The following is a 72,089-nucleotide window of genomic DNA, read 5'->3' on the forward strand; positions in this document are numbered from 1 at the left end:
GTATATATGAATTGTGTATAAGAATTGTGTATATATATAGTAATTGTATAATTACAAATCCCATTCGTTTAAATACTAGTTGATTTCGTTCTAAAAAAATCTCAACTACTAAAGGTTAACAAAAGGGCCGTGGTACTACGTACGTGATGCATGCATGAAAAATTCAGGCGCCAGGCAGTGCCATGTAGGCGCCATTTAGTCCCGGTTGGAATCCAGCCGGGACTAAAGGGTCTGTCCCGCGCCTGGCGTGGCAGGCAGGCCCTTTAGTCCCGGTTGGTGACACTAACCGGGACTAAAGGGGGACCTTTACTCCCGGTTAAAAGACCCGGGACTAAAGACCCCCCTTTTGTCCCGGTTGGTTTATCCCGGATGGATTTTCGAGAGATATGCACCCTACCAACCGGGACTAAAGGCCAATTCTCTACCAGTGAACCAATCCCTGATTTGCGTGTTGAAGGCATAGTTATTAGGATTGCACATTCTGCAGCCACACCATGATCGATGTAGGTGTAGGCTGTAGCGAATCCCTCCAATATGGGGTCATCCCTAGAGTGGTACAAGGTAAAATGATCGGTCTATATATATACCTTGGTCAGTAGTAGCAAGCAGATGCAATAGGATTCGGGGGTGCCCGAGTATCTGCTCTGTTGCAGCATGCAAAAACGATGTCTGCTCGCTGGCTGCCACATTTAACAAATGCGCTCCTTAGCAGCAAGTTTTGGCGGGAGGCAAAATGGAACATCATGCATGTGTTCAGCAGCAAAGCGAACACGAGTACGTGAATGTTCAATTTCTCTACTTACTATATGTAAGATGGGGTTTGTAAGTAGCTGTTAACTTGAGATGAACGAAGGGAATTTACTATAGTTAGTCTCAAACTCGTAGCCTATTATGTTAGCAATTAATCAAATGGATGGGACTCGGACGCTTGGGGATTTAAGTGGGTTGTGAGCCCTAGCATCTCCAGTTGTTAACCGGGCTGTTCCTTTACATCAGAATCAAAGCTGCTCTTCCAAGTTCCAAGCCGCACTGCACAATCGTGCCCCTTAAGTCCTTAACTACTGGACTTTCTTGGGAAATGCTCTCTGATTATTATCTGTAGCATGACAATCGCGACTAGTGCTGCACCTAACCTTTAAGCATGGCTTCGACGATGTCACTGCTTGCCGTGCTGACGAATGTGCAATGTGCTGCGACTATTGTGCGTCAGGGACATGGCCAAGGGACTCAAGGCGTGCCCAAGAGGTTCGGTGCGAACGGCTGGCATCAGCGGTGTGGATCCTACTTGGCCGAACAGGACCTACAGATATCCCTGTATTGGAATTTTGAGGCATTGCTGAAAAAATATATGGATTGGGCCTGATGGCCAGTTGGACACTCCTCCTCCTACCTCTGAAATCAATCTCCTCCAGAACCATCCAGATTCTTCTAGAATTAGGTCTGTGCTGCTTCTGTTGGGTCCCCATTTTGCCCGTCGTCCTGCTAACGGAGTTACGAACCTCTCTGCCTGCGCTGCGCGTCGTGGGAATTGGGCGGTCTCTACTCGCGTGCGCCTCACCGAGCGTTCCCTCGCTCCTTCCACACAATTGGTCGCGATATCCTAGACTAGCAGGCGACGGCGCCGGCGCGGCAGTCGGTGGCTCGCAGCTCACAGCCACCTCCCGTCCTCCCTAATCGACGAAACTCCACGAGGCGGACTGGTGGAGGCCGGAGGCGACGCCTGGAGCACGGAGGCTGGACCGGCATTGCGGACGGTGGCGCCTGGAGTCTGGAGGCACCGGCGCACCACGCATGGCCGCTGTGTCCGGGCAGTGAGGCAGCCAAGCAGGTCAGCGTTCAGCGTTGATTTCCCCAATCCCAATTATTGATCTTTTTTTTGCGAGTTTATTGATCCATGTACATGATATAGCCAGGAATATAAACAAAGATGTGTACATTGATCTATTGTAAAAGAAAGTAAACAATCAAGGATTTAAGGCTCACAAGTAATAAACAAGCTAGTTTGCAAGTTTCAGAATATATCTTTCAGAACAAAATTTTCAGCTCAGTGATGTAACTTGAGGTCTGAAAGGTTAGCTAAATGGGAATCGAAATTCACAGAGGATGCAATGTTTCTGCAAAATCAATGTAAATAGCTAAAGCCCAACTGCCAGCAAACTACTACAATAAGTTAAGAGGCAATTAATAGATGCCATTTTCCCTTTGGGTGCGCTAGCTATATTGCTGGCAGAGCTTTCAAAAGATACATTCAGTGATTTAACTCTATATTAGTAATATGGATTGATGGACATGATAGGCCGTAGGCGGCGATGGACAAAATCAGCACTAGTTAGTTATTTCTCTTTGTATAGCTTCAATTTCTTTGAATCAAATTTGTTGTACAATTCGATTTGAAAATACTCCAAAGCTGAAATCCTGCATTTTATGCTTTATTACTGTTACTGTGTTACCTATCATTACGCAGCTTAGTTTGGGTGGTTTAAGTGTGGCCCTAGGCGTGGGAATTCGCCAGCTCCGCCACTGACTACCAACGATTAGATGGGATTGAGATGCATCAGGACATCAGCGAATAGCGAGCTCTAGCTAGCATCTCCTGTGATTTCCCGGGTTGGTCCTATGCTTCTGGAAAGTCCACTGTGGGCTCCATCGTGACTGTGCTCTGTAAGGCCTCGTTCGTTTCACCATGATTTGATTCCGGTCAGAATTACTTCCAAGTCCGGTTTGAGTGATTCCACCGTGTCACTCAATCCGGCCAGGATTCATTCCGAGGGTGAAGAGGTAGGGTTTCAATCCGGACCGTGGAGTGTGGGAGGATTCCAATCCAGACCGGCTTTCTTTCCAAGCCGGAACGAAACGAACAACACTTTCAATGCAAGCCTGGTTTCGAACCGGGCCACTTCAAACCACCCGGAACGGGTCTCATTCCGAACCAATCTGGTGGAAACGAACGGGGCCTAAATGTTCAGCTTTAGCTGCAAGACCTTGGGCATTAGCATGGAGATTTACATAACTACTCTGCTGAAGGTTAATGCACTATTTAGATGATTTGCAATGTTTATACATGGAAATGGTATTGAAGTTTTTTTTATTGAACAGTACATATTGATGATTCTAAAGTCAATCATATTGTCTATCTATAAAGACATCATCTGGAATGCCACACAATTATGCACTTGTTACTGAACTAATAAACATTTGTTTTTTCCAAACTTTTGACAAGTTTGCACTAATTAACCTGCAACACAAGTTATAAAACTTAGTGAGAAATATGTTATCAATTACAAAAATACATGCACGTTATGTCATGGTACCTTCAAACCTAAAAATTGCATAATGAAAAATCATAAAGAAGAGTTTGAATATATATATATATATATTCCATACTATCATATATCATGCCTTCTCATGCTTAGAATATGTTTTCCGATGACATGGCCTGCTGAGTTATATTCCTCCCACACAAACATCAAAACAAATAATTATCAAGCAAATTGCATTTCCCCTTTTTGCCTTCCCACCGCCGGGAAGCACCACCACACATTGTTGGCTGCGCCATCGCTGCTCCACCCATCTTGTGCTTGTGCCACAGCCCCACAAACCTTGCCTAAACTATCCAAGGCAGCTTCTCACCACTGCCGCTAACTCTCCCCACTAGCCATACTCAACTACCATGCCGGCGACGTCCCCGTGGCTTCGCCTCGCCATCCACAATCCATCACCATCGCAGGGCCAGCCACTGCCATCGGTGCCAGCATGGGTGTCACGTCTTCCACCACCGATCTCGCCTCCTCCACCGCGGATGTAGCCTTCTCCACCATGAATCCGGTCTCCTTTGATCGTGGATGTGCCCTCGCAATGGAGGCTGCCACTCGCAGGGCTTTACTGCATTGTCGCCTCAATGGAGTGCTTTGGCACCGCACCCTGCAGTGGCTCTGCTTCCCAGGCTTCGTTGCCGTTGCCGAGTGAGACAGAGAGAGGGAGGAGGAAGAATATCGTGGCTGAGGGATGGGGAGAGAACGCACGAGAAGATATCTCCATGACCCACTGACAGGTCAGGTGTTGTGCACGCACAGACAGGAGCAAGTCATTACTTATGCTTTATCACTATTCATGTTTATTTGTAGTAAACAGCTCAAGGCCCAACTCTACAAAATAGTTTCAGGGCCTGCAAAGTTTTAATCATATATGTTGACTTAATTCAAATTGAAGCCTTCTTCCACGTTATAGAATATTCCCTCTGTTCCAAATTTGTAGGTCATTTTGACTTTTCTAGATGTATAGATATTATTATGCATCTAAACATAGGGTATATTAAAAAAGCTAAAACGACTTATAATTTTGGATAGAGGGAGTAGCAGAGGTATTTTATTTAGTATCTTATTTACAGGACTACTGGGTTTGTATGTAGAATTTCATCCATGATGAGTGAACTCAAAATACTACAAATAGGCTCAGGTTGTCCACATTTGACATTAAACCTGAGTGTTTGGGGGGGGGGGGGGGGGGGGAGACTATTTCTGCCGCAGTCAACACACAAAAATATTGTGTCATCAAACGGCATGTGGATATGGTATAATGCTTGGACGCCTATATTAATGTGCAGTAAAGGTAGAGTAAGGCTTTAACGCTCTACAGCACGAACCATATATCATATGATCTATATGTATGCGTAGGCTGTAGACCTCCTTACATCATTTGCTAAAAAAAGCGATCATGTTCCGTAAGCTAGCTAATCGCGAGCAGATGCAAGGGAATTGGGAGGTGATGGGATATCAGTGAGTGGCTAGCCAGAGCATCTCTGGTGATTTTCGGTTCTGCTCCTTTGCATCATACAGAATCAAGGTCTGCTCGCTAGAGGCATCATTTAACAAACGCGCTCCTTAGCAGCGGTCTCAGAGTTAGGTCGTATTGCCCTGTAGCAGATATTCAGCGGCCAAGTGAACACAACTACTCGATGCTTGCTTCAAGCTGCTGATACTCGCTTTGACTGTGCGATTCTGTATATTTCGTCCTTGTAATAAGAGAATGGATAGATGGCAGAGAACAGTCTGCCTTTTTCCATCTCTAATGATCAGTGCTCATAATAAAGTAGCTTAATTACATCACTACGTGTTCCAATGCTGTTGGAGAACGGTTCACACCACGACATTCCAGTCCTTCACTCACTAAGTAACCCCTGCATCTCTCTGCAGCAAAACACAAGAAAAGCATTGTGCAAGGAAAAAAGACTGCAGCTACATGCACGAGTCAGTATCATAAACAGAATATAGATATACCTTTCTGTTTTATACGACAAAAAAGAGTTTATTTGACTTCAGAATTCCTTACATAGCCATTCTTGTTCTATGCCTTCTATTTTCGTTTCATAATGTGAAACACAGTACCTGCTGAGACATCATACCTGGTGGACACATGTTGACACTGGTAAAGAAACGACCAATAGACCCGGTTGGAAAACCTCATAGATCTCAATTTTCCCAACCGGGACTAATCATTCGGGACTAAAGAGCCCAACCGACCTGGAACTAAAGGCACATATTTAGTCCCGGTTGGTATTACCAACCGTCCCGATTGGTACCAACCAGGATTAAAGGGTTTGGCGACAAAAAAATATTAGGAATTTCCGGGAGGCTCCTTTATTAATAAATGATGCTTTATAAAATGCGATCCTTTATACAGTGGAGGTGAATCCCCTTTTATACGGAGGCGAAGAGTCACTTTAAATGCTGAAATTATATCCCTAGTCAACCACTAGATCTATGAAATATGATGTACAAAGTGGTAAAAAAGAATCATAATCCGACTTATCACGCCTCCCCGGTCATGCTTCTTGCGTGACCCCCTCGTCCTAACACCTTCGTCTTCATGATTCGAGCGCCTCCCCATCCTTTATTGCATTCCTCTGCGAGGGTATTCGCTGGCTCTGTTATGGTGCTCTGATCACCGAGAATACCCTCGCAGGACCGAACAATGCCTTTCCCTCCTGCAAAATATTTGCAAATTGACAACGCATATTGACTACGCCTGCAAAATGCCCAGCAAAGGTAAATAATCAAAGCGAAGGTAGTGAATATATTAATCAATGCAAAGGTAATGGCTCTCCACATTTAAGCGAGGGAGGGTGATCCCCTTGGTCTAGATCCCCAACAATTGACCTGATCATTGTGAGGTCTATAGTTTAACAGGTATCAGGTTGTCAGCACCGTTGTGCAGCTCATTATAGGCACAGTCCACCAAGACTTTGCTCTAGTATCAGTAAGTAACATGCATATCTCCCATTCACCTTAAATTGCAAGAGGTAATCAACGTTTAGGAGCCAGATGTTACGGTCCTGGTGAGCTTGACCGCAACGGAGACGGATTTGTGGAAATAACCAGAGAAACGGTGGAAGAATCAGAAGAAGAAGAAGAAAGGAGAACGAAGAACAGGAAGAACAGAACAGCTGGTGATAACCGATTCCATTAGTTGCTCCTTCACCGTCCGAAACAACACGCTTATATGCGCTTACAGAGCTGCAACACAGACTCACACACGCACACACTCGGCCCAATATTCAGACCGGCCCAATAACCAGCCCATACTCACACTTCAGACCTCCTGCGCTTATCACAGGTCCTTAAGGCCATAACACTGCCGCCCCCACAAAATCCAGCTTGCCCCCACAAAATCCAGCATTAGGGAAATGGCGATGTAAGTCGCTGACCTCCTCCCAAGTTGCTAGTGTAACAGGAAAGCAATCCCACTGAACAAACACTTGAGAAATCAATGTAGAGCCTTGCTGAATTAAGCGATGATCAAGTAAGGCTATAGGTTGAACCTGAGCAGATGAAGCAGCTGACAAAGAAGGAATGTCTGAACTGACTGGTGTTGAAGCAGGAACATGCTTTTTGAGCTGAGAAACATGAACCACCGGGTGAATGCGACACCCATCAGGAAGGTCCAGCTTATATACCACAGAACCAACTCGAGACAACACCTTGAAAGGCCCATAAAATTTGAAAGAAAGCTTCTGATTCATCCTGGAAGCTACAGATGTCTGAATATATGGTTGTAACTTGAGATACACCAAGTCTCCCACTTGAAATTTGCGCTCAGTACGAAGCTTATCAGCCTGAGACTTCATGCGTTGCTGAGCTCGAAGAAGCTGCTGCTGAATCAACTTAGACAATAAGTCATGTTCAGTCAACCATGTTTCCAACTCTGGCACAGCTGAGGCAGTCAAGTTGTTGATTCCAAAATGCCGAGGAGGATGCCCATATAAAACCTCAAATGGTGTATGACCCAATGCCGAATGAAATGATGTATTATACCAAAACTCAGCTAAGGGTAATCACTTATGCCATTGTTGGGGACAAGAATGTACTGAACATCTTAAGAAGGCCTCAAGACATTGATTTAAACGCTCGGTTTGACCATCCGTTTGAGGGTGGTAAGAGGAGCTCATCAAAAGTTGAGTATCAGATAATCTGAAAAGCTCTTTCCGTACCTGACTTGTGAAGATCTTGTCTCTATCGGAGATGATTGCCTCAGGTAAGCCATGAAATTGTATATGTTGTCCACGAACAGCTTAGCTACTTGCAGAGCTGTGAAAGGGTGAGATAGGGCCATAAAGTGTGCATACTTTGTAAATTTATCCACAATCACCAATATAGCATTCATTCTGTTGGAAGAAGGCAAACCCTCAATAAAGTCCATACTAATCACTGTCCATGGTACTGATGGTACAAGAAGGGGTTGAAGTAAACCAGGGGGTTTGACATGTTCAGATTTAGCCTGCTGACAAATAGAGCATTGCCTGATGAAATCCCTGATAGTTTCCTTCAACTTAGGTTAGGAAAATAAGGATTTGACCCTGTGATAGGTGCCATGGAATCCAGAGTGGCCTCCAATCTCACTATTATGCAATGCTTGCAACACATGTTGTTGAGCTAAGGAATTGTTGCCCAGCCATACCCTGCCCTTAAACCTGATAACACCATCCACAAGAGAATAACCTTTTGCATCAGGACCAGCCACTGCTAATTCAGTCAGAAGCTGTTTGGCAAGAGGGTCCTCTTGATAACCTTGCACTAACCGTTCCACCCAAGCTGGTGAGCAAGAAGAAACTGCAAAAATTGTGTCAGTGATAGGACAACGAGATAATGCATCAGTAGCTGCATTAGTGATACCCTTTTTGTACACAATTTGAAACTGCAGATCCATCAATTTCAATAAGTCCTTGTGCTGTAACTTGGTATGAATGCGTTGATCAGTTAAGTACAGGAGACTTTTATGATCAGTCCTGATAAGGAACTCCCTATGTTGGAAATAGGGCCTCCATTTTTCAATTGCCATAAGAATGGCTAAACACTCTTTCTCATAGGTTGACAAACCTTGATTCTTGGAACATAAGGGCTTACTGAGGTAGGCCACGAGATGTTCTTCTTGCATTAAAACAGCATCCAAATCTTGGTCACTAGGATCTGTCTCTAGGACAAAAGGCTTACTGAAATTGGGAATAGCTAGAACAGGAGCCTGTAGGAGAGCTTGCTTGAGTAATTGAAATGCTTCCTCAGTAACAGGTGTCCATTGAAATTGGATTCCTTTTTTTAATAAAGCAGGGGCCTGCTAATCATGCTATAGTGCATGATAAACTTTCTATAGTAACCAGTTAGACCCAAAAATCCCCTCAGTTCCTTAAGTGATGATGGTGTGGGCCAATTTTGCACAGCCAATATTTTTTAGGGTTCAGTAGATACTCCTTGAGCAGATATACAATGTCCCAAATACTCAATCTGCTGCTGGCCAAAAGAGCATTTGGACAATTTGATGTAAAACTGATTTGCCTCAATAATTTGGAATACATGTTTCAATAGCTCCACATGCTCCTCAAAGGTATAAGAATATACTAGAATGTCATCCATGAAAACCAATACCCTTTTTCTTAATAATGGAGCAAAATTCTGATTCATTATGCTTTGAAAGGTAGCAGGAGCATTTGTAAGGCCGAAGGGCATTACCAAGAATTCATAAAGGCCACTGTGGAACCTGAAAGCTGTCTTGTGCTCATCTCCTTTAGCAATTCGAATTTGATGATAGCCAGATCTGAAATCAAGCTTTGAAAACCATTGAGAACTAGCCAATTCATCTAGCAGTTCATCAACAATTGGTAAGGGATGCTTATTTTTAACAGAGATGGCATTCAAGTGCCTGTAGTCCACAAAAAAGCGCCAGGTCCCATCCTTCTTCCTGACCAACAGCACAGGGGAAGCATAAGGGCTTGTACTTGGCCTGATTGTGCCATTCTTGAGCATTTCAGCAAGTTGGTTTTCAATCTCAGACTTCTGAGCTGGTGTATATCTGTATGGTCTGATATTTACTGGTTGAGCCCCTGGAACTAACTCAATCTGATGATCACATTGTCTTGTAGGAGGCAAGGTTGTGGGCTCTTTGAACAAATGCTGATATCCAGACAACACCTGTTGAATTGCAGGTGGAATAGATGGCATAATATGCTCAGAGACTGAGTGAAGCTCCTTTACTTCTGTGTATAACTGGTGTTTGGAGAGCTGGGGCAACATCATGACACAATGAGTAACAGCATGCCTCCTAAGTAACCCTTTCACTTTTCTAGCACCAATAGGAGTACATTTTGTAATGTCAGACTGAACTCCCTTTAAAGTGATGCGTTGGCCTTTATGAGTAAACCTCATAATTTTTTTTCTTCCAATTTACCCACATAGGACTGCAGTCCTCTAACCAATCTTCACCAATGATCATATCAAAACACTTCAATGGTAAGATCCCTACATCTGACAAGAATGTGCGCTTTTGAGTAGCCCACTGCAGATTTTGAATTCTCCTTGTACAAGACATGGCTGAGCCATCTGCTCTTACAAATGAAGAAACTGCACATTCCTATTGTGGATATTGTAACTGAGCAGCCAAGTCCTCACTGATGAAGGAACCCACACTGCCAGAATCTACCAAAATGAGTACCTCCTGTTTGCCAATATACCCTTGTAACCTCATTGTTTTCCTTTTTACTGAACATGGAACTGGAGCATCCCCAATAGCCATCACGACATCTGATTCTTGTTCAGTGTCAGTATCACCACTACCATTTTCATCGGATGGTTCCAATGCATCTATCAACTCTTCAATACTATGTAAAGGAACTTGTGGAGGACATTTGTGATTAGCAGCCCATTTGTGAGATGCCGGTGGGCTAGCACCTTGGTGCTGAGCGATTGACAACACGGTGTGCGTGTGACGTGTCTCTTGGCAGGTTGTGGTTGCAGGTGACAGGTGGAGACAAGGTACATGCGGCGACGAGTGAAGAACGAAGATAGGATGCCGCGTCGAAAAACCGCGGGGGTGGAGAAGGGCGGATCGAGGCTTGCGTTCGAGGGACAGGCGATCGTGCGGTGTACGTCTACTGTACCTGGCTACACGGCAGGAGGACGTCGAGGGAGGTTTCCGGATTATGCCACAAAATCCGGGGTTCGCTGGTTGAGCCACAAAGCCATGCATCGTACCGGGACGCTCGTGCGGCGTGCGTTGGCCGAAGATGGAAATTCTGGCGATCGCGATACGATTTCGGATGGTCGTGCGGCGACATCGCAAGGATCACATCGCGGAGATGGAGGGATCGCGGACATCGCGGAATTTGCCATGGAGGACGTAATTGGAATTTACGTCCCTACGTTGGATTTATTTAGCGTAGGGGGTTATGTGAAAATAGGTCGTGCCACCCTTTGGAGATATAAATATGTGGCACCTAGGGTTGAGAGAAAAAGGGGACGTTTTGGACTCCCGGCGAGTTACTATTCACGCGTGAACAGTACCCGTGAACAGTACTCGTGCCCTGGAGTTCCACGGTTCAATTTTCCTCTCTCCGGTCTAGCCTAGGGTTTGAATTCTAGTGAGAGGTTTTTGTTGATCTCTCCGATTAAGAGAGGGAGGATGTTCGGGCGGAGGCTAGATGCACTTTTGTAAGTTCAATTACTCGATTTAATCTTTCATCTATAATGATTGATCTTGTGCATCTCGAATGGTTCTTTACAATTCTCGTCAGCATCTGACATAGTCTGCTTGTTTTATTTTTATCTCAAGATCCGTAAGTCCGATTGACGTGATTCCAGTTGGGTTAGTTTTGTAATTTCATCTAGTTTAATCTGACAAATTTTTAGGTCGATCGGAGTTACGGAGTTTCGTCCACATCAGGTTTACTAAGTACATAGAGTTCTGTCCAGATTTGAAAAACGTGATTTATTCAGGTTTTGTGTTTAGGGGAAGGGTTAGAAATTTTTGTTAGAAAGTTTTGGCTTCTGCGACCATTCACCCCCCTCTGGTCGCCCGTTACGATCCTTCAATTTCTCACCACACTTATAGCACAAGCCATTCTTCTTCTAAAATCATTAATGATTTTACTTTATCCTCAGGATCATATCTGTCCCCTTTGTGCTTAACAGGTCCAACTTTGTCCACAGCAGCGAGCTTAGCTTTGTCAGACCCGAAAGAGTGCTTGAAAGGCAGCTTGGGCATATCTCTGATATGTCCTCGCCCCACATTCCCAACAGCTAGTTCTTCTTCCTGTAACAATGCCAAGACAGAAGCTGTCGAAACATCTTTGGGTCTATGCAATGCAATTGCCGACCGAATATCCTCCTTGAGGCCTCCCACAAACTTGGTCACAAAATAGGTATTATCATAGGCTGTATTGTACAATAAAATCCCATGGGAAAGCTCTTCAAATTTCTCAAGGTACTCTAAAACTGAGCCCAACTGACGAAGAGAATCAAGTCGACGCAACAAAATCTGATACTGATCCCGATCAAACCGATTCAGAATAGCATCACACAGCACATCCCAATAAATAATCCAGCCTCTACGCTCCACTGTCTGAAGCCACGCCGCTGCAGTCCCTTTGAAGTTGAGAGCCGCAAATCGTGTCTTCAGGTGAGGGCTCACCGCATAAACCTCAAAATACATTTCACATTGGTCATGCCATAATCGAGGATTGGTACCGTCAAACCGTGGGAATTCGAGTTTGGGCATAGGGGCGTGCCGTGACCCAAACTCGCGATGCCCCGGGATGTGACTCAATTTGAGATGAAGAATGGTCAGGGCACGTACCTGTGACCTGGCGCGGCGGATGGGATCCGAGGATCCCACCACCAGCATCCCGGTGAAGCAGATCGATGCGGTGCCCTTTGGGCTGCTCCGGCGTCAACGCTGGCAAGCGCGACTGTGGTGGAGCCATGTTGAGGTCGAAGGAATTGACCCACGCAGGTGGTGGTGGAGACGAACAACGGGGAGGCGGTGGAGACGGTGGTGGTGCCATCTCCAAACGCTGCAAGCGCAATGCCGCTTCCTCGGACTTGGTCAGCAATTCGCCCAAGGCGGAGTCCGTCGTCGATTGCCACGCCTCTAGCCTGCTGATCTTGTCCAACGACGGTTGCATCATCAGCTCGAACCCCTCGAACTTGCGCATCAGATCGTCGAAGGTCGCCGCCATCTAAGTCTGAAGCTTCATCGCCTTACGAGGAGGCGCCAGATCTCGCGGCAGCAGTGTGCGAAAAAAAATTCGGATGAAAATAAGGCGCGGAAGAACGGCTTTGATACCAATTGTTACGGTCCTGGTGAGCTTGACCGTAATGGAGACGGATTTGTGGAAATAACCAGAGAAACGGTGGAAGAATCAGAAGAAGAAAAAGAAAGGAGAACGAAGAACAGCTGGCGATAACCGATTCCGTTAGTTGCTCCTTCACCGTCCGAAACAACACGCTTATATGCGCTTACAGAGCTGCAACACAGACTCACACACGCACACACTCGGCCCAGTATTCAGACCGGCCCAATAACCAGCCCATACTCACACTTCAGACCTCCTGCGCTTATCACAGGTCCTTAAGGCCATAACACCCGATGATAGATAGCCGGAAGCGCAGAGGCCATGCTTTGAACCTAGCTAAGCCGCCCTTGCATCAACTTTTGCAAGGGCGCAACCGTCTGATCACTTGTTTCAACTCTGCTCAGTAAGTGTAATCGTGGCACTTGAAGCTCTGAATGGGGACATCATGGGTCAAGTTTTGAGGCGTTTCCTGATGCTTCCCACTCTCATGCGTCAAGTTTTCCTTGACAACGACATCATGGGTGAAGGAAGCAATTCAGAGGGGTTCAGCTCTGCCATATATGATCCCACAGAGGGGTTCAGCACTGCCATATATGATCCCTAACCCGGCAGTAAGACATGTGCATCCCTTACCCGAATCATTGCTGTAGGGGGTGGGGGTGGCAGAGAGTCGTCAAGTTATTTTTTTCATATTTCACTGCTGGAAACATTTTTTTTCACAGAAATATGATTTCTTTTTCAAGATAGTGATTTGAGGCCATTCCACATAGTGATTATGCATGGACTCCGACATTAAAAATATTATAAAAATACTGCTGTCTACGTAAATGTGCAAACAATCTTCTATCGTATGTCCACCGGTAGAAAAGCGAGTATTAATCCCGGTTGTGAAACCTCATATATCTCGGTTTTCCCAACCGGAACTAATGACCTTCACACGCGCACGTCGCCAGTCACAAATCACACGATTTTTCATGCGAAATATGCGCGTGCGCAGTGTGTGGGATTCGAACCCACAACTTCAAGTCTCGCATGTAGCTTCCTTACCATCTCACCTACACAGCACATCTGACTCAATAGTGAATGCAATCCTTTTGTAGTAACTCGTGGGGATCCTTTAGTCCCAGTTAGTATTAAGGTGACCCTTTAGTCCCGGTTGGTGCTCTCGAAGGCTTTAGTCCCGGTTGGTATTGTGAACCGGGACTAAAGGTGTCTTCACGAACTACAATGATGTACCTTGCTATTGATTTTACCGTCATCTGCATGTAAGCGATTCTCTTGCCGGAGTCATTCCTAGTTCTGTGCCAAAGTGATACTCAGAATTCTTTTACATTTTTTTCTTTAGTCTGTGTCCGAAGCGCCTCATTAAAAAGCATCCCCTGTCATCCACGAGCATGGTCCATACCATAGCCATCAAGACACACGGCATAGCCATTAAGCTTAATTTTCCTTACATCCTAATGTACGATCAGTCATTTCTTTGTTTTCATATGTCATAAAACATATATCATGAGTATATAGCAGTTTTTGCTCCATTTGATTGTACCTGGGTGGTTTATCATACTGTTGTGGCTCTCTGTATCCGTGACATCTTGAATTGCTTGTGTTTTGATATTTCAGATGTATCAATCCATTTAATTACCTGCCTTGTTAATTGTTAATGGCCAACATCGGGTTGGGATGCACCAGGATATCTGCAAGCAGCCTAGTGTGCCTTCCAAGTGTTCTGTTTTTCTGCTTAGTACAGTCACATCCGTTTCATGACTGCTTGTTCCCAGTTATGATCCACAAACCACACTGCAACCATAGCCTCCCATACTGTTGAGAGCTAGCACAGATAATCTGCAGGATTATTCATGCTGGCTCTTACTGAGAGCTGGCACCGATACTGTTAGCCCTTTAAATTTTTTTCTAGTCCATTAGGCCTATACATGATCAACAATTTATGATTCGATCTTAGGTGTTTATTCTATTCCTATTTATCAGCATAATCAACATATCATTCATTTTCGAGCATGTGAATTTCATGACTCATGTGTTTGAGAGAACAATCGCATGCTTACACACACAAATGAAAAAGCTTTTTCTATCAATTGATGCAAAATAGAGCATGGGACTAGGATGCAAAATAGAGCTAGCATGAAACTGATCTGACTGTGGCTCATGAACTTTTCCAGAAGACGTTCAGCACTTCCATAAAGTAGGCATGGATGTGGTGGTACAAGCCTTCTTGGTATCCTTTGGTTCTAGGCGTCATTTTGTCTGTCCCAATTGTGTCACCACAATTATCTCCAAGATGAAGCGACATCATTGAATGTTGCATTGCTGTTCTATCATGATATGGAGCACCATTTACCAGCTCTTCCCTCATTCTTTGAACCTTCCATGTGTCTGTCAGAAAATTCAACACACAGCATGGTGCTGATGTTTTATCGAAAAAAAAAGCTTCTGCATAGACAAAAGCAGTATTATAAATAATGCATTAACTATGAGGTTATTTATAGATGAAATTAGTTCGCCACTAATATTTCTTGTGTCCGTCTATTTTGTTTCAACTTACAAAACCAAGTACGCTGTGATACTTGATAATAGAGCTAGCTTGTTCTAGATTTTTATCATGAGGTAGCACGAAATATTCCAAAGATGAAAACAAAAACTGTAGCTGAGCCCCCAGTATCTGCCACTTTCTTAGCATGATCTACCTTACTTGAGCAGAACTGATCGGGACACAAGCAAACAAAGAGAAATGTTAATCAGAAGAATGTTTTTGACCATTTATTCCAATGTATCGTAAAATCTATTTGTTTCATTTACGACATACTGAGTTCATTTAACTATAAAATTGCTGAGGCAATCATTTTTATTCTGTCCCATGTATTTTGTCTCAACTTACGAAACAGTGACCGCTGGGTAAATTATCGGAGCATCATGTTCTTTATTTTTATCCTGAGATAGCATGGATGTGCCAAAAATGAATGCAAATATATTAGTTGAATAGCATGCATTAATTTTATTGATGGTGGTAAACTAACAGCGCCATATCTACTCAAGTTCCATCCCATCCAGCGGCGAACTAAATGTCGTTCAAGCGTGAACAAAAAGCTAGAGATTTGATGCTTATACAAAGAACATGATAATTTTCCACAGCCAACTTCTAGAAGCAGCTGAAGAATCTCACATATAGCAAGCTCTGACAAACCTTAATGACGTGTACAATTTCTACAGTACCTTATTTATAGTATGGCCCGGGGTCACTAACTCAGAAATTAGTTACTATGTTAGTCCACCCATTGCGTTTGTCACATGCATAGGTTTGGGATGCCTCGGGATACCATTGCGCAGCCAGCCCTACTATCTCCAGTGGTTGGCCGAGCTTAGGGTTTTGGTGCGGGTCCAGACGCATATATAGCAGTTGAGAGTGGTGGGCCTGCATGCGTGAGCTTTCTGGTGCGGCCTGTGCTTCTTGCATGGGTGGGAACCGGGTTGACTCCCGTCGGTTTCGGAGATGATAGGATCCTGATGGCTTTTGTTCAACGTCAGGATTCTAGTATCCTTTCCTGCCAGTTTTCGTAGTTCCTGATGGCACCTCTAAAGCCGACATGAATAATCCGAGACTTTCCTGTAAATTTTAATCAACTGACATGGGTGTTTCTCTATTCCTGTCGGTTTTAGTCGGACCCTCAGGAATTGGCCGGTTTTTGGTAGTGAAATGAATTTGGCACATCTGTAATCAACATGGTGACCAGATCAGCTGAGTTCGATTGTCAGCACGCCTCGAGTCTTTCTCAGATTTCCTTTGTACCCTTGTGCAATAGCTCTCAATGCAGATACCGTGGAAACATGTTTGAGTGCTGTTTGTGTCATATCATCATTAGTATTATTTTTTTCATTTTAATTACAGAAATGGAAAATATTGTGGGACTAGAGTTTTTGAGATGTTAAGAGCAACTTTTTCTAAGGACCAAATATTAAGTTCAATTAACAGCAGAAACTGTACTGTTTTTTCCTTTCCTCGGTATACCCGTCATCCTTCCCAATACCTACCAAAATCATTCTGAGTTGTTGATTGGATACAGTCTTAAGGCGCTAGTCTTAGTGACAAGCCACTGAGCTGCAGTTGCACGAGCTTACCTCCTTTCTACGTATATTCGTTCATTTTGTGACTAACTAAGGTGTTCACGGAACTCAAGAGTCAAGACTACCGTTTCTACATGCCTACCCTCCACAAGATTGCTGTATAAAAACAGTAGTCTCCCTCTATATCCACCGTGCAGTGAATGATCTAGTGCTATAATTCGACAGCTGCATCGACGCTGCCAATGCAACACTGAAAGTGTTCCAAGCAACAATGCAAATTTAAAATTAATACGGCAGCTGTACTCATCAGATATATAATTTCCTTACTGTATCGTGGACGCTGATATAGAAATGCAGTTGGTGCGCTCAATACCAAGCGTTTGGACGATTTTCGGAATGAGCGGTGTCGGAAAGCGTGACCGAGCTAGCACGTTGGGCTGCTGTGCTACTTGCTCGGCAGAGCGTCACACAATTCCAACGGTTGTGCCTCTTCATTACTATTCGTTTAGCTAGCATTCATTCGTATTCGTTTACCCTTGCTCATCCATGCAAACCATGACCAAGAGTACCGATTGCAGCGCTTGTGGTTCATCCGTTCTGGTGGGTGTCATGCAAGTATATGCCCATTCCGGCATTTTGGCAAGTCCCATGTAAAGCAGTTGGTAACAAGTCATGAGCAAGAACACAAATCAGCGCAACTTATTTGTGTTTTCTTTAAAAGAAATCAACCTTCCAGCATCACAGTTTGTCTTTCATGTGGTGGAAATATACAATTCACACGTCACCATAGTGAGCCATGAAGAACGACAGTTTCGAGCCGCTTCAGAGTTCAGAGCACGAGTGGCTTTCGAAAACAGACTGGACCGAATAATTGCCTGCGGATTTCTTATCGCCAATTAGATACAATCACGTCATTCAAGCCATGAGCCCCTGAGAGTCCCGTCAAGTTATCACCATACCAAACCACACAATGTTTCCTTTGCCTCCATTCCTCATTGCCATATTTTACCTGTCGTTTCCTTTGCTGAGCTTCCCCATGGGTAACTTTACAAAGGACTGACGCATGGAGACTTGAAAGAGCGTGCTGTGAAAATGAATTCTAGAGACCGAGCGCCTTCTTTCGCAATGTTCTGTAGCTGCACACTAAAGGCGTGATCACACAGTCGCCGGAATGAAACGGATTGCTGATGGAAATTGCATTTTCCCTCTCTTAATAAAACAGTACGTAATGCTACTTGTGGAAAAACGCATTCGCTTCTAGCTAGGAGTGACAAATCTATGGAGGATACATCCTCTATCGTAGCTCATGCCTTCAGATGCTCTAGCAAAATAGGATCGGAACCCACATATTTCTTCCCTTGTTTAGATAACAATTTCCCTAACTATAAATTTGTGGTACAACATCTTGGTACCTCCCAAGGATCGTTAAAAGGTTCTTTATACAGGTACACAGAGTCCCTACAACCCACGTGCCTACTCTTCACTCGTGCCATCTATCACATCTACATCACATGTTCTTTGTAGTTGAGAATTCACTCCATTATTGTATTCATACTGCTAGTTTACGTGTCATTGAAGTTTATGCCTCGTTTGAACAAGGAGTCCACATTTATCAGTTGTGTGATGAGAGAGTGTGCGTGCGTGTTCTGGGTTTGGAATTGGCGGCATCGGGGAAACAAGCATGACAAAAAGATATGCTAAGACCTGACAAGAAGCGTCATGTTGGAGGTCGTATGTCGCATGCGATTATTGAGTGATACAGATTGCAGGAGATCCGCCCTCGTACTGCACACAAACGTCAGGCTTCCAGAGATAGCTTGGGCCGCCAGCTGGAGAAACGCGTTTGCGTCACGCTTCGCTGCTATGATACCTTCTATTCCCACACAACTTGATCAGACCATCTGAAGGACATCATAATCTCGAACATTTAATTTTATACAAGGTAGAAGCTATAATTAACTCCAAATCTTACTATTTTCCTTTGGCAAGGCTACTACTTAATTTGTATGATTACAGGTAAAGCGCCTTGCTATATTCGTTGAAATAGATACAACTACAACACTAATGTTTCACTTCAGCTATAATGATTGTTTCCATGACCAAGACGATGACTTCATCAATAATTGAGTGTATCAATACATAAACCAAAGATAGCTTACACAAAAGCTGTGTTTACATGTTACAATAAATGGTGAACTCACTCATATATAAAACTAACTTCAACATATATGAGAATGTTATCGTACAAATGTTGTACATTGATTGTACTTAGGTATATATACATAATTAGGAGGGTGGTGTTCTACATGGAGATGAAACATAATGACCAGACCACAAGAAACCATGCAAGATTCTAAAAGGCCAATCTCCCTATATAAGATGCATGTACTCCTGATCAAATGTCCCTGTATAAGATACAGCAGGGTAAGAACACCAATCTCCCTATATAAGATACATGCACTCCTGATCAAATGTCCACGCAACCATGCAAGATTCTAAAAGGCCAGTCCTCACTCATGGTCGTGGAGACCCCAAATAGTGTGGCCTGGGAATGGGCGGCATTGCGAAATGGTGATCTGCAGCCTTGATGCTTGTATCTGTGGGCTAAGCTGTGTAGGTTGGAAATTGGTAGTGCGTCGAGGGTTGGCACTTGCACTAACACACTTTTGTGAACCATCTTCCAAGTCTCGCAACTACATGTGGGCCCGATCAGTGTCTCGTGGACTGCATCCCCCATTGCACTGCTGGTACTTCCACTGACTCCGTTGTTGCCATGTTAGGCCATGATTCTCAGTTTCCAGGCCTTTACCATGCGTAGTGCAGCAATATTGCAGTAATGGCCTCATTGAGTTTGGCTCATTTACAAGGGTCATGGTGTAATAGCACTTTGTAGAATAACAAACATCAGGAGAAACATACGGCAGCACAAGGGAGAATAACTACCACGTGTAGGATTAAGCAAAGCTCATGGTTATGTTAAAAATGCCTACGTATCGTCTCTTAGCGAGCACCGAGCGCGTACGAGCTGCCTGATTTCATGGTTATCAACCATGTTTTTCTTTCACAACTCAGGAGAAAATCCAGATCTTCAGGCATATCATATTGAGATATATATATATACACACACACATATATATATGTATATATATGTGTGTGTATATGTATATATATTGCACACAAAAATCAAGCAGAAGAACCGTGTATCACGTACGCATTAATATTCACACTGCAACTGGATGCATGCCCCCCCTCGCTCCTGATCATTGTAACGCGAACATCGATATTTAGGGTATGTGTGGAACAGCGGCACCATTTGATTGGATTAATTAATTAGTTCAGTGTCTCACTACTAGAGAACTGACTTTAGATCCCACCCCCTTTAGTCTCGGTTTAATTTCGACCCGGGAGAAAAGAAGGTGCGCCACGATAGGCTGGAATCGGGCGCACCTTTACTCTCGGTTCCTTTTTTGCAACCGGGACTACAGGCCACCCTTTAGTCTCGGTTAAAAAGGCTATTTCCGAGCACATATGGCGCTACCCTTTACCCCTGGTTGGAGCCACCAACCGGGACAAAATATCCAACCTTTTATTCCGGATGGAGTTACCAACCGGGATAACCGTTTTACTCCCGGTTGGTAATTCAAACCGGAACAAAAGATTGGAGCTTTTATCCCGGTTGGATTACCAACCGGGAGTAAACACCAACGGGGACAAAAGCTCTAATCTTTTGTCCCGGTTGGATTTACCAACCGGGATAAAATCGTATCTACAGGAGGGATCACTCCTCTAGTCCGAGCCACTCCACTCCATAAAGACAGAGAAGCTCATCCTCTCCATGGCGCCGAAGCAAGTCTAGGGGAGGTGCTGCTGAATTTTTTTCCTCATTTCCGTGGGGATTTCACTCATCCAAAGTGTTGTGAAGGTTAGCTACTTCATGCTCCGTTCATTTATTGTTGTTAAGCTTTGTTTTATACTTTAGAGAGGGAGAAAAATGAGTTTGTCTGTTGTTAAGTATGTAGAGGATTTGTATTTATACATGTTTTTGAGCTACAATGTGATGGATAATTATAAATTAGCCATATAAATTGTAGGTGTAATTTCATACTTTAGTACTTTTCAGATAGAGGTATGGAATTAGCCATTTTTAGAATAAGTAAATTATGTGGGAAATTTGGTAGATTACTTCTAACTGTTTGTGGAATATAGTTGTATACTTCTAATTAATGCTTAGAAATTAATTGAACTTTGGTACACATGTTTACAAATTTTTGTTGAAATGCTTAGAAATTAGTTGAAATTTAGTACAATTTGTATATTACATTTTGTATGTTACACTTTTTATATTACATTTTGCATAGTACATTTTGTATTTTACATTTTGTATGTTACATTTTTTATAATACATTTTGCATACTACATTTTGTATATTACATTTTGTATATTTTAAAAATGTAGTACATTTTGTATATTTCAAAAAAATTTGTTGAAATGAATTTTTTTCATGGTTGTTCTATATATGATTTCATACACAAAGTAGTTGAGATCGATGGCAGACGACGAGGCCAGAAGGTATCTAATGGAGCAGATTATTGCTGGTGATAGTAGTTCCAACCTTCCCATAGCGTACACCGATGAAGAGGGTAGCTAGGCAGACATGTTTCTCAACCTGTCTGCTGAAGGCAATGAAGAGTCTGAGCCCCAGCAAAATGTTACCATGGCATAAGGTTCCGACGAGGTATAGATCGTATTTTAACCCTCTGTATATATAATATATGATATTATTCATTATTACTATGTACTAATTAATTAATGAACCTTGAACGGTTAGCCCTCTGGATCGACGAACAGTCGTCCGAAGCCCCGAGGTCCTTCCAAGGTGAAGACTGGGACAAAAAAGACTATCATCACGGAAGTCACAGAAGAGGGCAGGCCGGTTGCTCCCCAAAAAGTGGCAACATAATACGTGAGTCAGATCGGGGCAATCGTAAGGGAGAGCGTGCCCATTAGCATAAGGGAATGAAAGGGCAAAACGACTAATCCATATGTGCTCCAGGAACCAGAAAAGAATATGTTGTGGGAAGAAATTAAGAAACATTTCACATTTCCCGATGGATATATTGAAAATAATGTGAAAGCGTGGACACTGAAGAAGATGGCCACACAATTCCAGACATTCAAAAAGATGTTGGATACCACCTACATTAAGAAGGGCCGAACTCCAGATTTTACTGTGTATCCATAGTGTAAGGACCACTGGGAGGCATTTGTACAATACAAGAGCACTGAAGACAGTAGGAACAAGGTCGCCCAGAACACAGGCAATGCTGGGAGGAAGGAGTACCATCAATAGCTAGGGCGAGGTGGTTACGCCAAAGCAATTCCCAAATAGAATCAGATGGAAAAAGACCTGATTGAGCGGGGTATCATACCAGGAACAATTGATTGGCCCGAACGATCGAAAAATTGGTATTACGCTCATGGAGGTGAGATAAACCCAGATGATGGGACGCTGGTCTTCGATGACCTGTTACGTGAAGCGGCCACAAAGCTTGAAAAGATTATTAAAAATATTAAGGATGGGACGTTGACGGTGTGCCGAGAGAATGATGAGCTCACAATGACCCTCGGGAATCCTGAACACCCAGGATGTACCTGAGGGTTCGGGCTTGTTCTGTGGCAGTTCGCATTCCGAGGCGACTTGGACAAGTACACAAGCCAGAACCGAAGAAAGGAGCAAGAGGATGAGAGGTGCCAGCGCACGATAGAATCCAAACTGCAATCTGTAGAAGTAAAAATGCAGGAGGGAGGCAGTAGACGAATGGCCGACGTAGTTGGCAGCCCTTCTCAACACCTCGGGAGCAGCTGTGCGTCCACAGGGCTCCCTGAGCCACATACGCTAGGATTAGCCGTGGAAGAGCAACTATTCCCTGTGGATGCCATCACGCAACGCACCACATGTGAGCTGCATATACCGATCGGCAACCTCAGCATTAAGGTACGTATATATACATAATATTTATGCACCAGAGCCTCAGGAGTGCTTTGGCAATTTGAAGTTTAAGAACTTCATTTCTTTTATATATCCAGGTGGCATACGGGAGTGCATTGCCAATCCTGCCAAATGATACATGCCTCATGGCATGGAGCTTCCACCTGGCTATGCCAGTGTTGGCGTAGAGAGAATCCCTGATAGCCAATTTGAAGGCCTAGAGCTCGACTTCCCAGTAGGCGACGGGTCAACAACACTAGGAGAAGTGGTTTATGGGGTCATTCTATGGCACAAACGCTACATCATCATCCCCGGCATGGAGGCACCTCCTCAGAGCTCAAGACCACTCTCTGCAAACCCACAGCAGCGACCATCTCCTCAAACATCCAGACCATCATCTCCAACATAACCTGCTCCATGATCAAGGTCTCCATCTCCACCACTCGGCAACCTCATCTCCTTTGCTACTCACTTAAAACAGCTCGACGATGTCACTGCCACCTCGCCGACGTTCGGATAGAACACCGCCACAGTTGCATTGCCATCCATGACTCCACCTTCAACAACGCTTCCCATCAGCTTATATTGGTGTGCACTTGACTTCTCACCAACCATGACTGTCTTGCCTCCATGCATGACTCTCAAGGTCTTCTTATCAGGCGCGACCTGATACAGCCATCCTTCTTCATGCAAGATCCCAAGCAAAATCAGATTCCTCTGCAGCCCCGGTACATGCTTCACACTCTTAAGTAGCACCTCTTGACCATCACACATCTTGAACTTATATCCCCCACTCCTATGATACGATAAGCCGAATCATCTTCCAAGTGAGCAAAGACCACCATCCTCCTCGATGTATAATAAGAACCACTCTTTCTTTGGTGTTGCATGGAACGAGTTAGATGAATCCAACAACCACGCTTCACAAGACTTTTCACTTGACACCGTGAGAACATCACCATCACTATCCGAGTCATCCTGCTACCTGGCTATCATCACACTTGTGGTTCCACTACCCTTCTTCAGTTCCGGGAACTCAGCCTTCTTATGTCCCCACTCCTTACACTTGTAGCAATGCGGTCCCTTCTTATTGTTGTTATCCTTCTTATCTTCACCATTGTGATCACTCCTGACTACAAAAGCACTCCCAGAAGACTTTTCAGGTGAATTATTCTTCCTCCCTCTGCTCATGAGAAAGCAAAATAGTAACAATATCATCCACTTTCATATTCTCCTTGCGATACGTTAGCGTAGTAACCAAGTGATCATAAGACCCCAACAACGAACACAGAAGAATATCGCCATGTCTTCATCATCAATCTTCGCATTGACCTTCCCAAGATCAGCAATTAATTGATTGAAGACATTAACATGCTCATCAAGATCCAACCCCTCTTGGATCTTCAGTCCATACAGCTTCCGCTTCAGGTACATCTTCCGGGTCAAAGTCTTGGACATAAATTTCTCGGCCAACTTGTCCCAAATCTTCTTAGGTGAACTTTCATCCATGACATGGTACATGATCCGATCGGAGAGACACAACCTTATCATTGCACACGCTTGCGTCTGCATCTCCTCCCACTTATCATCCTCCACCTTCACCAGTTTCTTCTTGCTCTAGCCAACAAGTCCTTCACTCTCATCTGCCACAACCCGAAGTTCCCGGTGCCATCGAACCTCGCCACCTCAAATTTGGAAGCCATCGACGCCTTGCCACAGATCGCCGAAAATCAATTTACACACGTGTACTATACGCACAGGCCACGTACCTTCTACACGCCGTGTGCTCTCGTTCCTTGCATCCTGTCTTGAACGCCACTGCACACACGTCCCTGCAGCCCTCACGCCATCTACGCGTGCTGCTCCCCGTGTGTTGCCGCTGCCGTACACCGCCTGTGCACAGCCGCACCGCTCGCAAGCCTTGTCAACTTCCTCATCGTCGCACACGACGATGCTGACCCGCTCGAGAGCTGCGCCCGCCGTTCGCTGTCCACCGCCGCAAGCACCAGCTTCCACGAACAGCTCAGATTGCCTTTGGTGCAATCTACTGTAGAGTATATATGTGTTGTTCTATACCGAGGCAAAAAAAATAGAACAGCACAAGTAGTCCCAAGAGAATCAGACTCCTCCCGCTGCTCTATCCTTTCCTTATTTCCCTCTCGCATACGTGATCTCCTATGGAAAGACTGCACCGTGTTGTCATCGAACTGACCGAGTCCAACCCGGTCACGTCTCCATGCAGTCATACTCCGCCCTTGACTCGTCGCTTTGCCTCGCCAAAGTAGCCAAACCGCATGCAATCCACACCCAGCAATACATGCATGTTCCTATTGGGTCCCACCAAAAAACGTGAAAAATAAATCCAAACTGAACTCCTCCACGATACGGGGCCATGCACAAACATGCACTTGCATGTGGCCTCCGTCTGTATGCCTCCATCTGCAACACGTCCGCCACCTGATCCAACGCTCCGACCGGCTGCAACACACCGCGCCATCTTGGCTACTCCCGTGCGTGCCCTCTGGCCGCGCCCTAGGCCCACGCCAGTGCGTGACCTAGAGAAGCATACGGCATCGCTGCTCCCTTGGCCGCCGTCCTCGACATCACAATCACATAACCTGAAAACAAATCACCTCCATTGACACGTCCAGAGTCCATCGTGGCTTTTGCCACCATCGTTGCAGCTACACCTTGAGCCGGCAATGACCACCCCACCTGTCAATCTGATGGCGAGCTGAAGCCGCCGTCTTCATCCACGACGTCTTCCAGCCACACCGTCGAACCTGGCCGTCATGTCTGACCAGCCACCAGGCGCTATCAACCCGATCTCCATGTATGGACGCATCCCTGTTGATTGCAGCTTATTGAACAGTCCGAGCCACATGCTCGAAGTGTCCAACTCCACTGATCGAGTCATCGATCGCCGCCGTGCTCCAGCTTATGCTCTGCCCCTCCCAAGACAGCTTGTGCGACACTGCGATGTGGAACACACCCATCGCGCGTGGATCTTCTCTATGGATCTAGCTTTGATACCACTTGTTAGAATAAAAGTGCAGAAGCAATAACCCTAAGAACGCAAAACCAAATCGCAAGATCACACAAACGAGAACGACACCGAGGCACGATGTTTTTTAACGAGGTTCAGCCATGTGCCTACATCCCAAGGCATGACTACAGGTACTCCTTTCCATAAACAGTAGCTACACTGGCATCCAGCCACCATAGCGGCCACGCCGCTGCCCACACCAGCCGCCAAGTCGCCTTACGGTTACAACGGTAGTGCCCTCATATTTATGGACCCTAGGGATACAAAGTACGACTAAGACTTTATCCCTGACCTACCAAATTACAACTCAAGTCTAATTGTAACCAAACTATACACATATTCGACACATATCTAACAAGTGTCGTATTTTTTTGGATTTATTCCCAACGTGCAATCCAGATCGCACCCCGCTTTCCACGTGCATCGGTCCACATCTATTCCTAATAGTTATCCTCTCTCCCCTTTCACATACATCTCTTCTATCCTTTTCTTTTTTTCCTTCTCCATCACCTTCTTCTCTCTCAATGAAATCACCATACGTATCCACACATCCGGCTTGAGAGGGCGAGTGCGGTAGGCATAGGAGCGGAGCTCGCTAGTGGGAGTAGTAGGATGTGTCTCGCGTTGGCGGACCCCTCAACTCGCGTTGGCAGCGGGCACGAAAGGAGGCACGGCTGGAGCGGGAGGGCACGTCTAGCGGTGGCGGGCATGGCAGGAGCTGCGACTTGCCAACAGCATGGCGACCTCATTAGATATTTTTTCCCCTCTCCTGTATAATTTTTATTCTAATTTTTCCCAAGGTTTCGTTCATAACTTTTTTTCATATAAGTTTTGTATATAACTTTTGTATACAAATTTTGCATATAACTTTCTATATATAATTTTGTATACAAATTTGTATATAACTTTTTTATATACAATTTTTTTCATATAAGTTTGTGAGAGAGAGGAGACCGAGAGGCGAGAGGGTACCACGGATGATTAAAAATGGGAAAAGCTAACTAGGAGGCAGATGGGATCGGCACCATATGTCAGAAATCGTAAGTGCAACCCGTTTTAAAAATTAAGTACGCATAGTAGACGAGGAATCATTTCTAATGAGCAAGTATAATAAGGGGTTGTAAGCTGGCTGAATGCTGACATGGAGGAGAGAGAAGAGGTGAGAGAGGAGAAGCGGGCTATAAGCTTACAGTCGATTTAGGCACAGGAACCAAGAAACTTTGTAAGAATAACTTGTGGGCTATGTATTAATGGTGAAAAACTAACCATTGTACGAGTAGGCTAGAAAAAGGCTGAGAGAAACCTTGCAGCCCGCTTGATAGCTGCGTTATTAAACTTGCTCTATAGATAACCCATCCTTTGTCGTTGCCAATCCATCATCGCAAGCAGGTTTCCTGCTTCTACCATCGTTGGAGCTCCAACCATCGGGGCACACTGCCAGTGACAGGCATGGCGAAGAAGCCTGCTCCACCTCCTCTTCACGTGGTGGTGTTCCCATGGCTCGCCTTCGGCCACATCGTTCCCTTCCTCGACCTCGCCCAGCAGCTGGCGAGGCGCGGCCACTTCGTCACCTTCCTCTCCACCCCGAGGAACGTCGCCAGGATCAGGCCCGTCCCGCCGGAGCTCTCCCCGTACATCCGCTTCGTGTCCCTGCCACTGCCGGCCGTCGACGGCCTCCGGGACGGCGCGGAAGCGACGTCCGATGTCCCGCCGGAGAAGGTCGACCTGCTCAAGATCGCCTTCGACGGCCTCGCCGCGCCCTTCGCCGGTTTCCTCACCGCGGCCTGCGGAGAGGAGGCCGGGGAAGGGCACGGCAGGAGGCCTGACTGGGTCGTCGTCGACTTCGCGCACCACTGGCTCCCGCCCATCGCCGACGAGCATAGGGTGCCGTGCGCGCTGTTCTTCATCTTCCCGGCAGCGTTCGTGGCGTTCGTCGGCCCCAAGGAGCTGAACGACGCGCACCCGCGGACGGCGGCGGAGCACTTCATGGTGCCGCCGCCGTGGATCCCGCCGCCCTCCCCGATCGCGTACCGGCGGCAAGAGGCCGAGTGGATTGCGGGCGCGTTCCAGCCCAACGCCTCCGGCGTCGCGGACAGCGTCCGCATGCTGGAGACGGTGCGGCGCTGCGCGCTCCTCGTCTGCCGCTGCAGCCGCGAGGTCGACGGCGCACTCTGCACGCTCCTCGACGGCATCTACGGCAAGCCCGTCGTGCCTTCCGGCCTCCTCGCCCCCTACGACGCCGCCGCCGCCGCCAGCAGCAGCGACGCGGCCGGCGGGGGCGACGACGAGGAGACGGCGAGCCTCGTGCGGTGGCTCGACGCCCAGCCGGAGAGGTCGGTGATCTACGTGGCGTTCGGGAGCGAGGCGCCGCTGACGCCGGCGCTCGTCCGGGAGATCGCGCAGGGGCTGGAGCTCGCCGGCGTGCGCTTCCTCTGGGCGCTCCGGGAGACGAGCGGCGGGATGCTCCCGGACAGGTTCGAGGCCCGCGCGCGCGCCGGCGGCCGCGGGTTGGTGCGCGTCGGGTGGGTGCCGCAGGTGCGGGTGCTGGCGCACGCGGCGGTGGGCGGCTTCTTCACGCACGCCGGGCTGAGCTCGCTCGTGGATGTTGGGTAATACAAGCTCGGTCAGTGTTAGTTAGCTAGAATAAAGGAACTAAAATTCTTTGAGCGTCTGTACATGCCGTTGATGCATGTGTTCATGCACCGGCCCTCCTTTCTTTCAGCAGAGTCGTAGGACTAGGTGGGGTGATGGCCAAGTCTCTGAAACGTGGGATGGCGCGTTTCATGCAGAGGCGAGGGGATCGCAGCGTCGTTGTGAGTTTGGGCCACTATCTACTTGTATTTCGGATCTTTATATTGAGTTTGGGAGTCCAGAAAATGCCAGTTCGTTCGGCACCAAAACTGAGCTGTGTTACTCGCGTTCATTAGCGTTCTTGAGTGTTTTGTGTGAGTTCTAGGTTCCAAGGGGTGCTGTTCATCTTCTCCGGCGACGGGTGCCGGGATTTGAAGGCAACAAGTGGTACCAGAGCGGTTACGACCCGGGGAAGCCATGTCTTCGCTGCCCAACCTCGGCGGGAGGTCGAGGACGCCGGTGGGGCGCCAGCGGCCGTCACCGTCGCCACCGCGGCGCCAGCCGCGCTCGCGGTACCGCGACGGCACGATCATCATCGAGCGCACGGTGGAGCGTCGCCTCAAGGACATCGGCAGCGCCAAGTGGCCGATGCTCACCAAGACGAACTACGGCGCCTGGGCGGCTATGATGCGCGTCATGCTCAAGTCGCGCAAGCTCTGGGACGCCGTCAACCTCTGCAACGCGGATGAAGACGAGGACGAGATGGCGCTGGAGGCCATCTGCAAGGCGGTCCCTGAGGACATGGTGGAGGTCATGGCGAACAAGTCGAGCGCGCGGGCGGCTTGGGAGGACATCAAGACGGCGAACCTCGGCGTCGAGCGGGTGCGCAAGGCGAAGGCGCAAACACTCCGCAAGGAGTTCGACTCCCTGTCTTTCAAGGACGGCGAGTCGGTCAGCGACTTCCAGGTGCGGATCACCAAGATCGCACAGCAGTTGCGCACCCTCGGCGATGACCTCGACGAAACGGTGGTGGTGCGCCGTTTCCTGCAGGCGGTGCCCAAGCAGTTCCACCAGATCGCCATGTCGATCGAGACGCTCTTGGAGCTCGGGGACATTCCCCTCGAGGATCTGGTGGGGCGCCTCAAGGCTGCGGAGGAGAGGTATGAGCTCACCGGCGGCGGCGCTGGCGTTGCACAGCTGAACTTCACCGAGGACGAGCTCGTGGCGCGGGTGTCCAAGCGCCTCCAGATCAACTCCGACAAGGGAGCGGGGAGCTCGAGCGGCTCGTCGGGAGGACAGCCACGCGGTCGCGGAGGCGGTCGCGGAGGCGGCCGTGACAAGACTGGCCGTGGTGGCTGACAGAAGGGCTGGGATGGGGCTCCCAGGGAAAAGAAGGGCAACGGCGGAGCGCGCAGCAACAGCCGCGACGTCGCGCGGGATGAATGCCGCTACTGCGGCGTTCGCGGTCACTGGGCCAAGGAGTGCCCGAAGCGCCGGCGGGATTCAGCCTATCTGGCCCAGGCTGAAGAGGAAGAGGAGGCCCATACCCTTCTGTTGGCGACGGCCGTCGAGGAGGTCAACGCCACTCTGTCCCTATCGGCCCCGGCCGGTGCGACGGCGACACCATCGCCGATCCACCTCGACGAGAGCCACCTCTTTGTCCAGCTTGGCGAGAGGAGCGACAGAGCCACCACAAGATGGATCCTCGACTCGGGCGCCACCAATCACATGACTGGTGCCCGGTCAGCCTTCGCGGATCTCGACGGCAGCATTCGTGGCTCCGTGCGTTTCGGCGATGGCTCCACGGTGGCGATCGAGGGGCGCGGTACTGTCCTCTTCAAGGGGAAGACCGGCGAGCATCAGAAGCTGGTGGACGTCTACCACATTCCCAGGCTGACGGCAAACATCATTAGCCTGGGCCAACTGGAGGAGAAGCGGTTCAAGATCCTGCTAGAGGACGGGGCTCTGAAGATTTGGAATCCGCAGCGGAGACTGGTGGCGATCGTGCGGCGCGCGGCAAACCGGCTCTACATCCTCAACACCAACGTCGACAAGCCGGTGTGCCTGGCGGCGCATGCAGAAGAGGCGTCGTGGCGGTGGCACGCCAGGTACGGCCACCTCGGCTTCCAGGGACTCCAGAAGCTATCGAAGGGGGAAATGGTTCGCGGGCTGCCGCGGATCGAGCACGTGGATCAGGTCTGCGACGGGTGTCTCGTTGGCAAGCAGCGGCGTGCACCGTTCCCAGCGGCAAGCAAATTCAGGGCGACGCGGCAGCTGGAGCTCGTGCACGCCGACCTGTGTGGGCCGGTCACACCACCGACGGCATGGCGTTGTGGAGCGGCGGAATCAGACCGTGCTGGGGATGGCACGGTGCATGCTCAAATCCATGAGTGTGCCCGGGCGGTTCTGGGGCGAGGCTGTGACGACGGCAGTCTTCATCCTCAACCGGGCACCTACTCGAGCTCTGAACGACAAGACGCCGCATGAAGCATGGTATGGCCGCAAGCCCGCTGTTCATTTCCTTCGCACATTCGGCTGTGTTGCGCATGTGAAGGTGGCCGGAGGCCATCTGCGGAAGCTCGACGATCGAAGCACGGCCATGGTGATGATCGGGTACGAGCCGGGCACGAAAGCCTACCGGCTCTACAACCCGGCGACGGACCGCGTGCACGTCTCGCGGGACGTGGTGTTCCAGGAGGGGCGTGCTTGGAAGTGGGACGAGGATGGCGCGGCGAGCACGGACGGCGGCGACGACGACCCGTTCATCGTCGAGTATGAGTACGTCTACACACCTGGCGCGGCGGCACCTGGAGCAGCAGCAACACCGCGCGCGGCATCGAGGGCGCCGAGTGCGACATCGAGCAGGCCGAGTGCGGCCCAGAGCGTGGTGCCAAGTGCACACACAGAAGCTGCAGCACCGACGGAGCAGCCTGTGGGCGGAACACCTGCTCCACTCACGCCAAGCGCTCCGGCCACACCACCTGGGGTGGAGTTCGTCTCGCCACCAAGCCGCGGCATCGACCTCGACGCCGACCACGATGACGGGGCTCCACTGCGTTTCAGGAGACTGGATGACCTTCTCGCTAGCACCAATCCAGTGGAGCAGCAGGAGCTGATGGTGGCCGTGGGCGATGGGGAACCGGCCACGTTTGAGGAAGCACGGGGTGACCAGAGCTGGATCAAGGCCATGAGAGAGGAGATGGCCTCTATCGAGCAGAACAACACTTGGTCCCTGGTGAGTCTCCCTCGCAGTCATAGAGCTATTGGTTTGAAATGGGTGTTCAAGCTTAAGCGTGATGAAGAGGGGAACATTGCCAAGTACAAAGCGCGTCTCGTTGCAAAGGGTTATGTGCAGCAAGCAGGAGTTGATTTCGATGAAGTGTTTGCCCCAGTTGCCAGAATGGAGTCAGTGAGGATGTTACTGGCAGCAGCAGCTCAAGAAGGATGGTTTGTACATCACATGGATGTTAAATCAGCCTTCCTGAATGGTGAACTCAAGGAAGAAGTCTATGTTCAGCAGCCACCTGGATTTGTAGCTGCTGGACATGAAGAGAAGGTATTGAAGCTAAACAAAGCCCTGTATGGTTTGAGGAAGGCGCCAAGAGCTTGGAATGTGAAACTTGATAGCAGTTTGCAGGTCAAGGGATTTACAAGGTGTGCAAGTGAGCATGGAATGTACACCAGGGGTGCTGGAGAGGCTAGAGTAGTGGTTGGAGTCTATGTGGATGATCTTATTATTACTGGTGCCAATTCAGCAGTAGTAGAGAAATTCAAGGAGGAGATGAGGCAGACTTTCAGGATGAGTGACCTTGGCTTCTTGTCTTTTTATCTGGGGATTGAAGTCAAGCAGGGGAACAAGTGTATAACTCTGGGACAACCTGCATATGCAAAGAAGCTGCTTGAGAAGGCAGGAATGGTGAACTGCAATCCTTGTAGTACACCAATGGAGGTCAGATTGCAGTTGTCCAGCAAAAGCACTTCAGAGGAAGTGGATGCAACAATGTACCGCAGTTTGGTTGGGAGTTTGAGGTATCTGGTTCATACACGACCAGACATTTCTTTCGCTGTGGGGTATGTCAGTAGATTCATGGAGAAGCCAAGACAGGAACACCTTGCAGCTGTCAAGCACCTACTGCGTTATATTGCAGGCACTATTGATTATGGGCTTGTTTATCCAAAGCTTACAAAAGGAGACAGCAGACTCATTGGTTACTCTGACAGTGATTTGGGGGGAGATGTGGATGAGAGGAAAAGTACTGCAGGGGTAATCTTCTTCTTGGGAGGGATGGTAATCTCATGGAGTTCTCAAAAACAGAAGACAGTGGCTCTATCCACATGTGAAGCAGAGTACATGGCAGGGGCAGCTGGGGCATGCCAAGCTGTGTGGCTCAGGAGGCTGCTGAGTGACATTGCAGGGGAGAATGTTCAGCAGCCAATTTTGAAGATGGATAATCAATCAGCAATTGCCTTGAGCAAAAATCCAGTGCTGCATGACAGGAGCAAGCACATAGACACCAAATTCCATTTCATCAGAGAGTGTGTGGAAGATGGGAGAATCAGCCTGGAACATGTGAGCACTCAGGAGCAGCTAGCTGACATTCTGACAAAGTCATTGGGGCGAGCACGGTTCTGTGAGCTTCGTGACAAAATCGGAGTTGTCAGGTTGAAGTGAAGACCGAGCATGTCTTAGGGGGAGATTGTTGGGTAATACAAGCTCGGTCAGTGTTAGTTAGCTAGAATAAAGGAACTAAAATTCTTTGAGCGTCTGTACAGGCCGTTGATGCATGTGTTCATGCACCGGCCCTCCTTTCTTTCAGCAGAGTCGTAGGACTAGGTGGGGTGATGGCCAAGTCTCTGAAACGTGGGATGGCGCGTTTCATGCAGAGGCGAGGGGATCGCAGCGTCGTTGTGAGTTTGGGCCACTATCTACTTGTATTTCGGATCTTTATATTGAGTTTGGGAGTCCAGAAAATGCCAGTTCGTTCGGCACCAAAACTGAGCTGTGTTACTCGCGTTCATTAGCGTTCTTGAGTGTTTTGTGTGAGTTCTAGGTTCCAAGGGGTGCTGTTCATCTTCTCCGGCGACGGGTGCCGGGATTTGAAGGCAACAGTGGAGAGCTTCCTGTTCGGGCACCCTCTCGTGATGCTGCCGCTGTTCGGCGACCAGGGCCTCACCGCTCGGCTCATGGCGGAGCGGCGCGTCGGGCTGGAGGTGCCGAGGGACGACCGCGACGGCTCGGTGCGGAGGGAGGACGTCGCGGCGGCGGTGCGGCGGGTGATGGTGGAGGATGAAGGGGAGGTGTTCGCCGGCAATGCCAGGGAGTTGCGGGAAATTCTTTGGGACACGGCGAGGCAGGAGGAGTACATTGATGAGCTGGTCGAGCACTTGCGGCGACGCCAGGAAGATTAGGCGCGGCTTCCTGGTTGCAGTGGGTAATGCTCGATCTCTGCCACGAAATCTGGCACGAAAAGCTTTTGTGCTAGTAAAAACATGCAGTTGTGTTTACGATTTTCGTTGGCTGGATGTATTTTCAAGATATTTGGGAGCTTCGTTTCGACTCATTTCTAGTTTTAATTTTTGAATGGCATGGTTTTGCCTTGGTACCAGGTTAAAAAAAAAATCGCAGCTTACCGGTAAACATGGAAATATTGGACAAAATTCGAACTATGTTTAAAGAAAAATCCAAATAAAATTGGAGCAAAATACGGGTAAACACGATACATATGTCTAAAAGTAAATTACTCTACCATACAATAACTTAGCAACTTAGTGAGTGTTTGTTTCTTTAGTCCCTCCTAAAATTTCTGTCACATCGAATGTTTAGATACTAATTAGGAGTATTAAATATAGACTAATTACAAAACTAATTGCACAGATGGAGACTAATTTGCGAGACGAATCTATTAAACCTAATTAGTTCATGATTTGACAATGCGATGCTACAGTAAACATGTGCTAATGATGGGTTAATTAGGCTTAATAGATTCATCTCGTGAATTAGCCTCCAACTGTATAATTAGTTTTATAATTAGCTCATATTTAGTCCTCATAATTAACCTCCGAATATTCGATGTGACAAATTTTAGGAGGTCCTAAACATCCAAACACCCCCTTAGTAGGTTGGTGCATATTGGTCCAACAAATTATAAATTGCTCAACATATTCTGATGCCACACTGTTCAGACTTCACGCAAGTGCACTGAACCAGCGGTCCATCTCATTTGCAGCGATGCAGGCACTCGACCAGCTCATCGACGTACTGCTCCTGCCTCACGTGAAGTGCACTGAACCAGTGGTCCATCTCATTTGCAGCGATGCAGGCACTCGACACTGCTCCTGCCTCACGTGAAGTGTACTGAACCAGTGGTCCATCTCATTTGCAGCGATGCAGGCACTCGACCAGCTCATCGACGTACTGCTCCTGCCTCACCTTATCGCCGACGACCTTTTGCAGCTCCCTGGCATTGCGCGCGAGCTCCTAGCCTTCCTCCTCCGCCATCACCCGCCGAACCGACGTCGTCCCCGCGGAACGAACCGTCGTCGTCGTTCCTGGGTACCTCGACGCCGACGCCGTGCGCCGCCATCGCCCGGGCGATGAGGCCCTGATATCGAGAAGGTGACCAAGATTATGACATTTATACGTATAAAATAGTGGTGTGACCCACGTATATGAATATTTTAATTCATCATTAGCAAATGTTTACTGTAGCAACACATTGTCAAATCATGGACTAATTAGGCTTAATAGATTCGTCTCGCCGTTTAGCCTCTACTTATGTAATGGGTTTTTTAATAGTCTACGTTTAATACTCCTAATTAATATCTAAACATTTGATGTGACGGATGCTTAAAAATAAGTCAGGGAACCAAATCAGGCCTCACTCGTGATGGGTGCTACTCCTTCTATTTTCGAGATGACGTATCAGTCAGTCTACTCCTCCGATCCGTCTATTTTCGAGATGACGTATCAGTTAGTAAAACTAGGAGGTGTTTGATCTCTCGAGCTAAAGTTTAGTCCGTGGCACATCGAATATTTGATGGCTAATTAGGAGGATTAAATATGAGTTAATTATAAAACTAATTGCATAGATGGAGGCTAAACGGCGAGAGAATCTATTAAACCTAATTAATCCATCATTAGTGTTGGGGGGAAATATCAACGATCTCCCCTAGCCTATGAAATCAACAGAACTTTAAGGTCCAGGCCCATCTAAGGTAGCAAAATTGTCGTCAGCCCAATATGAAAGGGAGAGGCCACGTTCCGCCTCGCCCGACCGGGAGTCCCGGGGTCGGACACTCCCGACCCCTAGAAGACTAAACTCCGCCTCGCCCGACCCGGAGTCCCGGGGTCGGACGCTCCCGACCCCTAAACTCTGCCTCACCCGACCCTGAGTCCCGAGGTCGGACGCTCCCGACCCCTAGAAGACTAAACTCCGCCTCGCCCGACCGGGAGTCCCGGGGTCCGACGCTCCCGACCCCTAGAAGACTAAACTCCGCCTCGCCCGACCCGGAGTCCCGGGGTCGGCCGCTCCCGACCCCTAGAAGACTAAACTCCGCCTCGCCCGACCTTGGGCGCGAGGGTCGGACTCGCTCGGGTCCACAAGATGAATATTCTCCTCGGGCACGGACTGGAGGATCAGGATGATGATCTCGTGGGTCCCCCTATCGACCTCGCCATAAATGCGTCGCGGCCCTGTCAAGCCAAAGGGGAGCGGCGTCCCCAACGTAACCGGTCCTGAATACCGGTGCGCGGCCGTGCAACGCGAGCTGCAGTGGCCGCGGCTCCTTCTGATTCGCCACAGGGTACTCATGAGCTGCGCCGAACGACACAAGAGAGCGCATCGCTTGCTCTCACACCCCGTGCTCCCAACTACAGTTTCAGGGATGCGACGTCCGGGTCTTACGGTAATCGGCGGGGCAACAGAATCGGACCTCCTCCCCGACGGGCACGGATGCCGAGGCTGAGGCTCATCATCACGCTCGACGGCGACGGCGACCAGGGAGATCATCGACAAGATCGGGAAGGAATCGCCCTCCCTCGCCGGACGCGCTGACAGGGACCGGAGGCCGGAGCAAGAGCGGCAGCCTTGGGACCCTCCCCTTGTATTATTTTTCTACTTAGCTTATCCTTTCTACCTCTCCTCCTGACGCCTGGCTCAACTGTAACCCCGAGCTCCTTCTTGCGCTATAAAAGGAGGACCGGGGGTCCTGAGACGGGGGGAAGCAGACTCTTTTTCCGAAGCAAACAGTACACACTCACACTCCCTTAGAGCACAAGCATATTCAAGAGATCTGGGATCAGTTCCCTCTCTCGCCCATCTGTAACCCCTACTACAGAACCCCGCGTGGGTAACACGAGCAGCCTCGATACTGGACGTAGGGCCTCCTTTTGCCCGAACCAGTCTAACCCCGTGTCTCCCACGCCACCATCCGAAGCCTTACGCGCATAAAAGAAATTTACTAGTCTAGAGTCTTGATCCGCAAATCTTGACAACGACAGTTGGCACGCCAGGTAGGGGACCTTTGCGCGTACATCTCCGGCTTCAGATGGCCAACCACGACGCCAGCTTCACTCCGGGCTCCCTGATCCGCTTCGGGAGTCTGGACTTCCTCGCCACCGGGGAGGGGATCGAGCTGATAGTGGCGAGCGGCCGGGCGCGCGCCGGCAGGCCTCCCCAAAGGGGTGGCTCCGCCTGGAACATAGAACAGCTAAGACGCTTCTACCCCTAGCTTTCGTTTCCAAGTTCTGTACATAGACACTTCTGTAAATTAAAAATTTTACGGAAAAAAGAATTTTGAGTTGGATCCATTCAAGTTTCGCTTCGAACTCAGGGATATCCGACCCTGGCTCTGCCTCAGGGTCGCACATCCCTCGGGGGCTATCAGGGGCTCCGGCCCAAGCCACTTGACATCCTCTCAAAACGCTTTCTCTTTCCAGGCCAACCCTCTTTCTGAACTTTCGGGCATGAAAAGGAGAGAGTGCACGACCGGTGTTCAGGCAAGACTGATCGGACTGCGAAAAAACCTATGTCCCAGCGGCTACGGTGCCTTCACTCATCAATGCTTACTGACACACCCGACAAAACGCCCTAAACTTTACAAGTCCAAAAAATAAGAAAGGGGAATGAAAACTTTTTCACGACAATTAATAGAAAAGGCCTCTATGGCCATCACAAAACAAGTCTGAAACTAATGTATTTACATCTTGGGCACCAGCCCGATACAGTTAGCCCGCCGGGGGATCTTCAGGAGGGACAGCCTCATCCTCCAAGAGCTTCGCCAGGGCCTCCGCCGGGTTGAACACCGACGCGTCGATCTCATCCAGCTCGGCCTCGGAGTAGCCGGCGGCTTATCCTCCGCTCATCCCGGCGAAGTTGATGCCAGAGTAATGGGAGTCGAAGACCCCGAAGGCTCGCCGCACGCCGGTGTGGAGCGCATCCACGGCGATCTCGCGGGCCCGATGGTACATCCCGAGGATACAAGCCGTCAGCGAGCTCGACCCCTCCCCCTGGACCACGCCGAGTTCGTCGCTGACGACGCGGACCGCATCCCGCAGGGCACCGTGCTCACCACGCTCCGCGCCAGGTACGCCCCCATCGCGCCCACTTTCCTTTCGGAAACCGCACGCACGATCAGCCGCAGAGACATCCTCTCCTCCTCGATTCGCGGGTCGGCGCCCTCCATAACTCCGTCTCCCGGAAGATGCGCACACAACATCCGCCCCGATTCAGCCCAAGGCCCACCGAAAGGTAATAAGGGATACGGGGCTGGAAACGCCCCTACGGCCCCTTACGATCTAGAGGTTCGAAGGCTGGCCCGCTACGGGTTCGACAGCCGCCTCAAGATGCCCACGAGCGAGGGGTGAGAAGGGACGGGTCCGCTAGCGACCGTGACCCGGGCGCGCGACGGCCCCAGGTGTCTCAAGCTCACATTCGAGTGTAGACCGGCATCAAAGTTCATGGTTTTTCCACGAGGAAAGGCAACGAGCCCCCGGATCCGACCGAACGGACTCGGGAACTATATGAACTGGCCGGCTGGAGCCTGGGGTACGCCACCAGCCTGGCCCTAGCCGGACCCCCCCGAACGGGGACCGAGATCCCACTCGAATCAACCCGTTAGTAGCTCCAAGAGCACCACAATTCGTCCGACGAGGATAGCGTGGCAGGGCTCGCCCCCTATGTCCTAGCGAACGGACGCCTGAGGGTGAACGAACAAAAGTCGACCCAACCTCTAACCGGTCCCCTGCGACGCGCGGGGGCTCGGGGGCTGGCCTCGCAACCTAAGGCCACGCGCATGGTCCTAACTTAAGGTTTTCGGACGAAAGGGAATGACTAGGCGTCCCCAGCGCCGAGCAGCGCACAGGATGAGTCGTCCAATCGGACCCTTCGGTCAACACCATCCAAACAGCTCCCCTTGCCCCGGATCAAACGAAGAGAACCCCGCACTAGCAACCACTACAGCCTCTGGAGGAGCGTTCCTGCTCCACCACAGGCTCGGGGGCTACTGTTGGGGGGAAATATCAACGATCTCCCCTAGCCCACGAAATCAACAGAACTTAAAGGCCCAGGCCCATCTAAGGTAGCAAAATTGCCGTCAGCCCAATATGAAAGGGAGAGGCCACGTTCCGCCTCGCCCGACCGGGAGTCCCGGGGTCGGACGCTCCTGACCCCTAGAAGACTAAACTCCGCCTCGCCCGACCCGGAGTCCCGGGGTCGGACGCTCTCGACCCCTAGAAGACTAAACTCCGCCTCGCCCGACTGGGAGTACCGGGGTCGGATGCTCCCGACACCTAGAAGACTAAACTCCGCCTCGCCCGACCCGGAGTCCCGGGGTCGGATGCTCCCGACCCCTAGAAGACTAAACTCCGCCTCGCCCGACCCTGGGCGCGGGGGTCGGACTCGCTCGGGTCCACAAGATGAATATTCACCTCGGGCGCGGACTGGAGGATCAGGATGACGATCTCGTGGGTCCCCCTATCAACCTCGCCATAAATGCGCCGCGGCCCTGTCAAGCCAAAGGGGAGCGGCGTCCCCAACGTAACCAGTCCCGAATACCGATGCGCGGCCGTGCGGCGCGAGCTGTAGTGGTCGCGGCTCCTTCTGATTCACCAGAGGGTACTCATGAGCTGCGTCGAACGACACAGGAGGGCGCATCGCTTGCTCTCGCGCCCCGTGCTCCCAATGGCAGTTTCAGGGATGCGACGTCCGGGTGTTACGGTAATCGGCGGGGCAACAGAATCGAACCTCCTCCCCGGCGGGCACGGATGCCGAGGCTGAGGCTCATCATCACGCTCGACGGCGACGGCGACCAGGGAGATCATCGACAAGATCGGGAAGGAATCGCCCTCCCTCGCCGGACACGCTGACAGGGACCGGAGCAAGAGCGGCGGCCTTGGGATCCTCCCCTTGTATTATTTTTCTACTTAGCTTATCCTTTCTACCTCTCCTCCTGACGCCTGGCTCAACTGTAACCCCGAGCTCCTTCTTGCGCTATAAAAGGAGGACCGGGGGTCCTGAGACGGGGGGAAGCAGACTCTTTTTTTGAAGCAAACAGTACACACTCACACTCCCTTAGAGCAGAAGCATATTCAAGAGACCTGGGATCAATTCCCTCTCTCGCCAATCTGTAACCCCTACTATAGAACCCCGCGTGGGTAACATGAGCAGCCTCGATACTGGACGTAGGGCCTCCTTTTGCCCGAACCAGTCTAACCCCGTGTCTCCCACGCCACCATCCGAAGCCTCGCGCATAAAAGAAATTTACTAGTCTAGAGTCTTGATCCGCAAATCTTGACAACGACAACGATCACCTTCGTCGGGATTAAGAGCACCATTTAAGAAGTTGCGACTACCGCCTCCCAAGCCAAGACAACGTAAGAAGAAAGCAAAGGAGCCTGAGGTGACTCCTGAGGAACGCTGGGAGGCAATGACTCATGAGGAACGCTAGACCGAAATCCAAGTGCAATCTAGTGAGTGGTTGAGGGAACAAAGGGAATTAAGAAAAGCAAGGGAGATGGAGCCACCGCCAGTAGATCGAAGAGAATTATATAAATTCATCAAGATGCAAGAACAAGCCAAGAAGAGTCAACCACTACTATCGAACTATGAACGGGCATTAGTAAAGGTTGATGAGATGAAAAAAAGGAAAAAAGTCGAGTTGCCAGCTGCACCGCCAAGTGAACCGAAAAGGTTAGCCCTGATTCGCTAAAGAAGCTATCAACAAAGATGTACAAATTCTATCAATGGTACATGAAGTTGTCTGCCAACGAGAGGGAGATATTGGGCCTTAAGATAAAACCGATAGATTTTCACGGCGAAGGCGAGGCAGTCCTGTGGCTACGATTCAAGGATATATACAAAGTGTACCATCATGGTGCCCTAGACGCCTCTCTGATGAGCGCATGGACTCTGTAAGTGTCCATTTATATGTACATGTAAATATTGGCTCATATCATTTTTTTTGTGCATGCGTCGCCATACTAATTAACTTCGTCTTCCATTTTATGTGGGATGCTAATTTGGACGTGCCGACATGAAGCATACCTCCATATTGGCTTCATGGATCCATCTATAGTGAACTAAGTCCAGATACGATATTTTCCAGACAAAACGTTACTAGCAGTATACAATTCTTTAGACAGACAAAAATTAAAGGATCACATACTACTTCCATACCAAGTAAGTGTGTGTATACCGTCTATATTCGTTTTCTTTTTCCTTACCTGATTAATGTTAGTTACCTCTAATATATATGAACATTTACGTACACAGCTCCCACTGGATCCTCATTATTATTAACATTGATCGAAGTCACGTCACTGTCTTCGATTTGTTGAGGAGAGATCCGAAGGAGTACCAAGACGTTCAACACACGCTAGACATGTAATAATTCTGGACCTCTATCTCTATACAAAATTTTGTTTCCTAAATTTTCACCTAACACTATATCATTCATTATTTTAATCCGCAGAGCATGGAGAGAATTTATCAGGACAGACAGATCAGATCAATTCAAAGAAAAACTAATATGGAGAACAGACTCCCCGGTACGTATAAAGTCTACACATTTTGTACATTCTATAGCATGAATATTTAATAACTTTATTGTTTTTCCCCACAACAGTGCTTAAGACAGGAACCTGGGAATGATAATCTATGTGGCTACTATATCTGTGAGCATATGCACAATTTATTGGGACCCAAGACCAGCAAGGCCACGGAGCACGAATTAAAGTATGTAAAATAAAACTACAATAGTTATTTATTTTTACAATTGTTCGTGTAAAATTCACATATATGTACCCAAATTACAGATATAGAATATTCAATTGGGACTCTTGAAGAAGGAAAGAGTAGCGGCAATATGTGAAGGTCTCATTGGATTCCTGGTGGATGAGGTGGTAAATCCAAAAGGAGACTTTCTTTACGATGGACGAAAATTAGATGCTCCCAGTACCTCGACGGGAAGATCATCGTATGTATGTATGTATATATATATATATATTTTGATTTAGTTTGTATATATATGTAATACGTACGCTAATTAGATTTGTATATACAGTACGCTAAGAATTGTATAGTATCTATATAAATACTTGTTTGCTTTATTTAAATAATTGTTTGATTCGTTTAAATACTAGTTTGATTGATTTCATTATAAAAAAAATTCTCAACTACTAAAGGTTAACTAAAGGGGTACGTGAGATATGCACGAAATTATAGGCGCCATGCAGGCGCCTGCATGGTGCTGTACGCACGCACTTTAGTCCCGGTTTGTAACACCAACCGGGACTAAAGGGGTCTGTCCACCGCCTGGCGTGGCAGCCCCGTTAGTCCCGATTGGTTTTACAAACCAGGACTAAATGAGGGTTTTATATCCCGGTTGAGGGACCCGTGATAAAAGACCTCCCTTTTATCTCGACGGATTAATCCCGATTGTATTTTCGGGAGATATGCAGTCTACGAACCGGTACTAACACCGAGTTCTGTAGTAGTGTCTATTATTTCATATATAAAATTTATATAGGTAAATACGTGTCTCAGCTGGCACTAAAGCGAATAAAGCTTCAATCATGGATAAGAGAGCAGATCCTGTGCTCCTAGGCCTTCTATTGCTCCCGGGCACTCGACGGATGCACACAGTCGGATGCATCGCGAACACACCAGATGACCCAGTGCTGGAGTTAATGTTGGACTGCGGAAATGACTTTCTGAAAGTGCAGGGGCTATATAAAATGCAAAAGTGCCTCTCCAGAATTGGATGCATCTGGTGCGTCCGATGCATTCGATAGCGTGCACGGGAGAACAAGAAGGCCCGAGAGCGCCAGATCTAATCAAAGGTGGCTGTGATAGGGTGATAACTCCCATGCTGCACCGGGGCAATTGTGATCGTAACTCCGTCGTGCACAAGCACAACATGCCCACATATTCTTGGAATCCACTAGCGTCGGGCAAGTCGGGCAATTGTACATTGGAGCAGAGCCTTTGGTGAAACTTGTATCAGCATGAAAGGGTCCTACCGTGACAAAATACTCATATGGAACGATCCTGCATACGCTTAAGATTTTTATTGTACTTTCATCATCACTTCGTGTAAAAGAATTGACTAAGGTATATGCTTATAGTGACAAAGATTCCCCTACTAGACTTCCGAGGTGGTACTGAACTACTATACAGCAACCACGAACAAAAAGATGGACCAACAACTTTTAACTACTACAGTACGTTGGGCAGAATTTTACATTTAACCCCCTTAAGGAATGCAACCCCAGCAGCTCCCCACGTACTGAGATGAGCTGAACCACAACCACCCCTTGGTACACAGCCACTGCAGAACACACGCACTCACATGCAGTGAAGGCTCATGCTGTGATACCACCTCGCGTAATCTGCTTACGGCCCAACTACCACTTGAACCATTACTTACTCAACTCTGGCTTCTCATTGTTATCGGTTTCTATTCTGGTTTGGTATTGACACTCTATGTTTGGCGATCCGAATCTCATTGGTACACTAAAAACTGCAGATCATGGTGTGCTAATTCGAATATCATCATGACAATACATTCCACTGTGACCCTCGCTCAATATGGTATATGGAGGTAGTTGCTGCCTGGCACTGCAGGTTAGCCTTTATGGCCATGTCATGCATCTACGTTCAAAGGAGGATACTGCTATCCACGATATCAATAACTGAGAGTCGCTGCTGAAGCTCCTTTTGAGCCTGAAGGACAAGCACCTAAAAGTCATGACTAGACATATAAGTTGATTGAAATAAAATGTGAAGCCTTCTTCACGTGACACTAGTAGAGAATTGGCTTTCGATACGCCCCCTTTTGTCCCGGTTTAAAGTTGGCCTGGGACAAAAGGGGGTGCGCCACGGTAGGCAAAAATGGAAGGGAGAGTTAGTCCCGGTTGCTAATTGCAACCGGGACTAAAGGCCCCCTTTAGTCCCGGTTGCAACGGTTAGTGGAGGGCTGTCGGTGGCGACACCCTTTTATCCCGATTGGAGACGCCAACCGGGATAAAAGGTGAACCCTTTTATCCCGGTTGGAGGTTCCAACCGGGATAAAAAGTTTAGTCCCGGTTGGAGCCTCCAACCGGGATAAAAGGGTGTCCCTTTTGTCCCGGTTGGAGTTTCCAACCGGGACTAACCATTCAACCGGGACAAAAGGTGTTCCTTTTTGTCTCGGTTGGAGTTTTTAACCGGGATAAAAACTCCTCCCCATTATATACGGCCAAGATAGAAGACTTTCTTCCTCCTCCAGCCCGAGCCAGTCCAGCACATTGACAGAGAGAGCTGAGCTTCACCTACTCTCCGGTGGTGCCGAAGCAAGGGAGGTGCTGCCCGAAGTTTTTTCCCTCATTTTCGTGGGAATTTCACTCGGCCAACACAAGTGTTGTGAAGGTTTGCTACTTCATCCTCGTGTTATGCTTTGATTTATGGTTTGGAGATGGAAAGATTATTTGCTAGAATGTGATGATGAAGTAGAAAAATGGAGAGGTATTTTGAGCTAGAATGTGAGGGTGATTGATGTGTCATATATAGTATGCATTATTGCAGTGGTTTAAAAATGATGCTACCTTGTCTAGACGGTTTATCTTATCAAATTCAATATGGTTTTTTAAATCCATACTTGTTGAACTTGCATACCGTGTTCTTTTTTGCTAGGATGTTCTCCGCCAAGCAGCAACGTATGTCAAGAAGGAGGTTCGATTCTACGAGAAAGAGTGGATACGGACATCGTGACCGTGTCCCCTTTTCCGTAGCATCTAACCTCTTTCATGACGAAGTGCGGTGCCGCCCAGTTGAGGACATGCTCGCGAGATGATCACGGTCTTCAAGTTCAACAACTTATGCAGTGTTAAGGTAATAATGTTTGTACATAGATGGCTTCTGCTACTGGAGGAAGTGGCGATGGTCGGGGCGATCGTGGTTCCTATTTCGGCAAGGGGAAAATCATAGTTGCCCTCAGCATAAGCCGAAGAAAAAGAGCGCGCTGGAAAAAGCAATGCTTCGTTATTTGCAGCAACGTCATGAAGAAGCTGTTGCCGTGGGTCAGGAACCTCCTTTTGGTGGTCGTTATGCTCCACCCTCAGTCCCGGGTGTTTCACGTCCACTTAGTACTACCGTTTCAGGCGGCACAAATAAACCTAAGTATGAGGTTGGGTCAGCGGAACCTTCGTCTTCACCGTCCAAGGATGCTTAAAGTCCTCCTTGATAATAACCAGTGGATGGCTTGTTGTATTGTATCATGTTGTTTGGGACTTTAATTTAAATATGTGTATTTGGATCTTCATGTTGTTGTATTGTACCATGTTGTTTGGATCTTTAATCGATTTTCACGCGTAATCCATTGTCAAGTGTAATCCATTTTCATGCGTAATACGATGCAGATGGACCGACAATGGATGTATAATGTAGACAGGCGGAGCAAGGCGTTTATTGATGGCTTGCATTATTTTCTCGAAGTGGCCAAAGCGAACAAGCCAGAGAATGGGTTCGTATGTTGTCCATGCTTCCAATGCAATAACAAGAAGGAGTATTCAAAGGATTCCTGGGGGACTATTCACAGCCACTTGTTTAAATACGGTTTCATGCCTAACTATTTGGTTTGGACCAAGCACGGTGAACTAGGGGTCATAATGGAAGATGGCGAGGAGGAGGAGGAAGATGACACCATTCCGGACTGGGTTGCAGGCCAAGCTTTTGCAGGTACTACAATAGGCGAGGCTGATGAAGATGGGTTTGCAGAAAATGGCCCTACTGATGACCTTGGTCAGGTGATACGAGATGCATACAGAGATTGCGAAACTGAGAAGGAAGCAGCAAAGTTGCAGCGCATAATAGATGATCACCAAAAATTGTTGTACCCAGGTTGCCAGCAGGGCCATAAAAAACTAGGTACGACACTAGAATTTGTGCAATGGAAGGCAAAAAATGGTGTGTCCGATAAGGCATTTCAGGGGATGTTGAACATTGTCAAGAAGATTCTCCCCGAGAATAATGAATTACCGTCCACAACATATGAAGCTAAACAGATTATTTGCCCTCTCGGATTGGATATTCAGAAGATACACGCTTGCCCTAATGACTGTATCCTCTATCGTGGTGATGAATACGAGAAATTGGATGCTTGTCCCGTCTGCGAAGCCCTGCGGTATAAGATCAGGCGAGATGATCCTGGTGATGTCGAGGGGCAGTCTCCCAAGAAGAGAGTTCCCGCGAAGGTGATGTGGTATTTCCCTATAATACCACGCTTGAAGCGCTTGTTCAGGAACAAGGCGAATGCTAAGTTGATGCGATGGCACAAAGAAGACCGTAAGGAAGATGAGATGCTGAGACACCCCGCAGATGGGGCACAATGGAGATCAATTGATAGAACATTCCCAGACTTTGAAAGTGAAGCAAGGAACATAAGGTTTGGTTTAAGCACTGATGGATTCAATCCATTCGGTGAGTTGAGTAGTGGCCATAGTACTTGGCTTGTGACCCTTTGTATGTTCAACCTTCCTCCTTGGCTGTGCATGAAGCGGAAGTTCATTATGATGCCGGCGCTTATCCAAGGCCCAAAACAACCCGGCAACGACATTGACGTGTACCTAAGGCCATTGGTTGATGACCTTTTACAGCTCTGGAAGGAAGAAGATGTACGTGTGTGGGATGAGGATAGACAAGAGATCTTTAATCTACGAGCATTGTTGTTCGTAACCATCAACGATTGTCCTGCATTGAGTAACCTTTTAGGACAGACAAATAAGGGATATCGGGCATGCACCCACTGTTTAGACGACACAAACAGCATGTACTTGAAGCACTGTAAGAAGGTCATCTATATGGGTCATCGTCGATTTCTCCTTGCTCACCACCAGCTGAGAAAGAGCGGGATGCATTTCAAAGGGGCGCCAGACCATCGTAAAAAACCTGCACACCGTAATGGAAAGCGTGTGTTCGAGATGATGTAGGATGTAAATGTAGTCTTTCGAAAGGGACTTGGTAGCCAACCTGTTCCGAACGACGATAACGGACATGCACCCATGTGGAAGAAAAAGTCAATATTTTGGGAGCTACCTTATTGGGAAATCCTAGAGGTTCGCAACGCAATAGACGTGATGCACCTGACGAAGAATTTTTGCGTGAACGTGCTAGGCTTCATGGGTGTTTATGGAACCTCAAAAGATACATTGGAAGCACGACAGGACTTGAAAGCCATGGGGCAATGAGCTGACCTACATCCGGAAAAGAGAGATAATGGACAGCACTATTTACGTCCTGCCAGTTACACTCTCAGCAAGGAAGAGAAGGATAGCATGTTTGAATGCTTGAATAGTATGAAGGTCCCATCTGGGTACTCCTCGAATATAAAGGGAATAATAAATATGAAACAAAAGAAGTTTACAAATCTCAAGGCTCATGACTGCCACATGTTGATGACCCAGTTGCTTCCGGTTGCACTGAGGGGTGTTCTACCAGAAAATGTCCGGTTGCCGCTCGTAAAGCTATGCGCGTTTCTCAATGCGATTTCGCAGAAGGCAATCGATCCATCCAAGCTATCAAAGCTACAGAACGATGTGGTGCAATGTCTTGTCAGTTTTGAGTTGTATTTCCACCATCCTTTCTTCAATATTATGACGCACTTACTGGTTCACCTAGTAAAGAGATTGGTATTCTCGGACCTGTATACCTGCACAATATGTGGCCTTTCGAGAGGTTCATGGCAATCCTAAAAAACTATGTTCTTAATCGTGCCTGTCCAGAAGGAAGCATCGCCAAGGGATATGGAACAGAGGAGGTGATCGAGTTTTGTGTTGATTTTATTGATTCAATTTACTCGATTGGGGTTCCAACTTCACGCCACGAGGGGAGGCTCCGAGGAATGGGCACCCTTGGAAGGAAATGAAGTTTGAGCAATGATACTGATTTGTTCGACAAGGCACACTACACTGTTCTACAACAGTCATCCTTTGTGTCTCCGTATATCGAGCAGCACAGGCAGAGGGTAGCTTCCAAAAACCCGACCAAATCCGATGCTTGGCTTACCCGTCAGCACATGGAAACTTTTCCCACCTGGTTGCGCCAACAACTTATGGGTAACTCTGAGATTCACCCACAGCTTGCCTGGTTAGCCAGGGGACCTGCTAGCACAATCGTCAAATTCCAAGGCTATGAGATAAATGGTTACACATTTTTTACGAGAGCCCAGGACCAGAAAAGCATGAACCAGAATAGTGGTGTCCGCATAGATGCCATGGATAGAAATAATAGCAAGGAGTCGTATTATGGTTTCATACAGGAGATATGGGAACTCGAATACGGACCACTGTACATCCCTCTATTTCTTTGCAATTGGGTGAAGCTAACTGCTGTAACCAAAGATCAGTACGGAATGACACTAGTAGATCTGAGCAAGACTGGATACAGTGATGACCCATTCGTACTTGCCAATGATGTGCATCAGGTGTTCTATGTGAAGGACATGTGTAGCAAACCCAAGAGGAATCCAGAAGAGACATGGGAGCCAAAGTGCTACATAGTTCTTTCAGGTAAAAGAAAAAATCGTGGGAGTCGAGGATAAAACAGACCAATCAGATGATTATGATCAGTTTGATGGCATGCCTCCATTCGCCGTTGAAGTTGATCAAAGCATCGTGCTATCCAAAGAAGAGGCTCCGTACTTATGCCGCGATCATGATCAAGGAACTTTCGTGAAGAAGAAATTTTACAACGTTGTATTGTAATGCGTTAAATGTACATGACCTTTGTGTATTAATTGATACAATTTTTAATTTACCCTATGTATGATTTCATGTGTTCTTAAATTTGTTAGGTGAAGATTTTTTAGATAAACAGTCTACAATGTTAACCACATACAAACATGGATTTTTCTGCGCATTGAAATTATTTAATTGAATAATTTCTTGATCACAGCGATGCAGTAAAATAAATATTTTAGAGGCTAAATGAACTGGTATACAATTAATGATTAATTCATACTTATTATCAATTTACTCGTTAATTAAATATATTTTTGCATGTACAAAATATGTGAAGGTTTTGTTTTTCATCCTGAAATGCAGTGAAAAGATAAAATAAAATCCATTTCCAAAAAACAGGCGGGAGAAGAAAACTAGGAAAAAAGACCTTTTGTCTCGGGTGCCAACAGCAACCGGGACAAAAGGCCCCCCTTTTATCCCGGTTGGGTACTTTTCGTCTCCCGCCCGGACGTACCCTTTTATCCCGGTTGCCAACTGCAACCGGGATAAAAGGCCCCCCCTTTTATCCCGGTTGGTGGTGGCACCCGAGATAAAAGGGTACGCTCCTAGCCCCACCTGGCGGACACACCCTTTTGTCCCGGGTGCCATTACGAACCGGGATAAAAGGGGGGTTAAAAGGCACTGTACTCCCTTCTACCCCCACGCTAGTTACACTTAGCAAAATTTTCGCCAAGTCCTGCGCGTTCTGCTCCGCTGTCGCCGCCCGTCCACCTCCCTCGCCGGCCGCCGCCGTCGTCGTCCCCCATTGCGCCGGCTGTCGTCGTCCCGCCGCCGACCGCGCCCAGACATCCTCCTCCTCCATCGCCCCGGCCGGCCCGCCTCGATCCTCCTCGTCCGTCGCGCCCGGCCCCCACCTCGTCGCCTCCGGCCACCGGCTCCATCCTCGTCACCGCCTCCATCCTTGTCGCCGCCTCGTTGCCCCTCGTCGCCCCTCGTCGCCGCCTCGTCGCCGTCCCGCCTACGCCGTCCCGCCGTCCCGCGTGCCTTGGCTCTGTCGTCGTCGCCTCGGCCGCCGTCCTCGCCGCACCGGCCGCTGCCGTCCCGCCGCCCGGCCGCCGCCGTCCCGCCGACCCGGCCACCTCGTCGCCCCGGCCACTGTCGACGACCGCGCACGAGAGGTCCGCCGCACCGGCCGGCACTGGCGCCGGGAGGGCCTTTTTTTGAAGTTAGAAAATTAAGTTATATTTTTATGATAGATTTTTGAGTTAGATTGTTAAGTTAGAAAATTAAGTTATATTTTTAAGTTAGATTTTTTAGTTAGATTGTTAAGTTAGATTTTTAAGTTATATTTTTAAGTTAGATTTTTTTTTAAGTTAGATTTTTTTTAAGTTAGATTTTTGTATATGTGTCCCCTCCGCCGTCCCGCCGCCGTGACCGCCGCCGTCACAACCTAGTAGGCACCGCCCGTGGTTCCGGGGAACCGTCCCCGCCTCCGCCGTACCGCCGCCCTAACCGCCGCCGTCACAACCTAGGCACCGCCCGTGGTTCCGGGGAACCGTCCCCGCCTCCGCCGTACCGCCGCCCTGACCGCCGCGGTCACAACCTAGGCACCGCATGTGGTTATTACTAGAAATTTGTAGAAATTTGTAGAAATTCGTAGAAATTTGTATAAATATTCTGGACTTTGTAGGATTCATGTTATTTTATATATTCATTATATACATGTATGATTCCAGACTTTGTAGGACTTTGTAGAAATTTGTAGTAAGACGATTTCTATGACTGTCATGTATGATTCCATGTATGTTTCAATCAATAGTTGAAATGGCAGACGATGAGACCGCAAGGTATATCATGGAGCAGATAATCGCTGGTGATGGTAGTGGCGACAACGTTCCACTATCGTACACGGACGAAGAGGGCACCCAGGCGGACATGTTCCTCAACATGTCCGCCGATGGGAATGAAGTGCAACAGCCGCAGCAACACCTTGCCGTGGCGGAAGGTTCCGGCGAGGTATATATAACGATTCTTGTATTGTTTCACGCCACCGTTACTACTACGTACTAATTAACAAATCTTGAACTATTAGCCCTCCGGATCGACGCAAGGGCAGAAGACCCGAGGTCGTACAAAGGTGATGGAAGGGAGGCTTGTCATCACGGAAGTGACAGAAGAGGGCAGGCCGGTTGCTCCCGGGAAAGTAGCAAAGAAGTACGTGAGTCAGATCGGGGCAATCGTCCGGGACAACGTGCCTATCAGCATCAGAGAATGGAAGGGCAGAAGCACTAATCCGTACGCCCTCCCGGAGACAGAAAAAATATGCTGTGGGAAGACGTGAAGAGACATTTCACATTCCCCGAAGGATATAGTGAGAAGGATGTCAAAGCGTGGACACTTAAGAAGATGGCTACACAATTCCAGACATTCAAGAAGATGCTGGATACCCACTACATTAAGAAGGGCCGAACTCCAGACTTCAATGCGTGGCCAAAGTTGAGGGACCACTGGGATGCATTTGTTGAATATAAGAGGAGTGAAGACGGTGTGAAAAAGATCACGACCAATACAACAAATGCTAGTCAGAAGGGCTACCACCATCATCTGGGGCGAGGTGGGTATGGCTCAGCAATTCCCAAGTGGAGGAAGATGGAACAAAATCTGATCGAACGGGGAATCGTACCTGCAATTATTGAATGGCCCGAACGATCAAAAAATTGGTACTACGCTCATGGAGGCTCCCTAAGCCAAGAGGATGGGACGTTGATTTTTAATGACACAATACGTGAGAAGGCCGAACATCTTGTGAAGAACATTGAAGATTCTAAGGCTGGGAGGTTGAAGGTGGACCGAGAAAATGATGAGCTCACATTGGCCCTCGGTAATCCGGAGCACCCAGGACGTTGCCGAGGGTTCGGGGTGGTTCCGTGGAAGTTTGCTTTCCGAGGTGACAGCGCCTCGTACAGAAGCCAGAAGCGAAGAAAGGAACAGATCGAGGAGAGCTGGCGGCAGATGCTAGAATCTAAAGTGCAGGCACAAGAACAAAGAATGATGGATGAAATCAATCGGCGGGTGGCCCAAGCAGTTGCGAAGTTGGCTCAATCTGGAGCATTGCCGACTCCTAACACCGCCAGCCCTTCTCAACGCCTCTTGAGCAGTTGTGCTTCTACAGGGGTCCTCGATGCGCAGATGCCCAGGTTACCCGTGGAGGAGCAACGGTTCCCCGTGGATGCCATCACACAACGGACCTCATGTGAGCTGCATGCACCGGTCGGCAACCTCACTATTAAGGTATACTAATACATAATATTTATGCAATCTTGTCAATTGATCCAGGCCTCGAGATCGGAGTTGAACTTGTTTACTTCTGCTATATGTACAGGTAGCGTACGGGAGTGCGTTAGCAACCCTGGCGGGGCAGAGCAGTCATGGCATGGAAATTCCACCAGGCTACGCCAGCGTCCGCGTAGAGCAAATAGTTGATAGCCAGTATGAAGGTCTAGAGCTTGACCTCCCGGGAGGCTACGGGGAAAAGACATTGGAAGATGCGCTTCATGGGATCATTCTATGGTGAAAGCGCTACATCATTATTCCCGGCACAGAGCCATCTCCTCAGAGCTCAAGACCGCTCCCCGTAGATCCCCAGCAGCGACCTTCTCCTCATACCTCGAGACCGTCATCTCCTGCTCCAGGACCGTCCCTTCCATCTATATCAAGGTCTCCATCTCCACCACATCCTGGTGCTGGGAGCGATGACGACAATAACAACACCCCTCCCCGATCACCGTCGCCGGCACCAAGAGCGGCCCCCTTGAAGGAACCTGCACCACCACTAAAGAAGTCACGAGCACCGCCTCCCAAGCAAAGACAGAGAAAGAAGAAAACAAAGGAGCCTGAAGTGACTCGTAAGGAACGCTGGGAGGCAATGTCTCATGCGGAACAGTGGGCAGAAATCCAACGAGAGGCCAGTGAGTGGTTCAAGAAACAAGCTGAAGAAAAAAAAGCAAGGGAGATGGAGCCACCGCCAGTAAGTCGGCGAGATTTAAACTTTTTTATCAGGATGGAAGAAGGAGCCAAGAAAAGGATACCACTCTTATCAAACTATAAACGGGCTTTAGTAAAGGCTGATGAAAAGGATAAAAGGAAAGGAAAGTCATCTTCCAGCGGTCCTGTCCCCGACCTCAGCCATTTATCAAAAAAAGATGCTCAACGGGTAAAAGCAATGCCCTTGGATCAACAAGCAAATGTATTGAAGTTCATGGAAGAAACAGGTCTGGGACTTGATGAATGCATAGGGCAAGTTGAGACGCCAACTGCACCGCCCCCTGAGCCGAGATGGCCTTATGAGCTAGGCAAACCTCTAGTAAAGCCTTCATTGGTACGGAAGCTATCAACAAAGATGTACGCATTCCATCAATGGTACATGATGGCATCCGCCGACTCGAGGGAGATGATCGGCCTGAAGGTAAAACCGATAGATTTTCATGGTGAAGGGGAGAAAGTGCTGTGGCTAGACTTCAAGGATATATACGAAGTGTACCATCATGATGCCCTGGACGTCTCTCTGATCAGCGCTTGGGTTCTGTAAGTGTCCGTTTATCTCTACATGTAAATTTTGGCGTGCGTCACCGTACTAACTTCGTCTTCCATTTCATGTAGGATGCTAATTCAGACATGCCGCCGAGAGGCGTACCTACATGTAGGCTTCATGGATCCATCTGTAGTTAACCAACAACAGATACAATTAGCGCCGGAAAAAACCTTTGCGGAAGTATACAATTTCCTAGACAAACAAACATTCAAGGATTTCATACTACTTCCATACAACTTCAAGTAAGTGTGTGTATACCGTCTACTTTCGATGTCTTTTTTCTTATCTCTACATGTTAGTTAGCTCTAATATGCATGAACATTTTACGCACGCAGCTTCCACTGGATCCTTATTATAATTGAGCCTGAAAGAAGCCACGTCACTGTCTTCGATTCATTGAGGAAAGATCCGGTGGAGTACCAAGAAGTGCAAGACATGCTAGGCTTGTAATAATTCTGGACCTTTATCTCTATGCAAAAGTTTATTTCCTAAATTTTATCCCTGTTACACTATATCATTCATTATTCTAATCGCAGCGCATGGAAACAATTCATAAGGACACACAAAGGTCCATTCAAAGAAAAACTTACATGGAACACAGACTTCCCGGTACGTATGAAGTCTGCACATTTATTACATTGTATAACACGAATATTTCATAACTTATTTTTTTCCGCACTGAAGTGCTTAAGACAGGAACCCGGGAATAATCTATGTGGCTACTACATCTGTGAGCACATGCACAGTTTTATGGGACCCAAGGGACTGAAGATGACGCCGCACAACTTTAAAGTACGTAAAATAAAACTATTACTAGTTAATTATTTTCTAGCTCCTTATATGTATTTGTTCGTGTAACATTCACAAATTTCCAATTTATAGATGTTAAATATTCAACAAGGACTCTTGAAGGAAGAAAGAGTAGCGGCAATATGTGAAGGTCTCATTGGATTCATAATGGACGAGGTGGTAGATCCAAAAGGAGAATTTTATTACGATGGATGACAATTAGACACTCCGATCAGCAACACCATGACGGGAAGATTGTAGACAGATACTTTGATTTATTTGTATATATAATACGCGCTAATTATGATCGATTTGTACTAAGCTAGTTGAATTGTGTATATGAATTGTGTATAAGAATTGTGTATATATATAGTAATTGTATAATTACAAATCCCATTCATTTAAATACTAGTTGATTTCGTTCTAAAAAAATCTCAACTACTAAAGGTTAACAAATTAAAAGGGCCGCGGTACTACGTACGTGATGCATGCATGAAAAATTCAGGCGCCAGGCAGTGCCATGCAGGCGCCATTTAGTCCCGGTTGGAATCCAGCCGGCCCGGTTGGGAAATCCAACCGGGACTTTAGTCCCAGTCGCTTCTACCAACCGGGACTAAAGGGCCTGTCCCGCGCCTGGCGTGGCAGGCCCTTTAGTCCCGATTGGTGACACCAACCGGGACTAAAGGGGGACCTTTACTCCCGGTTAAAAGACCCGGGACTAAAGACCCCCCCTTTTGTCCCGGTTGGTTTATCCCGGATGGATTTTTGAGAGATATGCACCCTACCAACCGGGACTAAAGGCCAATTCTCTACTAGTGTGAAGAAGCAGATGTATGCCCCAGAAAAGCCTCGGAAGAACCTGAATGTAATCATCAATTTATGTGCTTATATTTATAAGACGGGGTTTCAACTAAAATGGCAGTTGTGCTTTAGAAAAAGAAGGCAATGTGCTATACTGTCTCAAACATTGCATATGTGACATTAAAACATAAATGATCCAATTTAACTGCCCCAGTTTAGTGATACCACGAATCTATTGGCATGTGCGCTAAAGTCGGAGTGGATGTAGCCCTCAGTGACTGACGCAATCAATTTTGTGTCTTCAAATGGCATGTGCTGCAAATCCTACAGCCGCAATATGTAATGTTATTAATGTAAATGTTGGCTATACCGTACATGGGGTCATCCATTGGAATGCTGCATGGGACGGGGGGTCATCCTCTGGAGAGGTGCCTAGGACAAGGGGGTCATCAATTTGATGCATGGGACTTGGATGCATCAGAATATCAGTGAGTCGCTAGTCCAAGCATCTGCAGTGATTAGCAGGGCTATTCCTTTACAGCATATGATGTCCAAATCTGCTTATTGGTTACCACACTCCACAAATGTTGCACTTGACTGCTGATTGTCTTCTGCTGGGGATCAGCAGCTTGGAAATTGTGAGCAGTACTGCCCAAGACATGGAGCCAGGGTTGAGATGACTTCACTGCTAGCTATAAATGACTACAATTATTGGGCATGAAGATTATCTTGTTCTGTGGACATAGAACCAGGCGTGGCCAGGTGACTCAGGGGGTGTTTGATAGCACATCGGATGTTTGGATACTAATTAGGAGTATTAAACATAGTCTAATTACAAAACTAATTGCACAATTCCTAGGCTAAATCGCGAGACGAATCTATTAAGCCTATTTAATCCATCATTAGCGAATGGTTACTGTAGCACCACATTGTCAAATTATGAACTAATTAAGCTTAATAGATTCGTCTCACGATTTAGCCTAGGGGTTGTGCAATTAGTTTTGTAATTAGGCTATGTTTAATACTCCTAATTAGTGTCTAAACATCCGATGTGACATGTGCTAAAATTTAGCACATGCCTCCCAAACACCCCCTCAAGGAGTGCAGAAGATGTTCCGTGGAACGAGTTCGTGGTAGCAGGGCGCACGTGTTCACCGTCACTACTAGGAAAAGGGCCTTCAGTACCGGTTCCTAATCCCCTTTAGTACCGTCACTACATGTGTTGGCTTTGTGTGACCTGTATTGTTAGGATAGCAGGGGCTACAGATAGACTTGTATTGTTAGGCTTTATCTGGGAAGATGGTCCAGGCCTGACGGCGAGTTGAAAACGTTTTTCCTCCTACCTCTAAACTCCGTTTCCTCCTGAACATTTTATGTTCTTCTATAATTTGGTCAGTGACACTGCTGCTGTTTATGTGCATTTTTTTTGGTTGTGGAGGCTATTTAGGACATTTTATCGGTAAATGTACAATTCTTTCAAACGGGTGACTAAAAAAAGTATCACCTGGCACTGCATCTTTCATAACGGACAACAGTTGGCAAGAGTTTGTTTATGTACATCATTAATGAAGTGCTGATTTCATCTTCTGGCAACCTAACGCAACTCGGAGCATTCAGTTTTTGTATGCACCGACAAGGTAAAATATCATTTCTGTGTCATTTAGGCACCATTTTAGTTCACAACTATGTGGTAAAATATCATTTCTTTCACCATTCAGTTGCTCATTAGGCAGATCAGGTAGACCTGATGTTTCTGGCATTAATGTTTCACCTAATGTTTACAGCAACCGCTGTGGTGCTGTGTACTGTATGAAATAAGTCACCACTTTTCGATAGAAGAAGGCATAAGTCTGAATTAACTCTTATCAGAGCAGCACGTGCAGGAGCATCGTTCAGATCGTGTGCTATACCTATATATATTTCCATGTTATTCCTCCAAGTCATACCAAATAGAGAGGGGGACAACAGTGAAGATGCACTTGCACTGCCAATTCAATATGGGGCAGGGACTCAGAGTTATGGGGAACTCCATGCATGCATCAAGCTTTTAGAGTGAGTAGTTGAACCATCTTCATCTTAGTTGGAGCAGCCGTATGTACCATCGTATCAGGCATTGCAGTATAGTGGGTATGATGCGCTGTGTGGAAGCAAGCTGGGACAGAATGAACTCCCAGGTAATATTCTAAATCTGTGTAGACATCAGTATGGCAAAAGTGGACCTTGAGAATTTGACCACCGATGACCACGTTTATATTAGCTAAACCTACATTTTTTTTCCAGCACATAAAACTAACAAAGTCTTATAACCATATCTGTTTACTCAAATGAGCAGTGAAGCCTTCAGTTAGAGTATGTAGTATGGGTTGTAATGCTAGGGTATTTGATATTCAAGCCATCGTTTATTTATATATAAAATGCTCATGAGGCTCGATACAGAAGCAGCTTTTGCATCTCCTGACATGTACAGGCTCAATTTCTACAGTATGCATAACGTGGGGTATATAGCTAACCAAAATTAATTCGTGTCATCAAATGGAGTGGTTTAGTACTGCCCGGAAGCTGATCCATTTTTGTGGTAAAGGTATTGTCAAGCTTGCACATGCTGACATGCTACAGCCATTCCATATATCATGTGGTTGATGGACATATAGGCTGTGGCTGTCCCTCCGTTTTGTGCTGTATATAAGAATGGCTCGTCGCTGGAGTGGAGCATGTGCATGTTGAAAATAAATCAGTATGTTTAGTCATCCAATGGCGACCAGATGCGGATTGGGAGGTGTCGGGACATCAATGAATAGCCAGCTCTAGCATCTCCAGTGATTCGCTGGGTTGTTCCTTTGCGTCTGAAGAATTCGGCGGGGCTGTTTGGATACCCCGTGCTAAACTTTAGCACATATCACATCGGATGTTCGGATGCTAATTAGAAGGAATAAACATAGTTTAATTACAAAACTAATTGTACAGATGGAGTCTAATTCGTGAGACAAATCTATTAAGGCTAATTAATCCATCATTAGCAAATGGTTACTGTAGCACCACATTGTTAAATCATGGACTAATTAGGCTTAATAGATTCGTCTCGCGAATTAGACTCCATCTATGCAATTAGTTTTGTAATTAAACTATGTTTAATACTCCTAATTAGTATCAAACATCCGATGTGACAGATGCTAAAGTTTAGCACGGGGTATCCAAACATCTGCACAAAGGTGCTCCGTATCTACTGGACCTTTCTAGGGAATGGCTTTATCACATCGTGAGGAGTGTTGCATCTTATCTGTACGTAACTAATGTTTCTCGATATCACTGCTGCTGAAAGGTAATGAGTATCATCTATTTGGCGGTCATAGCTAGCTAGACATAGGTGGTCAGTGGGATTATAGGAATACGTGTATCTCATTTTAAATAGAAACAAAATGTTTGCAATTTTTTTGTAAATTTTAATAAAGTTTTCCTGGCCTTGATCAGAATGTGCAAAAAAAACATTAAAACTGCTGTAAGACTAGCGCATGCTCAGTTGTATACAATGCGTTTCTATCCTATATATGTCTATGTTGCAGCTCATCGACTATATATATCACAAGAATTCTTCGACTTGAGGTCATACAGTAACTCCATGGTTTACAAATAAGAAATGTCGGCCGTTCCCCACTTTCGTTCGAACATAGGTTTTTCTGTTTTTTTGGGCACATACTCTATCTACTCCACTGCAAGACCAACGTATTGAAGCACAACCTTACGTTGTAGCTCGGTTACAACTCACAACCTTACACTCATGAATCTGCATTCCAACAACCACCTCCTCGCGTTCATCAGCACATGGTTGTGGGGGAATGATGCAGCAAGTCCTCGTGAATGAATGTCGTGAAAGATAAAAGCAATCAAAGCACTATACATGATGACAGTAGTCAAAGAAATTTACATTGATAACTTTCACTACATGATCCGTATCAACTAAAACTTTTGTCCACTACTGTGGCTATCAAACAATTAAGGTGATGATGCACCTTGATAGCTTCACGACATGATTTATTGTTAGCATATTGTATATATAGTAGGTCCCTTAATTGTGGATGTAATCACGCGCCTGTGCGGTAGGCTTGCATGCCACCCCGGCTGCCCTATATGTACTCTTGTACACGTATGGAATAATATCAACTATTCCCACACTTTCATGGTATCAATCGCGGTTCCGATCCGCTACCCTTCCGCAACCCAAACCAGCGCCGCTGCCGATCCAATCGCCACCCCCGTCGCTGACTACATGTCGCCGGGTGTGTCGCCGGTCTCATCGTCCGCGCTGCCGATCCCATCGCCCGCCCCGTAGCTTCCCTCATCACCGGGTGTGGCCGCCGATCCGATCCTGCCTCCGCTCCTGATCTTCTATTGTACGTGTTGTACATCTCCCGCCCGCCGCCATCGTCGTCAACGTGCTGTACGTGCTGTACGCGGCTGTACATCCTGTACGTGCTTGGAGCTGCACACATCACCGGGTGTGCTGCGTGCTGTACGAGCTGTGCACGTGTTGTACGCTTGCCTGCTGCCCACATCGCCGGGTGTGCTGTTGATCGCGCCACCGGGTGCGGCTGCCGATCTTGCCCCTCATGGCGGACGACGATGATGCTGCGGCCGCGGCTGCTGCGGCCAAGGCCGCTGAAGAGGCCCGTGCTGAGAAAGCACGCCGCGCCGAGGAAGAGCGCCTCCGTTCCATCGCGCTGGACGAGTACGAGGCCGCCCACGTAGCTATCTGGGCGCAGGCCACCGCCGTCGTCAACGTCAAGGCCCTCATCCCCGTCATTCTCGACCAGGCCACCAACACCTACACCAAGTGGCACGGCATGTTCCTCACCGTCCTCGGCAAGTACGCGCTGACTCGCCACGTCCTTGAGGATGAGGCGTTCCCCACGCGCCCGGCGTGGGTGCAGGCTGACTGTGTCGTGTTGACCTGGATACACGGCACGATCTCCGGCGATCTACAGCAATCGCTCATGATGCGGCAGCGACCTGCACGCGAAGCTTGGTGCTACCTCGAGGATGAGTTCCTCGGTCAGCGGGAATCCCGCGCCCTCCTCCTCGAGATGCAATTCCGCAACTTCCGCCAAGACTCCCTGACGATCACAGATTATTGCCGTCGTCTCGAGTCCATGGCTGTGTCACTTGCCGAGTTCGGCGACCCCATCGGTGATCGGCAAATGGTGCTCACCCTCCTCCGTGGCTTGAGCGGCAAGTTCCGCCACATGGTGTCCATTCTCAAGATGCATCGCCCGTTCCCGACCTTCGCGGAGGCTCGGACGCACCTCCTCCTGGAGGAGATGGAGATCAACGCGAGGCCGCCCTCGCCTCCCGCCGCACTCGTCGCCGCGCCATGCCCGGCGGCAAACACTGGTGGCCCTGCCGTGCCGCGCTATGGGGCGCCCACTCCTCCTGCGCGCCCCCATGGTGCGCCCTCTGGTGGACAGCAGGGAGCACCCACTGGTGGCCAGCGTTCCGGCCGACGTCGCGGCCGCGGCGGACGTGGCGGCCAGCAGCAGCAGCAGCAACCTGCTGCTGGCGCCCCTCCCGGTTTCAGCCATGCATCCCCGGGTGTGCACCCGTCATTTGCACACCCCTGGGCCGGCACCCTCCAGATGTGGCCCTACAGGCATCCTCCACCGGCGCCACCAGCGTTCACCGCCGTCCCGCAGTACGGCTACGACGGCTCCTTCAGCGGCGTCCCGAGCGGTGGCGCCTATGGCTCCGGCTACACCACTCCGCCTTCACCGTACGTCTACGGGGGAGCAGCGCCAGCGTTCCAGGGGCCCTTGCCGGCCTACCAGGTGTCACAGCCGGCACCCTGGAACCCCGTCCATGGAGGCGCTTGGACTCAAGACTCCCTGGCGCAGTCATTCAACACTATGACGCTCACTCCGCCGGCACCGTCCGAGTGGTACGCCGACTCCGGTGCTGGTTCTCACATGACCGCGGATGCTGGTAACCTATCCACCATTTCCCCATCATCATCTTTTACACCTTCATCTATCATTGTGGGCAATGGAGCACTCCTTCCTGTCACTGCCACCGGATCACATATTTTTTCATCTCCACATCGTAATCTTGTTCTTAACAATGTTCTGGTGTCCCCCAACATTATTAAGAATTTGATTTCCATTCGTCGTTTTACCACCGATAATAATTGTTCTATTGAATTTGATCTGTTTGGTCTTTCTGTGAAGGATTTGCAAACCAGGAACGTGATCGCCAGGCGCAATAGCTCTGGCGACCTCTACCCGTTCTTTCCACCCGCCACCAGCACCTCCGCACTTATCGCTGCACCCACCTCACTTTGGCATCGTCGTCTCGGGCATCTTGGGCGTGATGCTCTATCCAAGCTTATTAGTTCCAGTGTTATCTCATGTAATAAAGATGATCTCCACCATATATGCCATGCGTGCCAATTTGGTCATCACACACGGCTTCCTTTTGGATCATCTAGCTCTAGGGCTAGTCATAATTTTGATTTGATACACTGTGATCTTTGGACATCTCCTATTGTTAGTGTGTCGGTACAAATATTATCTTGTTATTCTTGATGATTGCTCACACTACATTTGGACGTTTCCACTTCGCCTAAAATCTGAGACGTTTTCCACTCTCTCAAATTTTTTTGCCTTTATTCACACGCAATTTGGCACCACCATCAAGAGCGTTCAATGCGACAATGGCTGTGAATTTGATAATTCCACCGCCCGCACGTTCTTTCTCTCCCACGGTGTTGCACTCCGCATGTCGTGTCCATATACTTCTCAGCAAAATGGCAGAGCCGAGCGCTCCCTTCGCACCATTAATAATATTATGCGTTCTCTGCTATTTCAGGCGAGTCTTCCTCCGGTTTACTAGGTTGAGGCCCTCCACACTACCACCTATCTTGTGAACCGCCTCCCCACCAAAACCCTCGCCTCCTCGACACCTTACACCCACCTTCATTCCACCCAACCCTCCTATGACCATCTCAAAGTTTTTGGGTGTGCTTGTTACCCCAACTTGTCCTCCACAGCACCCCACAAACTTGCACCTCATTCTTCCCTATGCGTCTTCCTTGGCTACTCCTCGGAATACAAAGGCTATCGGTGTCTCGAGCTCTAGTCGAATCGCATTATTCTCTCTCGACATGTCGTTTTTGATGAATCTTTTTTCCCTTTCGCCGACATGTCGACCACGCCCATGGCTTCCTCCGCCTTGGACTTCCTCGTTGATGAGCATGATCTCACCGCTCCACTTCCTGGAGTTCGCGTTGTGCATGCAGGTACCCCGGCTCCTCCGACGTCGCCCGTCGTGCATGGCCCTGTGCCTGTGCATGCGCCTGTTGCCACATCCCAGTCTGCTCCTGCACCGCCGAGCCCTGGAACACGGTCGCCAAGCTCACCCCTGACCGGCGCTACTGCCCCTGTGCCATCCGCACGGGCTGCTGCCAGCAGCTCCATGACAACCGGCCGCACCATCGCCACTCGCCCGGTCTCCATCACCCCGGTCACCAATGCGCACTCAATGCGCACGCGCGGCAAGGCTGGCATCGCCCAACCTATGGATCGCCTCAACCTCCACACTGTGCCCATGTCGCCTTTGCCGCGCTCTATTCGGGACGCTCTGTCAGACCCCAATTGGCGCTCCGCTATGCAGGCTGAGTATGATGCTCTTCTCGCCAATGACACTTGGAGCCTTGTTCCTCAGCCACCTGGTGTCAATCTTGTGACTGGCAAATGGATTTATCGTCACAAGTTGCGGGCCGATGGTTCCCTTGATCGCTACAAGGCTCGCTGGGTATTGCGGGGTTTCACACAGCGCCCCGGTGTTGATTATGATGAGACTTTCAGCCCAGTGGTCAAGCCTGCGACTGTCCGGGTGGTTCTATCTCTGGCATTGTCTCAGCAGTGGCCCATTCATCAGTTGGATGTCAAGAATGCATTCTTACACGGCACCCTCACTGAGACAGTATATTGTGTTCAGCCCAGTGGTTTTGTTGACTCCTCACGTCCGGATTATGTCTGCCGCCTCAACAAGTCTCTTTATGGCCTGAAGCAAGCGCCCCGTGCCTGGCGCCACAGGTTCGCTTCACACCTTGTGTCCCTCGGCTTTGTTGAGACTCAGTCTGATACTTCATTATTCTCATACCATCGGGGTTCAGATACTGCCTATCTGCTGCTGTATGTGGATGATATTGTTCTTACTGCCTCCTCCGCCAGATTTCTCCAGCAAATTATTGCAGCTCTCCAGCATGAGTTCGCCATGACCGATATGGGACAGCTACACCATTTTTTGGGCATCTCTGTGACACATTGTGCTGGTGCCCTTTTTCTCTCTCTGCGGCAGTACACTCTGGATGTTTTGGAGCGCGCCGGGATGAGTGCTTGCAAACCTTGCAGCACCCCTATTGACCTTCACTCCAAATTATCTGCAGATGGGGCTCCGGTTGCCAACACCACACAATACCGCAGTTTGGCTGGTGCTCTACAGTATCTGACTTTCACCCGACCAGATATCACCTTTGCAGTTCAGCAGATTTGCTTATATATGCATGATCCTCGTGAGCCCCACCTTGCTGCACTCAAGAGGATTTTGCGCTACCTGCAGGGTTCTCTCTCACTTGGGCTGACTATGCGTCGGTCACCACCTACGGAGCTGGTCGTCTACACTGATGCTGACTGGGCCGGCTGTCCCGACACTCGACGTTCCACCTCCGATTACGCAGTGTTCCTTGGGGACAATCTGGTGTCCTGGTCCTCCAAGCGTCAGCAAACAGTCTCCCGGTCCAGTGCAGAGGCCGAGTATCGTGCTGTGGCCAATGGTGTTGCTGAAGCTACTTGGCTCCGCCAACTGCTTACCGAGCTTCGCCACCCGCCTCGCCGTGCCACCCTGGTCTATTGTGATAACATCAGTGCTGTCTACCTCTCTAGCAATCCGGTGCAGCATCAGCGGACAAAGCATGTTGAGATTGATCTTCACTTTGTCAGGGAGAAGGTCACCCTCGGTCACGTTCGGGTACTTCATGTTCCGATGACATCACAGTACGCCGACGTCTTCACCAAGGGCCTTCCTACCTCGTTGTTTCAGGAGTTTCGATCCAGCCTGAACGTCCGCCATGCTCCCAATCAGACTGCGGGGGAGTGTTAGCATATTGTATATATAGTAGGTCCCTTAATTGTGGATGTAATCACGCGCCTGTGCGGTAGGCTTGCATGCCACCCCGGCTGCCCTATATGTACTCTTGTATACGTATGGAATACAATCAACTATTCCCACACTTTCATTTATATCAACTAAAGGATTGCTCCAAATACACTAATGCCAATTCGTTAGCAACTAATACATAATACAAAAGTCAGAATGCAAATTTTAGCGTTATGAATGTGGGATAGTTGGAGAACAGGAGGTCTCCAGAGTTTTTCACTTGCCACCTGATGAAGTTAATTAGGAGAGTATGATCAGTCATCTCCTTGCCCCCTGACTCGTGCACCATTTCTAGCCGACTAGTATCACAATATCTTCTGCAAAATAGCCCCATAATCCGGTTAACAATCCAACTAGAAATGTTTCATCAAAGCATCCATCCATAAGACATCGAAAGAATTGACCACCTAACTGCACACGCATACAAATTGTGACATATCACTAGTATGGGATGGACACATGCATGGACATGCTTCTCAATTTGTGAACCTTATTAGTGCTGCTGGTGCTTACATCATTGGGCCATGACTTCCCTTCTTTTTTTTTGGTTAAAAAATATCTTATTTCTAAAACGTCTCTGCTAACACCAGTAACATGGTTGTCCAAGGCTCTATTCGGATAGCCTTTGCTTCTCAAAAAGCCTCTTTTCTGAAATGAAAGCAGTTCATACTAGGTTGAGTTGGTTCTTACTACAAACTAACAAATATTTTCACCATGGAAGGTAGTGCCGCCCTTAATTAGCCGTGGAAATAGGTAACTATTTGTCTTAATATCAAGGACCAATGTCAGTGACCTGAAGATTAACCTCAATATGTAGTTTCGTTTGTCATATGGACTAACCTGTCAAATGACCTTATGTAGAATGGCATTCTCTTGTATGTTCTTTTTTGTATGAACCTTGAAGTTGAAAATGAAACAATGGTGATGTCTCGTAAACCATGTTATCTTGTTTCAAATTATAGTGCAGTTCTTCCAATGTAAACTATCTAAACAAGCCATCGTCCAAAACCATCATTACCCTTTTCTGCCCAGTTGATTCTTTTGTTGGCTGGCCACAAGAAGACACACAACAAAGAATGTTGTTGTACATTAAACGATAACTGAAAAATAGAATCCCAATGAACGGCGTGAATACACATTGGTTATGGTTTTACATTTTTTTCCAAGTAAGATCTCATTGCATTAGTTCACTACAGTCAAGTTTACCTACTTTTAAAGAGCAACTAGTTGCTGTGTTTGTTTCATAATCCAACATGCTTGAGATATCAGGAAAAAAAGTGACACGCTATTCGAGATTTATGCCAAAGCCTTACAAATCGACCTGTACGAACCTAGTTGGTGGCATCAAAATGCTCAAGTGCTTCATCATTTATATGTTGAGCAAATCACTTTGTTACCAAAAGCCATTAAGTGTGAAATAACTCTTATCAGAGCAGCACATGCGACGCCCTAATATATATTTCCATGTTTTTCCTCCATGTAATATGAATGGAAATGGGGGACAATGGTGAAGACACTCTTACACTGTCATTGATATGAACATGGGGGCAGGGAGTGGGAGGCATCAGGGAACTCATGCATCCAGCTTGAAGTGTACAACTCAGGCCGTTCCTCAAAGAGCATCCAAATATTGATCCATCTGCTTCTAAGTGGGAGAAATACAGTAGCTTGTATTGTGCCGGTGAGACAGTTACCTCTTCATGGCGCATCCTGAACCGTGTCTATTCCATAATCAAACATGAAGGTAGTATCCATAAGACACAGCATGCGAGCTGCAAAATTTGGATACTAAGTGTCCAACTACTGATCGCTCGCATTGAAGTGGTTGAATCCTACATTCTGATTGAAAAACATCATTTTAGGAAGTTGAAATGGATTCCTAATTATATGGTAGATACAATTAAAGAAGATATATGCTGAAAAAATGTAAAATATTTATATCCATGTAAGTATTAAGTAAAAATATAATTTCTTGTTGTTTACCATCAGAGCATTAAAAGGCTGATTTATGAATTTTGAGGCAGCATACGCCTGGGTTCAGTATTATGTCTATGTTGTGATATACTTGTGCGAACTACTTCGATTTCCTAAACGAAAAAGGGTAGAGGCACCTCCAGTTGCAAAAATAATAAGTTACATTTCGCAACTCAATGGTACCTCAAAATCAAATCGTATACCAAGTTAGCTATAACAAGGCAATATATATCTCTCCAACATCACTTGCATATGTAGTATTATGGGAAAGAATATAAACGCATCACTGTAATATATTTTTTGCACTAGCACAAAAGGAATTGGCACAAGTAATAATTAGATAATAATTACTAAATTAGCCCTGCTAATGGATGGTTGCATCTTTTGTATAATATATGCCACTAACTTGTACATAAGGCACTGCAAAAAAGCTAAATAATTATCTCCATGCATTAATTAAGACAAATTGTTTTCTTTTTAGTGAACAATAGAGCATTAGATTTTGTGATGTTCTGTTGTCTGTGTAGTTGGGGTGTTCAGGATTCAATTATGGAGTCATTTGTTTCTCGAGGAAGTCACTTGAATTTTCTAACAAAAAAGGTAGGCCCTCTTATACCTCTAATATTAAAATCGGCACATTTTAAAATCCAAACGTGGAAATAAAAATTATAATAAACTAGTAGAGAACTGACTTTCGATCCGCCCCCTTTTATCCCGGTTTAAAAGTGGCCCGGGACAAAAGGGGGTGCGCCGGGGTGCGGGAATTTGGAGGGGAGCATTAGTCCCGGTTGGTAATTGCAACCGGGACTAAAGGCCCCCCTTTAGTCCCGGTTGCAACGGCTAGCGGGGGGGCGTCGGTGGCGGGACCCTTTTATCCCGGTTGGAGGATCCAACCGGGATAAAAGGGACACCCTTTTATCCCGGTTGGAGGCACCAACCGGGATAAAAGGGTTAGTCCCGGTTGGTGCCTCCAACCGGGATAAAAGGGTGTCCCTTTTATCCCGGTTGGATCCTCCAACCGGGACTAACTTTCCAACCGGGACAAAAGGTGTTTCCTTTTGTCTCGGTTGGAGTTTTTAACCGGGATTAAAACTCATCCCCCACTATATCCCGAGACAGAGACTTTCTTCTTCCTCCAGCCCGAGCCAGTCCAGCACATTGATAGAGAGCTGAGCTTCACCTACCCTCCGGTGGTGCCAAAGCAAGGAGATGCTGCCCGAAGTTTTTCCCCTCATTTTCGTGGGAATTTGACTCAGCCAACACAAGTGTTGCGAAGGTTTGCTACTTCATCCTCGTGTTATGCTTTGATTTATGCTTTGGAGATGGAAAGATTATTTGCTACAATGTGATGATGAAGTAGAAAAATGGAGAGGTATTTTGAGCTAGAATGTGAGGGAGATTGATGTGTCATATATAGTATGCATTATTTCAGTGGTTCAAAAATGATGCTACCTTGTCTAGATGGTTTATCTTATCAAATTCAATATGGTTTTTTAAATCCATATACTTGTTGAACTTTGCATACCGTGTTCATTTCTGATAAGATGTTCTCCGCCGAGTAGCAACGTATGTCAAGAAGGAGGTTCGATTCTACGAGAAAGAGTGGATACGGACATCGTGACCGTGTCCCCTTTTCCGTAGCATCTAACCTCTTTCATGATGAAGTGCGGTGCCGCCCAGCTGAGAACATCCTCGCGAAATGAACACGGTCTTCAAGTTCAACAACTTCTGTAGTGGTAAGGAAAGAATTTTTGTACATAGATGACTTCTGCTACTTGTTGAACTTGCATACCGTGTTCATCTCGCCGAGGATGTTCTCCGCCGAGCAGCAACGTATGTCAAGAAGGAGGTTCGATTCTACGAGAAAGAGTGGATACGGACATCGTGACCGTGTCCCCTTTTCCGTAGCATCTAACCTCTTTAATGACGAAGTGCGGTGCCGCCCAGTTGAGGACATCCTCGTGAGATGATCACGGGTGTTTCACGTCCACTTAGTACTACCGTTTTAGGCGGCACAAATAAACCTAAGGATGAGGTTGGGTCAGCGGAACCTTCATTTTCACGCGTAATCCATTGTCAAGTGTAATCCATTTTCATGCGTAATACGATGCAGATGGACCGGCAATGGATGTATAATGCAGACAGGCGGAGCAAGGTGTTTATTGATGGCTTGCATTATTTTCTCGAAGTGGCAAAAGCGAACAAGCCAGAGAATGGGTTCGTATGTTGTCCATGCTTCCAATGCAATAACAGGAAGGAGTATTCAAAGGATTCCTGGGGGACTATTCACAGCCACTTGTTTAAATACGGTTTCATGCCTAACTATTTGGTTTGGACCAAGCACGGTGAACTAGGGGTTGTAATGGAAGATGGCGAGGAGGAGGAGGAAGATGACACCATTCCGGACTGGGTTGCAGGCCAAGCTTTTGCAGGTACTACAATGGGCGAGCCTGATGAAGATGAGTTTGCAGAAAATGACCCTACTGATGACCTTGGTCAGGTGATACGAGATGCATACAGAGATTGCGAAACTGAGAAGGAAGCAGCAAAGTTGCAGCGCATGATAGATGATCACCAAAAATTGTTGTACCCAGGTTGCCAGCAGGGCCATAAAAAACTAGGTACGACACTAGAATTTGTGCAATGGAAGGCCAAAAATGGTGTGTCCGATAAGGCATTTCAGGGGATGTTGAACATTGTCAAGAAGATTCTCCCCGAGAATAATGAATTACCGTCCACAACATATGAAGCTAAACAGATTATTTGCCCTCTCGGATTGGATGTTCAGAAGATACACGCATGCCCTAATGACTGTATCCTCTATCGTGGTGATGAATACGAGAAATTGGATGCTTGTCCCGTCTGCGAAGCCCTGCGGTATAAGATCAGGCGAGATGATCCTGGTGATGTCGAGGGGCAGTCTCCCAAGAAGAGAGTTCCCGCGAAGGTGATGTGGTATTTCCCTATAATACCACGCTTGAAGCGCTTGTTCAGGAACAAGGCGAATGCTAAGTTGATGCGATGGCACAAAGAAGACCGTAAGGAAGATGAGATGCTGAGACACCCCGCAGATGGGGCACAGTGGAGATCAATTGATAGAACATTCCCAGACTTTGAAAGTGAAGCAAGGAACATAAGGTTTGGTTTAAGCACTGATGGATTCAATCCATTCGGTGAGTTGAGTAGTGGTCATAGTACTTGGCCTGTGACCCTTTGTATGTTCAACCTTCCTCCTTGACTGTGCATGAAGCGGAAGTTCATTATGATGCCGGCGCTTATCCAAGGCCCAAAACAACCCGGCAACGACATTGACGTGTACCTAAGGCCGTTGGTTGATGACCTTTTACAGCTCTGGAAGGAAGAAGGTGTACGTGTGTGGGATGAGGATAGACAAGAGATCTTTAATCTACGAGCACTGTTGTTCGTAACCATCAACGATTGGCCTGCATTGAGTAACCTTTCAGGACAGACAAATAAGGGATATCGGGCATGCACCCACTGTTTAGACGACACAGATAGCATGTACTTGAAGCACTGTAAGAAGGTCATCTATATGGGTCATCGTCGATTTCTCCCTGCTCACCACCAGCTGAGAAAGAGCGGGATGCATTTCAAAGGGACGCCAGACCATCGTAAAAAACCTGCACACCGTAATGGAAAGCGTGTGTTCGAGATGATGAAGGATGTATATGTAGTCTTCGGAAAGGGACTTGGTAGCCAACCTGTTCCGAACGATGATAACGGACATGCACCCATGTGGAAGAAAAAGTCAATATTTTGGGAGCTACCTTATTGGGAAATCCTAGAGGTTCGCAACGCAATAGACGTGATGCACCTGACGAAGAATCTTTGCGTCAACGTGCTAGGCTTCATGGGTGTTTATGGAACCTCAAAAGATACATTGGAAGCACGACAGGACCTGAAAGCCATGGGGCAACGAGATGACCTACATCCGGAAAAGAGAGATAATGGACAGCACTACTTACGTCCTGCCAGTTACACTCTCAGCAAGGAGGAGAAGGATAGCATGTTTGAATGCTTGAATAGTATGAAGGTCCCGTCTGGGTACTCCTCGAATATAAAGGGAATAATAAATATGAAACAAAAGAAGTTTACAAATCTCAAGGCTCATGACTGCCACATGTTGATGACCCAGTTGCTTCCGGTTGCACTGAGGGGTGTTCTACCAGAAAATGTCCGGTTGCCGCTCGTAAAGCTATGCGCGTTTCTCAATGCGATTTCGCAGAAGGCAATCGATCCATCCAAGCTATCAAAGCTACAGAACGATGTGGTGCAATGTCTTGTCAGTTTTGAGTTGTTATTTCCACCATCCTTCTTCAATATTATGACGCACTTACTGGTTCACCTAGTAAAAGAGATTGGTATTCTCGGACCTGTATACCTGCACAATATGTGGCCTTTCGAGAGGTTCATGGCAGTCCTAAAAAACTATGTTTGTAATCGTGCCCGTCCAGAAGGAAGCATCGCCAGGGGATATGGAACAGAGGAGGTGATCGAGTTTTGTGTTGATTTTATTGATTCAATTGACTCGATTGGGGTTCCAACTTCACGCCACGAGGGGAGGCTCCAAGGAATGGGCACCCTTGGAAGGAAATCAAGTTTGAGCAATGATACTAATTTGTTCGACAAGGCACACTACACTGTTCTACAACAGTCATCCTTTGTGTCTCCGTATATCGAGCAGCACAGGCAGATGGTAGCTTCCAAAAACCCGACCAAATCCGATGCTTGGCTTACCCGTCATCACATGGAAACTTTTCCCTCCTGGTTGCGCCAACAACTTATGGGTAACTCTGAGATTCACCCACAGCTTGCCTGGTTAGCCAGGGGACCTGCTACCACAATCGTCAAATTCCAAGGCTATGAGATAAATGGTTACACATTTTACACGAGAGCCCAGGACCAGAAAAGCACGAACCAGAATAGTGGTGTCCGCATAGATGCCATGGACAGAAATAATAGTAAGGAGTCATATTATGGTTTCATACAGGAGATATGGGAACTCGAATACGGACCGCTGTACATCCCTCTATTTCTTTGCAATTGGGTGAAGCTAACTGCTGTCACCAAAGATCAGTACGGAATGACAATAGTAGATCTGAGCAAGATTGGATACAGTGATGACCCATTCGTACTTGCCAATGATGTGCATCAGGTGTTCTATGTGAAGGACATGTGCAGCAAACCCAAGAGGAATCCAGAAGAGACATGGGAGCCAAAGTGCCACATAGTTCTTCCAGGTAAAAGAAAAATCGTGGGAGTCGAGGATAAAACAGACCAATCAGATGATTATGATCAGTTTGATGGCATGCCTCCATTCGCCGTTGAAGTTGATCCAAGCATCCTGCTATCCAAAGAAGAGGCTCCGTACTTACGCCGCGATCATGATCAAGGAACTTTCGTGAAGAAGAAATTTTACAACGTTGTATTGTAATGCGTTAAATGTACATGACCTTTGTGTATTAATTGATACAATTTGTAATTTACCCTATGTATGATTTCATGTGTTATTAAATTTGTTAGGTGAAAATTTTTTAGATATACATGAACATTGTTAACCACATACTAACATGGATTTTTGTGCGCATTCAAATAATTTAATTAAATAATTTATTGATCACAGCAATGCAGTAAAATAAATATTTTACAGGCTACATGAGTTGGTATAGAAATAATGATTACTTCATACTTATTGTCAATTTACTCGTTAATTAAATATATTTTTGCATGTACAAAATCTGAGATGGTTTTGTTTTTCATCCTGGAATGCAGTGAAAAGGTTAAATAAAATCCATTTCCAAAAAACAAGTGGGAGACGAAAATAGGAAAAAACACCTTTTGTCCTGGGTGCTAACAGCAACCGGGACAAAAGGCCACCCTTTTATCCCGGTTGCAAACGGCAACCGGGATAAAAGGGTACGTTTCGTCTCCCGCCCGAACGTACCCTTTTATCTCGGGTCCCGTCACCAACCGGGATAAAAGGCCCCCCCCTTTTATCCCGGTTGGTGACGGGACCCGGGATAAAAGGGTGCGCTCCAAGCCCCACCTGGCGGGGGCACCCTTTTGTCCCGGGTCCCGTCACCAACCGGGATAAAAGGGGGGGGCCTTTTATCCCGGTTGGTGACGGGACCCGAGATAAAAGGGTGCCCCGCCAGGTGGGGCTTGGAGCGCACCCTTTTATCCCGGGTCCCGTCACCA

At 47.6% G+C, this 72,089-nt stretch overlaps 2 protein-coding genes across 2 annotated transcripts; both read left to right on the forward strand.

Moving 5' to 3' along the window:
* Window positions 1-26,779: 26,779 nt before the first annotated feature.
* LOC117843393 (putative UDP-rhamnose:rhamnosyltransferase 1) lies at window positions 26,780-33,860 on the forward strand. The gene is made up of 2 exons (XM_072291940.1): window positions 26,780-28,332; window positions 33,415-33,860. The coding sequence occupies exons 1-2, from the start codon at window positions 27,178-27,180 to the stop codon at window positions 33,706-33,708; spliced, it is 1,449 nt and encodes a 482-aa protein (XP_072148041.1). The 5' UTR covers window positions 26,780-27,177; the 3' UTR covers window positions 33,709-33,860.
* Window positions 33,861-59,296: 25,436 nt separating this feature from the next.
* On the forward strand, window positions 59,297-60,942 carry LOC140221809 (uncharacterized). Its single transcript, XM_072291786.1, has 3 exons — window positions 59,297-60,131; window positions 60,357-60,662; window positions 60,905-60,942. The coding sequence occupies exons 1-3, from the start codon at window positions 59,297-59,299 to the stop codon at window positions 60,940-60,942; spliced, it is 1,179 nt and encodes a 392-aa protein (XP_072147887.1).
* The last annotated feature ends 11,147 nt before the right edge of the window (window positions 60,943-72,089 follow it).

Source organism: Setaria viridis, chromosome 2, assembly GCF_005286985.2.
Source record: "Setaria viridis chromosome 2, Setaria_viridis_v4.0, whole genome shotgun sequence".
NCBI classification, from domain to species: Eukaryota; Viridiplantae; Streptophyta; class Magnoliopsida; order Poales; family Poaceae; genus Setaria; species Setaria viridis.

What these genes read in the sequence shown, in the direction of transcription:
- LOC117843393 (XM_072291940.1), top strand. Translation starts at nt 27,178, where the DNA reads ATGGCGAAGAAGCCTGCTCCACCTCCTCTTCACGTGGTGGTGTTCCCA. An exon ending in GGCTGAGCTCGCTCGTGGAT is followed by an intron (nt 28,333 to 33,414) that starts GTTGGGTAATAC and finishes GCAACAGTGGAG; the next exon opens with AGCTTCCTGTTCGGGCACCC.
- LOC140221809 (XM_072291786.1), top strand. Translation starts at nt 59,297, where the DNA reads ATGGCGGACGACGATGATGCTGCGGCCGCGGCTGCTGCGGCCAAGGCC. An exon ending in TCCTCCTGCGCGCCCCCATG is followed by an intron (nt 60,132 to 60,356) that starts GTGCGCCCTCTG and finishes CGGCGCCACCAG; the next exon opens with CGTTCACCGCCGTCCCGCAG. An exon ending in TCACATGACCGCGGATGCTG is followed by an intron (nt 60,663 to 60,904) that starts GTAACCTATCCA and finishes CTTTCTGTGAAG; the next exon opens with GATTTGCAAACCAGGAACGT.